The 70,020-nt window shown below is 52.2% G+C and overlaps 1 protein-coding gene across 33 annotated transcripts; it reads right to left on the minus strand.

Moving 5' to 3' along the window:
* Positions 1-446: 446 nt before the first annotated feature.
* On the minus strand, positions 447-32,539 carry ADAMTS10 (ADAM metallopeptidase with thrombospondin type 1 motif 10). Of its 33 annotated transcripts, none has more exons than XR_012428333.1 (26): positions 32,484-32,539; positions 29,983-30,093; positions 27,486-27,672; positions 26,875-27,221; positions 25,262-25,418; positions 21,861-22,078; positions 18,142-18,225; positions 17,889-18,034; positions 17,462-17,505; positions 17,227-17,332; positions 16,993-17,139; positions 16,682-16,823; positions 13,096-13,203; positions 12,277-12,422; positions 12,119-12,182; positions 10,030-10,132; positions 9,593-9,715; positions 9,383-9,506; positions 6,982-7,062; positions 6,724-6,887; positions 6,511-6,637; positions 6,292-6,417; positions 5,626-5,830; positions 5,282-5,453; positions 5,040-5,199; positions 447-1,197 (listed from the first exon to the last, which is right to left on the minus strand). XR_012428333.1 is itself a non-coding variant. In XM_074025700.1 (26 exons), the coding sequence occupies exons 12-25, from the start codon at positions 16,738-16,740 to the stop codon at positions 5,081-5,083; spliced, it is 1,725 nt and encodes a 574-aa protein (XP_073881801.1). In that variant the 5' UTR covers positions 16,741-16,823; positions 16,993-17,139; positions 17,227-17,332; positions 17,462-17,505; positions 17,889-18,034; positions 18,142-18,225; positions 21,861-22,078; positions 25,262-25,418; positions 26,875-27,221; positions 27,486-27,672; positions 29,983-30,093; positions 32,484-32,539; the 3' UTR covers positions 447-1,197; positions 5,040-5,080. The 33 variants fall into 33 exon arrangements, 27 of the variants coding, with proteins under 27 accessions (XP_073881801.1, XP_073881786.1, XP_045234350.2 ...); XR_012428332.1 differs by having other exon boundaries at positions 5,277-5,453; XR_012428331.1 differs by having other exon boundaries at positions 9,593-9,726.
* Between the last annotated feature and the right edge of the window lie 37,481 nt (positions 32,540-70,020).

The raw sequence follows: 70,020 nt of genomic DNA on the forward strand, positions 1-70,020 counted from the left end.
GTTGTACTTTTCTCCTATAATCTCTGGGTTCCTGTTTGCATTGTTAAAGCTCCCCTTCTGGCTGGGCATGGTGGCTCATGCCTGTAATCCCAGCACTTTGGGAGGTTGAGGTGGGAGGATTGCTTGAGCCCAGGAGTTCCAGATCAGCTTGGGCAACATAGCGAGACCTTGTCTCTACAAAAATTTAAAAATCAGCTGGGTGTGGTGGTGCACGCCTGTAGCTCCAGCTATTCAGGAGGTGGAGGTGGGAGGATTGTTTGAGCCCAGGAGATCAAGGCTGCAGTGAGCTATGATAGGCATAGCTGGGCGACAGGGATCCTGTCTCACAAAAAAAAAAAAAGTCCCATTTTGGCTGCTGGGGAGACCTGGGAGAACGGGTGGTCCTTTCCAGACCTGGGTGGGCGCTACTGCATGCAGTGACACACACACGCCGCAACTCGTAGAAATCTACACAAGACAGAACTTTACTGATGTAGGGCTTCCTGGCAGGAGTGTGTGGGCCCCAGGGCAGGGTCTGTAGCACCATGAGGGGGTGGCCTGGATGTTGGGGTGCCCCTGGGGCAGGCAGGGCAGAGGTTGGGGTGGATCCTCCCCCTGGTCAGGTCAGGGGAAGGTGTCAGGGAGGTGGTGCTACCCCCCCGTCTCCCATAGCAGACAGAGACTCCCCCCAGCTCGGAGTGGAGGGGTAGGGCAGTGCTGGGGGGCAGGGCACCAGCAGACCCCCTCCCCACCCCTACTCTTCACAGTACATATTCCCATCAAAGGAGTGGGGGAGTGTTGGGGACTCCCTAAGGGTGGGTGCAAAGGGTGCTGGGGTGAACAGCTGTCCCCTCCCCAGACCCACCCTGGAGGGGGTCTCTCTACGTGAACTGGAAGCGGGGGATGCTGAAGAGGGGCCCTCGGGGGGGCAGCCAGCCCCTCTCCATCCCCTAGCCAGGGGCCCTGCAGGGGTTCCCAATAAATAACTTCCGGCTCCGTCTCACCCTTCCCTCCCAGTTCCCGCCCCCCTGGGGCCCCCTCTGGCCGGCCCACTGCAGGGCTGGAGGCAGAGACCCCGCCAGCTGTGGCTCCGGGTGCCGCGCGCTCCTTAGTGGCCCTGGCAGGTTTTGCAGCACATCTGGCGGAAGTAGGCTCGGCTGCAGAACTGAAATTTGAGCACCAGGGGGCAGTAGGCGACCTTGTTCACATCCTTGCACTCTGCCGGGGCGGGAGAAGGAAGGAAAATCAGGTCTCAGCCTCCCTCCCCGCAGGGCTGCACACACGACCTGCAGTGCTTCCTGGCCAGTGACTTTGCCTTTCTGTGCCTTAGTTTCTTTCTTTTTAAATTTACCTTTTTTTTTTTTTTCACAGACGGTATCTTGCTATATTGCCCAGGCTGGTCTCCAACTCTTGAGCTCAAGCGATCCTCCCACCTCAGCCTCCTGAGTAGTTGGGACTGCAGGTGTGAGCAAACCACGCCTGGCTTCTGTGCCTCAGTTTCCTCAACTATCAAAGGGGGCTTATAATAGCACCGATGTCACTAGGCTGTTTTGAGGATTTAAGAGAGAGAGTGCAGGATTGGGGGCCAACACAGGCACAAGAAAAGGGCCGGGTACAGTGTATCATGCCTGTAATCCCAGCACTTTGGGAGGCCAAGGCGGGAGGATTGCTTGAGCCCAGGAGTTCGAGACCAGCCTGGGCAACATAGTGAGACCCCTGCGTCTACAAAAACTAATTAAAAGAAAAACTTAGGCCAGGCGCGGTGGCTCATGCCTGTAATCCCAGCACTTTGGGAGGCCGAAGCAGGTGGATCACTTCAGGTCGTGAGTTTGAGACCAGCCTGGCTGACGTGATAAAACCCCATCTCTACTAAAAATACAAAAATTAGCCGGGCGTGGTGGCAGGTGCCTGTAATCCCAGCTACTCAAGAGGCTGAGGCAGGAGAATTGCCTGAACCTGGGAGGTGGAGGTCGCAGTGAGCTGAGATTGCGCCATTGCACTCCAGCCTGGGAGACAGAGCGAGACTCTGTCTCAAAACAAAACAGAAAACAAACAAACAAAAAAGGAAAAATTAGCCAGGCGTTGTGGCAGGTGCCTGTAGTCCCAGCTACTCAAGAGGCTGAGGCTGGAGGATCACTTCAGCCCAGGAGGTGGAGGCTGCAGGGACCTATGATGGCGTCACTGCACTGTAGCCTGGGTGACAGAGCGAGACTCTGTCAAACAAACACACACCACCCAATAAAACAAAAGAAGACAAATATTCCCTTTCCTTTCCGTTGTTCCTTTTCATAGCACCCAGGAAAAAATGTCCAATTGGGGCTGTAATCCTCACTTGTTTTCCTTTTTAATAAACTGAAGATAGGCTGGGTGCGGTAGCTCACACCTGTAATCCCAGCACTTTGGGAGGCTGAGACAGGCGGATCATGAGGTCAGGAGATCGAGACCATCCTGGCTAACACGGTGAAATCCCGTCTCTACTAAAAATACAAAAAATTAGCCAGGCGTGGTGGCGGGCGCCTGTAGTCCCAGCTACTCGGGAGGCTGAGGCAGGAGAATGGTGTGAATCTGGGAGGCGGAGCTTGCAGTGAGCCGAGATCGGGCCACTGCACTCCAGCCTGGGCGACAGAGCAAGATTCTGTCACAAAAACAAAAACAAAACAAAACAACAAAAAAACTGAAGATCTTGAGCCCCAGCTGAGTGGGTGAGTCAGGGTATTTTGCCGGGCATTGACATATTTTGTGTGATCATGATGTCTGTTGATGACTATGGATGGAAACCGGCTTCCATCTAGCGGCCAGTGATTTATGGCAGGACCTGGGGCAAATTAAAAGCTACAGATGGATTTTTTTTTTTTTTTGGTTGCCCAGGCTGGAGTGCAGTGGCGCAATCTTGGCTCACTGCAACCTCCACCTCCCGGGTTCAAGAGATTCTCCTGCCTCAGGCTCCCTCACTCAGCTGGGATTACAGGCGCACGCCACCACCCCTGGCTAATTTTGTATTTTTAGTAGATCTAGGGTTTCGCCATTTTGGCCAGGTTGGTCTCAAACTCCCGACCTCAGGTGATCTGCCCGCCTTGGCCTCCCAAAGTGTTGGGAGTACAGGTGTGAGCCACCACACCCAGCCTAATTTTATCTTTTGTGTTACTATGTTTCTCAGGCTGGTCTCCAACTCCTGGGCTCAGGCAATCTTTCCAGTTCAGCCTCCCAAAGTGCTGGGATTACAGCCGTGAGTCACCTCACCCGGCCTGGGTGGATCATTTTATTCCAACTCCGTTCTGGGGCACCCCTCAAGTGAATATATCATTTACATCCCTTGACAGATAAAGAAACAAAAACACAGAGGTGGAAGATGAACCCAGGTAGTTTGGTTGCAGTGCCCAGACTAATAAATTAATTGTTCTCTATCAAAAATAAATTTACAGGCCCAGTGCGGTGGCTCATGCCTGTAATCCCTGCACTTCAGGACGCCAAGGTGGGCAGATCACCTGAGGTCAGGAGTTTGAGACCAGCCTGGCCAATATGGTGAAACACTGTCTCTACTAAAAATACAAAAATTAGCTGGGCGTGGTGGCACGCGCCTGTAATCCCAGCTACTCAGGCGGCTGAGACAGGAGAATCACTTGTATCCAGGAAGTGGAGATTGCAGTGAGCTGAGATTGTGCCACTGCACTATAGCCTGGGCAACAGAGTGAGACTCTGTTTCAAAAAAAGAAAAAAAAAAAAATTGCGGCCAGGTGCAGTGGCTCACGCCTGTAATCCCAGCACTCTGGGAGGCTGAGGTGGGTGGGTTGCTTGAGACCAGGAGTTCAAGACCAGCCTGGGCAACATGGTGAAACCCCATCTCTATCAAAGAATACAAAAATTAACTGGACACTGTGGCTTTTGCCTGTAGTCCTTGTGGAGACTTGTAGGGGCTGAGATAGGAGGATCGCTCGAGCCTGGGAGGTGGAGGTGCAGTGAGTCGAGATTGTTCTGCTGCACTCCAACCTGGGTGACAAAGTGAGTCCCGGTCTCAAAAATAAATAAGTAAATATGGCCGGGTGTGGCGGCTCACGCCTTTAATCCCAGCACTTTGGGAGGCTAAGGCCAGCGGATCATGAGGTCAGGAGTTTGAGACCAGCCTGACCAACATGGTGAAATCCCGTCTCTACGAAAAATACAAAAATTAGCTGAGCGTGGTGGCGGGCACCTATACTCCCAGCTACCCAGTGGGCTGAGGCAGGAGAATTGATTGAACCCAGGAGGCGGAGCTTGCAGTGAGCCGAGATCACGTCACAGCACTCCAGCCTGGGTGATAAAGCAAGACTCCACCTCAAAAAAAAAAAAAAAAAAAAAGTAAATGAAAAAATAAAAAATTTTACCTAGGCAGAAAAAAATGTGTATACTTCCAAGCAGTGGCTCTCAAGGGAATTGATCGATTTTGACCCCCCAGGGGACACTGGGCAATGTCTGGAGACATTTTTAGTTGTCATAACTTGGGAGAGGGTTGCTACTGGTGCCCAGTGGGTAGAAGCCAGGGATGCTACTAAACATCTTACAGGCTGGCACAGTGGCTCATGCCTGTAATCCCAGCGCTTTGGGAGGCCGAGGTGGGAGGATTGCTTGAGACCAGGAGTTGGAGACCAGAGTAACACAGCAAGATCCCATCTCTCCAAAAAACAAAAACAAACAAAAACCCTACAATGCGCTGGACAGCTCCCCATGACAATCATCTAGCTCAAAATGTCACTAGTGCCTGAGGTTGAAAAACCGATTTAAAGGAAAAATATTCAGTAAATTGTGCTACAGGTGGAGATGAATAGGTACAGGTTATGAAAGTGACTGGGGAAATGACACAAGTTTTAGTGCACAGAGGGTCGGGTGCCTGGAACACTCAGCATACAGTGGCACTTAATAAATGCTTGCAGGGAGAAGATGGTGAAGGACGGCCTGGCAGAGACAGAGCAACGCATTTCAGAGGTTCCAGAAGTTCTAGGATGAATAGTCAGGACCCCCAATGCCCTCTGTGGCTGGCTCTGGCCAGGACCCTCCTGGCGCGCCCTGGCTGGTCACCCACATACCTTCAGGGCTGTCCCCGGGGGTCGGGCTGTCGCACTTGGCTTCACACTGCTGCGTGGTGGGCGGCCGCAGGGCTTCCGTGCACTCGTGTGACGCCTGGCCCGTGTGGCTGGTGCAGCGCACGGAGCGCTGCTGCTGCCCTAAGCCGCACTGTGCAGAGCACTGCGAGGGGGCACCACTCAGTTGCTGCCCCGCAGCCCCTGCCCTGGCACCCACCCCTCTGAGGCGCACCCTCCTACCTCACCCCACTCGCCAGCCACCCAGCGGGCCGGGGGACAGCGGCGCAAGTTGCAGCGCATGGTGGCCGGCGGCTTGGCGGCGGGTGAGCAGTGTGCCGGGGGCAGCGTGGCACGGTGGTCTGCGCTCTTGCAAAGGACCACGCGGTGGCGGAGGCCCGGCCCGCAGCTGGGGGTGCACTGCAGTTGGAAGGGGCGTTTCGTGCTCAGGGTGCTGCCCCAGTGCGAAGTGAGGATGGGACAGCTAACCTGGAGACCGCGCAGAGGCTTCTCCGTGGACACCCCACCTGGGCATCCCAGTCCCTGTCCCTCTCTGCATAGGGAGTGGGCGCGAAGGAAGGGGGCGGCTGACCTCAGACCAGTCGAGGGCCGCCCACTCCGGAGGGCAAGTGGGGCCGTGGCAGGCCTCCAGCACAGGTGGGCGCGGCTGCGGGCATGCGCTGTCGTCCAGCGCCTTCTCCTCCGCGGCCGAGACGCGGCGCTGGCACACGACCGAGCGGCTGCGCACGCCCGCATCGCAGCTGCGGCTGCAGCGCGACCAGTTCCCTACAACCCAGCTGTAGGAGATGAAGGGGTCTGAGCAAGTAAGCAGGGCAGGGGGGTCCCAATACGAGAGCAGGGGGCAGTATAGCCTACCCTCCCCTTCCAACCACCCAGCCTCATATGGATACCAGCACCAAGCACCTCCACATTCCACACTTGGGGCATTGTTAGCCTGCACCCAAACTGGGGGCAGCGAGGTGCATTACCCTAAGGACAAATAAATCTTTGGACAATGCGGGTGATCAGGCAGCGCCATCATTCTGACTCCAGGGCCATGCAACCTTGACCGCCACCTTGGGGGCACTATTACCTTGGACTCCCCCATAAGTCCTATAGAACCATCACTGCAGCACTCAGCCCACTGTCACTCCGATCCTGCACTAACCTGGCCCCCACCCCCCTGGAGCACTCGCTCTTGACTCCAGGGAGCACGCTCCTCCCACCCTGAGCAACACTGCCCCCTGGCGGCACTCACTCTGGCGGGCAAGGCTCCGTGTTGCAGGCGCGCTGCCTCTTGGGCAGCTTGCTGTGGGCACTGCAGTAGTGGGGGGCGACCGCGGAGCTGTCCAACTGGTTGCGGCACTCAACCGCCTGCACCTGGCTACCTGGGGGAGGGTGAGAGGCCTGCTCAGCCCCTCCCGGCCCAGAGAACCTCAGCCCAGGTATCTTGTACTGCCCCCATCCCCGGCCTCACCGCCTGCACACTGGGCCGAGCACTTGGTCCAGGGCGCATAGTGCCAGGAGTACGGGGGCAGGGAGTCACGGGTGATGGGGGCATTGAAGCGGTAGCGGAGGGCAGGCAGCTCGGTCCGGGCCAGCACCTGGAAGAAGGGGCGGCAGTCAGTGTAAGGATGGCACGGAGTCTCTAATACCAAAGGCTGCACCTTGCCCCCAGTCTCCCTGTTACCATGACGATGAGAGAGGCATTAATCGGTCCCAGGGCTTCCAGACTCTGGAACTGGTCTGGCCCCTGTCGCAGCTGAAAGGTGGTCCCAGCCAGGGGCAGGCGGTGGGGCTGGGGGGTCCCGGGCAGCCCCTCCAGCAGCAGGGACTCCTGGTCTCCTTTCAGGGCTGGGGGACAGTGCAGGGTTCAGAATTCCAGACATGTTGAAACCTCCCTCCCCACTGACCCCTAATCCTCATCCCCTCCCCACCGTCTGCTCACCCAAGTGACTGAGAGAGAGGTTCAGATCCTGGATGAAGATGTGGACGGAGCCTTTGGGAATCCAGACGACATCCTCGTACCCTGAACAGCAGAGCTCAGATGTCACCCACTTGGCATGTCCCCAACACCTGTCTGCCTCCCCTGTCCCTGGCCCATGAGGATAACAGCTAACTGTTACTGCACTAAATGCACATCTGACTGCACCTCTGCCTCACCCTTGTGAACCAGGTATTTCATTATCCCCATTTTAGGGATGACAAAACTGAGGCTCAGAGAAGTTAAGGAACTTGACCAGATTTGACTGCTAGGAAATGGCTGGGTTGGGATTTTTTTTTTTTCTCTTTCTTTCTTTTTTGGAGACAGGATCTCTATGTTGCCCAGGCTGGAGTGCAGTGGAGTGACCTTGGCTCACTGTAGCCTCAGACTCCTAGGCTCAAGTGATCCTCCCACCTCAGCTTCTCGAGTAGCTGGGACTACAGGCATGAGCCACCACACCTGGCTAACTAAAAAAAACTTTCTTTTTCTTTTCTTTTTTTTTTTCTTTTTTGTAGAGTTGGGGTCTCCTTAAGTTGCTCAGGCTGGTCTCAAAACTCCTGGGCTCAAGTGATCCTCTTGCCTCAGCCTCCCAAAGTGCTGGGACTACCGGTATGCCGGTATGAGCCTCCCAGTTTTTTTTTTTTTTTTTAATACAGGATCTCACTCTGTCACCCAGGCTGGAGTGCAGTGGTGCGATCATAGCTTACGGCAGCCTTGACCTCCTGGGCTCAAGGGATCCTCCTGCCTCTCAGCCTCCGAAGTACCTGGAACTACAGGTGTATGCCACCACACCCACCTAATTAAAATAATTTTGTAGCCGGGTGCGGTGGCTCATGCCTGTAATCCCAGCACCTTGGGAGGCTGAGGTGGGTGGATCATGACGTCAGGAGATTGAGACCGTCCTGGCTAACACGGTGAAACCCCGTCTCTACTAAAAATACAAAAAATTAGCCAGGTGTGGTTGTGGGCACCTGTAGTCCCAGCTGCTTGGGAGGCTGAGGCAAGAGAATGGCGTGAACTCAGGAGGCGGAGCTTGTAGTGAGCCGAGATGGCGCCACTGCACTCTAGCCTGGGTGACAGAGCGAGACCCCCCAAAAAAGAATTTTGTAGCGTTTGGCCAGGTGTGGTGGCTCACACCTGTAATTCTAGCACTTTGGGAGGCCTAGGCGGGCGGATCACTTGAGGTCAGGAGTTCCAGACCAGCCTGGCCAATATGGTGAAACCCCATTTCTTCTAAAGATACACAAATTAACCGGGTGTATAGTGCACGTCTGTAGTCCCGGCTACTTGGGAGGGTGAGGCAGGAGAATTTCTTGAACCTGGGAGGCAGAGGATGCAGTGAGCCAAGATCAAGCCACTGCACTCTAGCCTGGGTGACAGAGTGAGATTCCGTCTCAAAAAAAAAAATTTTTTTTTTCTTTTTGTAGAGTTGGGGTCTCCCTGAGTTGCCCAGGCTGGTCTCAAACTTCTGGGCTCAAGGGATTCTCCCACTTCAGCCTCCCAAAGCACTGGGATTACAGGCGTGAGCCACCATGCCTGTCTCACTTTTGATGCCAGTGACCAGGCTGCTTATTGTAAAACCCCAATGGGACGCCACCTGGGGAAGGAAACTCACACTCTGCCACCTACTCCTGCCTCACCTGGACACACTCGGCTTGTGCAGCCTTCCAGATATTTCCTGAGCCTCCTCCCCTCTTGCCCACTCCCTGGGCTCTCTCTCACTCGCCCAAAGTCCAAGCTGGAAAAGGTGCTTTCAACACTTTCTGAATATCCCCTCCCATAGGAAGCCTTTCCTTGCTGGCATAGAACATTCCCCCAGCTCCTCTGGCTCACGGAGGATGGAAAGTGACACTCGCTTCCACCCAGACGTGGCAGGAGCTCCTCCAGGAGGCAGAGGAGAGAGATTCAGGGTCCCATCTCCTGAGACACTCTTTTTTTTTTTGAGATAGAGTCTCGCTCTGGCTGGAGTGCAGTGGCGTGATCTCGGCTCACTGCAATCTCCACCTCGCAGGTTCAAGCAATTCTCATGCCTCCGCCTCCCGAGTAGCTGTGATTACAGGTGCTCACCACCATGTCCGGCTAATTTTTGTATTTTTAGTAGAAATGGGGTTTCACCACGTTGGCCAGGCTGGTCTCAACTCCTGGTCTCAAGTGATCCTCCTGCCTCAGCCTCCCAAAGCGATGGGATTACAGGCTTGAGCCACTTCACCTGGCTGAGTCCCCAGGACTTTTGGGGACTCCTGACACCCCACGGGGCCCCTGGGGTCTGAGGAGTTAGTGTTCTCAGCTACTGCAGTGGGATTAGCTCCACCCCCAGCCAGCTGGCCCATGCAAAGAGCGTGGGAGGGAAGCTGGAGGCTCTCACCGGCCCCAGGTGAGGCTGGGCTGAAGACGCCCTCAATGGTCTCGCAGGCACTGCCGTCACCGCCACACACTCGGCACTTGTCCTCCCGCACGTCGGAGCCCAGGACTCGGTCGCAGCCCACGTGCTGCGTGGAGAAGGGGTGAGCAAGGCGACCCCCTAACCCACCTCCGCTCCCTATCCCCTCTCCACCTCCCTGGGAGTCCCCTCCACCTTGCATTCGCCGCTGACGCAAATGTCCACCGTGTCTGGACGGCAGGGTGTCCCGTCCACCACGGCTGCCGCCCTCTCCGTGTAGAAGTTGAAGCCTTCCGCTAGGCACGTAAGCGAGCAGGCCTTCACGCCCCCTGGGGGGCACGGCCCCGTCACCCCACGGGCCAGGCCACCCTGGAACTCCTTCCTCGCTCCCTAGGGGAGTGAGGCCAAGCGGGACAGACCCCAGACCCAAGAGGATGGGCAGCTTGGGCAGAGGGAGTGGGGGCTCCCAGTGTCCAGTTGAACCCCCATGGTACCGTATCCTGGGTACTCTGGCTCCCTGGGTGGGGACAGGGCTCAGGGCAGACCCCGGGATGCTGCATTCATCCACCGGCTGATGGACACTCCCACAGCTGCCCTTCACAGCCCCACGGCCTTCGGAGTCCCACACTCACCTCCCCGGTACGTTTTCCACGTGTAGAATTTCCCACGGAAGGGGATGCTGTCGAATTCAGAACACTGCATTTCTCTGAAGTCCTGGGAGCCAGGCGGGCAGTCCTGGGGGCAGGAGAGGAGAGATGGAGGGAGACCAGGTTTGCGGGGATGGAGTCAGAGCAGAAAAGGGGTGCTCAGAGAAGGATGGGCTGGAGGAGGGAGGCTAGAGGCAGGGAGGCCAGGGAGGATGGTGTGATGGTCTGGGTGAGACTAGGCCTGGAAGGTAGCCTGGGCTGGGCATTTAGACACATCTGAGATAGGACTGGATCCCGCATTAGAGGTTTGGGGGTGAGCTGGGCAGGACACACTTGGATTTCTCGTTTCAGACAATGGAATCTTTCTTGCTTGCTTGCGTGTTTTTTCTTTCCTTTTTTTTTTTTTTGAGGCAAAATCTCACTCTGTCACTCAGGTTGGAGTACAGTGGCACGATCTCGGCTAACTGCAACCTCCATCTCCTGGGTTCAAGTGATTCTCCTGCCTCAGCCTCCGGAGTAGCTGGGATTACAGGTGCGTGCCACTGTGCCTGGCTAATTGTTGTATTTGTTTTTTTTTTTTTTTTTTTTTTTGAGACGGAGTCTCACTCTGTCACCCAGGCTAGAGTGCAGTGGTGCCATCTTGGCTCACTGCAAGCTCAGCCTCGTGGGTTCACACCATTTTCCTGCCTCAGCCTCCCAAGCAGCTGGGACTACAGGTGTGAGCCACCACGCCCGGCCTTTTTTTTTTTCCTCCTTTTAGACAGAGTTTCGCTTTTGTTGCCCAAGCTGGAATGCAATGACGCAATCTTGGCTCACTGCAACCTCCACTTCCCAGGTTCAAGTGATTCTCCTGCCTCAGCCTCCTGAGTAGCTGGGATTACAGGCGCCCGCCACCACGTCTAGGTACTTTTTTGTATTTTTAGTAGAAGCGGTGTTTTACCATGTTAGCCAGGCTGGTCTTGAATTTCTGACCTCAGGTGATACACCTGCCTCGGCCTCCCAAAAGGCTGGGATTGCAGGTGTGAGCCACTGCGCCCAGCCTAATTTTTGTATTTTTAATAGAGACGGGGTTTTGTCATGTTGGTCAGGCTGGTCTTGAACTCTTGACCTCAGGTGATCCACCTGCCTCAGCCTCCCAAAGTGCTGGGATTACAGGCGTGAGCTACTGCGCCTGGCCACATGGAGTCTTTCTTGAGAGAGAAAGTCTGGAAGGGATCAGGGTTTATAGAAGGTGCCAGCATGTGGATTCTCTGAAGACCTGGGTTCCCCCACATAGGAGGCTGAGAAGTCCAAAGCTCTCACTGCCCTCTGAAACACCCCCTCCCCAGCAAACTTCTTGCTGCTCACCGGTGGTCCTAGGTCAGCTGAGGGCACAAGCAGAGGACAGACACCAGTCACTGGGTTTGGTGAGAGGAAGCTTCAGCTACAACTTTGGGGGATGACAGAAGGCAGGGGTGGGACTCTTCGGGGGAAGTTGGGCTGTAAAGGGAAGGGACAGACTGGATGGTAGGGGGTTGTGAGGGCCAAGCAGTGATTTCAAGGTGGGGTCTCGTAGTCTAAATGCAGGAGGAAGAGAGCTGGAAGGGGCCAGGTCTTTAAGGAGGAGGCGTTGCGGATGGGAAGGTGGTGGGGATTAGGGAGAGAAGGGAAGAGAGGGGTGGCAGCTGCAGGTTCCCTAGGAGGCAGCAGGTGCCCGAATGAAGCACTCTGATAGCTTTTTTTTTTTTTCTTTTGAGATGGAGTTTTGCTCTGTCACCCAGGCTGGATTGCAGTGGTGTGATCTCGGCTCACTGCATCCTCCGCCTCCCGGGTTCAAGCGATTCTCCTGCCTCAGTCTCCCGAGTAGCTGGGATTACAGGAGTCCACCACCACGCCCGGCTAATTTTTGCATTTTTAGTAGAGACAGAGTTCGCCATGTTGGCCAGGCTAGTCTCAAACTCCTGACCTCAGGTGATCCGCCCGCCTTGGCCTCGCACAATGTTGGAATTACAGGCATGAGCCACTGTGCCAGGCCTCTGATAGCTTTTTTTAATGCTTCCTCCCCCTACTCCTCAAGAGGTTTGGGGGAACTCACATCCGTGTTGCAGGAGCGGTGCCGCCTTCTCTCACCCAGACAGTACTTGCCCCCGATGGTTGGCCTGGAAGGGGTGGTGGGATAGAAGAGAGATGAGGCAGGGGGAGATGGGGGCGGGGGTCGCGCTGCCCTTCCGGGTGGGGGTCCTGAGGGCTGACCTGGGGCTGTCGCAGTGACGGCTGGAAGAGGACACGCCGCCGCCACACGTCCGGCTGCAGTCGCCCCAAGGAGTCCACGGCCCCCAGGCTCCGTCCACGCCTTCCGGGCGCGACCCGAAGGGGACACAGACCCGTTTGTAGCACCACTGGGTTGGGGGAGACAGGAAGGAGTGAGTCCAGCCCGGAGAACACTTGCGGGCCCCATGCACCGTTCCCCACTCCAGGCCCCAGTCAAAGAAATCTCAGCCTCTTCAGGATGGGGCAGGAAGGGGATGGGCAGAGGCGGGGTCTGAAGATAGGGACAGGTTTAGGTTACGTAGGAGAGTGGTCTGGGAGACAGACAAGCTACAAGCGAGAGGCGTGGCCTGAGCACAGCGAGCTGAACGGGGAGGGGTGTAGACAGGACCACGATAAGCTTCGAGACGAGGTGGGGCGTGGCTTCAGGCCGGGGGAGGGACCTACAGGCAGTAGGCGTGGCCAGAGCCAAGGGCCGCACAGGGGATGGGCGTGGCCAATAAGGGAGAGAGCAAATAGTAGGCGTGGCCAGAGCCGAGGAAATTATTAGACGGTGGGCGTGGAAAACGCCGGAGTGAGCAAACAGTAGGCGTGGCCAGAACCGAGGGACGCATAGGTGGTGGGCGTGGCCAACGAGGGAAGGAGCATGCAGTAGGCGTGGCCGCAGCCGAGGGAGTATAGATGGCGGGCGTGTCCAATACGGGAGGGAGCAGACAATAGGCCAAAGGACAGACAAGTGGGCGTGGCCAACTCGGGAGGTGGATCCGGGGCGTGGCCCGGTTGGGGGCCCTGGCCGGCGCTCACCCCCTTGTCGATGGTGTGCGTCTGGCACAGCGTGCCCTCGGCGGCCGGGATGCTGTTGGTGATGCACCGGTTGCTCTTGCTCAGACACCACAGCTCGCTGCAGACCTCCTGCGGGCCGAGGCGCCCGCTCAGGCTCGCCCCCCTCTATTCCTCCCTGGGGCAGCCCGCCCGGCTTGGGAGGACCCAGATGTCCGGCTCACTGCCGGCCCCGGAGCAGAGAGCACCGTACTCCCTTCCTGGCTCTCAGTGGGTCTTCGTGCATCCCCTTGCGGGGCATGGCCTGTGACTTATCCTCTGCCAATAAGCTCCATTTATGGAACACCTTATACATGCCATATACCCCTTTAGGCAGTACTACCCCATCTTACTGGGAGAAAACCAAGCTTTAGACAGGTAAGGTCACTTGCTAGAGGTCACACAACTACTAAGGGAGTAGCCTGGAGTTTAACTCAGCTCTTTAATTCAGAGTCTGTGCTCTAATAAACTTTGCAATTCAGCTTCTGGTGCCTTCTGAGTTTCTGGAAGGAAAGTTGGGACCTACTGAGGAATGAACAGGAAGGATTTGGGGTTCTATTATGGGGTGGGCAAAGTAGCTGAAGAGAAAGTAGTGGTTCTGAGAAATCGGCCTGGATGATGACTAGGCCAAAGGCCTCAACTCTAGTTTTTTCCAGCTTGTTGGTTCTCTTTGTTCCCCCATCTAAACTGGAGAAGCCCCCAACACTTTTAAGCTATGGGGAGGGGTGGAAGTTTGGGAGGGGACAATGCCAAATTAGGTTTGTGTGGGACATTCCTGTCTTTCTCCAGGTGAAAAATCCGCACCTTCTTCCCGTCTGAATCCTACACAGGCTGGACCAGTCCCAGGGACTCACTCTGACCCTTAAAGTCCAGGTTAATATCCCTGGAGAAGCCCCACTGAGTTCAGGTGAAGCAAAATCTCTGACCCTCTTGGCCCACATCCTAAGCAACCTCCCACCATCTTTCCTCTAAGAAGTAGGTGGTCCTGGCCGGGTGCAGTGGCTCACGCCTGTAATCCCAGCACTTTGGGAGGCCGAGGTGGGCAGATCACAAGGTCAGGAGATCGAGACCATCCTGGCTAACTTGATGAAACCCTGTCTCTACTAAAAATACAAAAAATTAGCCAGGCGTGGTGGTGGGCACCTGTAGTCCCAGCTACTTGGGAGGCTGAGGCAGGAGAATGGCATGAACCTGGGAGGCAGAGCTTGCAGTGAGCCGAGATCATGCCACTGCACTCCAGCCTGGGCGACAGAGTGAGACTCCATCTCAAAAAAAAAAAAAAAAAAAAAAAAAAAAAAGAAGTAGGTGGTCCTTCTGTAATTATCAAGTGTAATCCCCTCTTTGAACCCAATTCTTGTAAGCTTTCCAGTTGTGGGACTGGATCAATCAATGGCCATTGGAAAGGACCCTTCCTAGGTCAGCCCCTTAGAGATACCTGTACATACGTGAGAAGTTGGAAGAGTTACTCTCAGACACATTCTAACTCAAAGGTCCTCTAGAGTCTCTGCCTTCTGCGTTTTAGAGGACACTTCTCAGCTATAAACTTAGCCTGTGTCCTCCTGGCCATATCTAAAAATATTACATCAGCCGGGTCGCAATCCCACTTCTGACACCTCAAGAGAACGATTTCAGCCCTGCTTTTGGCCTCCTCTCCACAAGGAGGCACTGTGGCATATTGAGTTGTGCAGAGACCTCAACTCTGCTATTGACCTGCAACATATTTCCCCTCTCTGGGCCTCAGTTTACTCATCTACAAGATGGGCAGCCTAATGCCTGCCTTGCCTATATAAATGGCTATGAGGCATGTGACAGGATAGATAAGAAAGGACTTGCACCAATGCCATTATGGGGTAACAATGACCACCGCTATCTCTGGACTAGGCACTAGGCTGAACCTTTACATATATTAACCAGGTCACATGAAGTAAATAAATCCCCCTTTGTCAAGAGGGCCTGAAAGATGTTCCTTCAAAAACTAAAAGGAAGGCTCAATTCAACATATAGCCAGTGCCAGCCCAAGCTTGATGTTTTGACAGCTCCTCCCCTCCCCTGCCCCTTTGTAAAATTTGGAGAGTCATGAGAGATCTATTTATATCCCAGCTCTGTCATAGTCTTGAACTGTGGCCTTGGACAAGTCACCCTCCCTATGCTATGCCCCAGTCCCTTTCTCTGTAACTTGGGGGCTAATAGGATTGTCAGGAGTTTAGATGATGATACCCAGCACATGCTTAGCACATAGTGAGAGCTCAGTAAACGTCAGATACCACGATCGTTGTTAGGATACCTGGGTCACAGCAGATGGTGAGGATTAGCTTCGGAATTCTTTAGGAATTCCTTAGAGGGTGCTGTAGTTGCCAGCTAAGTTAGGGTGCAGGGGCTCAAGGGTGGGATGTCAATGAAATAGAAATTTTGGCCGGGCGCGGTGGCTCAAGCCTGTAATCCCAGCACTTTGGGAGGCCGAGATGGGTGGATCACGAGGTCAGGAGATCGAGCCCATCCTGGCTAATACGGTGAAACCCCGTCTCTACTAAAAAATACAAAAAACTAGCCAGGCGAGGTGGCGGGCGCCTGTAGTCCCAGCTACTCGGGAGGCTGAGGCAGGAGAATGGTGTAAACCTGGGAGGCGGAGCTTGCAGTGAGCTGAGATCCGGCCACTGCACTCCAGCCTGGGCAACAGAGTGAGACTCCGTCTCAAAAAAAAAAAAAAAAAAAAGAAAAAAAAAAAGAAATTTTTCCAGGGTTTGTCTCTGTCTTGCAGTGGAATGGAGGGAGGGCAATTTGGCAGCTGCTTGCCCTCTGCTTTGCGTGAAACGGCATCACAAAAACTCTGATCCTTTGAGTTGTGAGGGTGTGAAGAACTAGGGCTGGGCCTGGGCCCCTAGGGCTGAGACTTTGAGGAGCTTAGGGGTGCATTTAGGGAATCGAGGCAGGTGGGCAGAGGAGGAGCAGACCGCGGCTGAATGCTGGTGGCTGAAGCAGGAAGCCGGTAGGTCTCCAGCTTCCTGGGAGGAGCTGGGAGTGGAACCCCCTACCCCCAACTCCTTTCTCTATGCACGAATAGGGCTTTGGGAGTTTAAACCTCGGGAAAGAGTGGGGAGAGGTCAGGAGGCTCAGAGCTCCTCCAGACAGGGAGTCCCTGGAAGGTTCTGTCTAGTTCTTTGCCAAGTAGGGAAGATAGCTCATCCCCAGGGAAATTATTTCCATCAGGACTGGATGTTTAGTTAAAAACTGCCCCATGAGAGGTCTTGAGACTTTGATCCTGCTGTAGCCCACAGGTGGTCTGATGTACCAGACAGAGAAGGTGGCCCCCCAGCCCAGCCCTCCCCTCAAATCAGGGGTCTGGAGAAGCAGGGGATCCCATTTTTGTTCCGAACCACTGTCTGATTGCTTAGGACATTTTGCACACTCCATGCACCTCTGTCCTCCCAGATCCCCATGGGGGCTCACCCCATCCCCCTTCCCGGCTCTCCCATCCCCCCACTTCCCAGGTGGGTGCCCTGGTAGAGTTCCTTCCCCCGCCCCCAGCGGCCCCCTCCCCTCCCAGGAAGGAAAGCAGGAAGGCTCTCTCTACCCCGTATTTACACTGACGCGATTTGACTCCATGCTGGAAGCGGCATTGCTCATCTGCATCGTAGGCTTGGCCCGGTGCCACTGTCGGGTACACAAAGTCCTGTCTCGGGGGCCGGTTGTTCAGGCAGAGCCCCAGGCCCGAGCTGCCTCGAGAGAAAAGCAACTGTCATGCTAGGTGGCTACAAGTCAAGAGCTCAGGAGCCCCGGCTGGATGGGGGTCCCAGGGAGCAGCCCTGATTTCTATCATCTCCCATGCACCCTGCCCCACCATGGGTGTGACCCGCTCTGAGGGACACGCAGGTGCATCCTCACTCTAGAAAGCTGGTGATGTAGTCACGGCTGCAGGATGACCACACGAATGGGTTGGTCTTCATGGTAATGTGGGCAGCCATGAGCTTGGCTGGGTCCTGACCACGGGCCCCACAGCTGTTTCCCACGCCGTCATGGTTCATGCCGAATCTAGGGAAAGGGGTGTCGGCTCTGCCGGGCGCCGAGGGACCCGCCCAGCTCCTCCCGTCCTCCCCCTCCTGTGTGCCCCGGCCTCACGTGTGCCCGATCTCGTGGGCAATGGTGAACGCCGTGGCCAGGCCAATGTCCTCATTGACGCTGCAACTTCTCTCGCGCTCACACATTCCACCCACTGGGGCCAGGCCTGGGAAGATGGGCATGTGGGGATGGGACTGGGAGTCTCAGGACGGTGCTGGCTGGCCCCACCCACCTGCCAGGTCTCACCCCAGCCCACTGCCTTCATAGACGCCTGAAACCTACGGGGCTCAGATACCTAGTGTGCCGCAGGGTTTGTTCTTGTAGATGCAGATGTCATAGCTGTAAAAGGAGAAGGGGGCAGTGAAGGGGCTGGGCTGTCTCCCTAAGCCCTGCTGATGCCACCATGCCCAACTCTAGGGGTTGAGTCCTGCCTTGGAGGCGCCATTTGCCTCCCACCCGAAGCTGCATACAGGAGTGACTGACCATGAATGCACGCGTGCATGGGTGAGAGAATGAGTGAATGAGGGCATCAGTGCCCAAACAGCCCCAAACCTCCCTTACCCATTATTCTTAAGCAGCCCCTCCCCATCCCTGACTCCCTCATGGGAGGCCCAAGCTTCCCTCCTCCTCCCGACCCCAGCAGAAGTGATCTCTGGACTCTCACAGTTCCCTGGACCACCTGTTTTCTCAGCCCCAGTCCTAGACCTCTCCTGTCCCCTCACCGTGTGATGAGCACTGCTGTGTCATGGTTAGCCACACCGTTCTCTGGAATGGCATTACCATGGCCGCTGTGGTTCACGATGGATTTCTGCCACTTACAAAAGCTGTCCAGGGACTTCCCGGCATGGTGGGTGATCTCCAGAGTGGGCTGGGGATGGACAGAGGGAAGTACATGGGCGCCCACCACCCAGGGGACGGCAAGACCTGCTGGTGTGAAGGGGAAGGGGAAGGGGAAGGGGAGGGAGCCCCCCGCACCTGGTCCTCCGTGAGCAGGATGAGGCGAGTTACGAGGATGTTAATGGTGCTTCCCAGACTCGAGTCCTGGAAAAGTTTGGCAACCTGACCTCCAAGAAACAAGAGAGACCGAGTCTTAAGAGGAGCCCAGGGTAGAAAATGAAAAGCAAAAACAATGATAACAGCTTGCTTTCATCAGGTACTGACTGTGCGTCAGGTCTTAGGCTAAACCTGCTATTGGGTTTTTTTGTTGTTGTTGTTACAGATGGGGGGGGTCTTTGTATGTTGCTCAGGCTGGTCTTGAACTCCTGACCTCAAGTGATCCTCTGCCTGGCCTCCCATAGGGCCAGGATTACAGGGGTGAGCCACCACGCCTGGCCATGCATCAGTCTTTTCATGAATAGGTACTATTTGTTGTTGTTACTATTTGTTGTCGTTGCTGTTGTTTTTTGGGATGGAGTCTCGCTCTGTTGCCCAGGCTGGAGTGCTGTGGCGCCATCTCAGCTCACTGTAACGTCCGCCTCCCAGGTTCAAATAATTCTACTGCTTCAGCCTCCCAAGTAGCTGGGACTACAGGGGCACACCACTATGCCCACTTTATTTATTTTATTTTTGAGACAGAGTTTTGCTCTTTTTGTCCAGGGTGGAATGCAATGGCGTGATCTCAGCTCACTGCAACCTCTGCCTCCCGGGTTCAAGTGATTCTCTTGCCTCAGCCTCCTGAATAGCTGGGATTACAGGTGTGAGCCACCACGCTCAGCCATGCCCATCTAATTTTTGTATGTTTAGTAGAGACTGGGTTTCACCATGTTGGCCAGGCTGGTCTCGAACTCCTGACCTGAAGTGAGCCTCCTATCTTGGCCTGGCACAGTGCTGGGATTACAGGTGTGAGCCACCGTGCCTAGCCATGCATCAGTCTTTTCATGAATAGGTGCTATGATCATCCCCAATTTATAGATGAGGAGACATGCAAAGAGAGGTTAGGACACAGGTGATAGGTGTCAGAAGTGAGACTCAAGTCTGGATTGCTTACCAGGACATTTCTCAGACTCCTCCAAGCTCAGCTTGTCTACTTGACCCCAACCTCTGCTTACCCCGCTGACTGCCTCAAGCATCTTTCCCCAGAGGCGACCTGAGGGATATACATGTCTGGGTTCATCCCACAGCTATCTGAAGGTACCAATTTGCCCATCACCGCAGGAAAGTAAACTGTGAAGGCAGGAGGCTCTGGAGACAGTGGTCAGAGGAAAGGAGGAAGCAGCCCCAGGGATGAGTGGGCACAGAAGACAGAGGCCGGGCTGCAGGGATATTGGAGCCCTGGGGCAATCATTTTCCTGTCTGGAAATCCCCAGTAATTTTTTTTTTTTTTTTTTTTTGAGACAGAGTCTCACTCTATCACCCGGGCTGGAGTGCAGTGGCACAATCTTGGCTCACTGAAACCTCCACCTCCTGGGTTCAAGCAATTCTCCTGCCTCAGCCTCCAGAGTAGGTGGGACTACAGGTGCCCACCATCACGCCCAGCTAATTTTTGTATTTTTAGTAGCGATGGGGTTTCACTGTGTTGGCCAGGCTGGTCTCGAACTCCTGACCTCAGGTGATTTGCCTGCCTCCGCCTCCCAAAGTGCTGGGATTACAGGCGTGAGTCACTGTGCCTGGCAGGAAACCCCTAGGAAATTCTGAAAGCCCTAGGGAGAGAGGTCAGGCTCAGGCACAAGAGAGTGCCATCAGTGATGACGCTACACAACATTTTGGATCCTCTGCCTGTCTGCTAAACTTTTTGTTTCCCCTTTTGCTTCAGTGAAACGAGAGCACCATTCATCAAGCCCTTACTATGTGCCGAGTAGCCTACCTGGCTTCCCTCCCACCAATCCTTACTCTCCATGGTAGCTACCATTATATTTCCATTTGATACAGTAGTACGCTGAGGCTTAGAGAAGTCAAGAATCTTGCCCAAGATCTAGGATGGAAATGAACTATATCTGAATGTGAGTCGGGGAGGTCACCCTGTAGGAATTTATAAGTAGGTGCTTGTGCAAGAATGCTGCATGAATACAGATGTGTGCCTGTGTGTGTACTGCTAACCTCAACAGAGTACCTGCGAGCTGTGGTTGATCTATCTATCTATCTATCTATCTATCTATCTATCTATCTATCTATCTATCATCTATCTATCTGTCTGTCTGTCTGTGTGTCTGTCTGTCTATCTACCTACCTACCTACCTACCTACCTACCTATCTATCTTGAGATGGAGTTTCCCTCTTGTTGCCCAGGCTGGAGCTCAATGGTGCGATCTTGGCTCACTGCAACCTCCACCTCCCGGGTTCAAGCGATTCTCCTGCCTCAGCCTCCCAAGTAGCTGAGATGACAGGCGCCCACCACCACGCTCAGCTAATTTTTGTATTTTTAGTAGAGATGGGGTTTCACCATGTTAGCCAGGCTGGTCTCGAACTCCTGACCTCATGTGATCCACCCACCTTGGCCTCCCAAAGTGCTGGGATTACAGGCGTGAGCCACCGTGCCTAGCCTACTGTGATTTATTTATTTATTTATGAATGACAGGGTTCATAACCCACTGCAGCCTCAAACTCCTGGGCTTAAGTGATCCTCCTGCCTCAGCTTCCTGAGTAGCTGGGACTACAGGTGTGTGCCACCACGCTCCACTAATTTTTTTTTTTTTTTTTTTTTTTTTTGAGACGGAGTCTCGCTCTGTCACACAGGCTGGAGTGCAGTGGCCGGATCTCAGCTCACTGCAAGCTCCGCCTCCCGGGTTCACGCCATTCTCCTGCCTCAGCCTCCCGAGTAGCTGGGACTACAGGCGCCTGCCACCTCGCCCGGCTAAGTTTTTGTATTTTTAGTAGAGACGGGGTTTCACTGTGTTAGCCAGGATGGTCTCGATCTCCTGACCTCGTGATCCGCCCGTCTCGGCCTCCCAAAGTGCTGGGATTACAGGCTTGAGCCACCGCGCCCGGCCTACTCCACTAATTTTTAAGTGTTTTGTAGAGATGGGGTTTCACTATGTTTCCCAGGCTGGTGTGTGTTTACTTTTTTATTTTTTTGAGATGGAGTCTTGCTCTGTCACCCAGGCTGGAGTGCAGTGGCATGATCTTGGCTCACTACAACCTCCACTTCCTGGGTCCAAGCGATTCTCCTGCCTCAGCCTCCTGAGTAGCTGGGATTACTGGCGCCTGCCACCACACCCGGCTAATTTTTTGTATTTTTTAGTAGAGACAGGGTTTTACCATGTTAGCCAGGCTGGTCTTGAATTCCTGCCTTCAAGTGATCTGTTCACCTTGGGCGTGAGCCACTGTGCCCAGCCTATGTGTATTTTTACACACAGCAAACACTTATATGCCACCTACTGCATGCCAAGAACTGTTCTACACACTTTGTCAATGCACTGGATCTACCTTAGCTTTATAAAGTAGGTACCACAATTATGCCCATTTTACAGATAGGTAAGCCAAGGCAGAGAGGTGAAGTCACTTGCTCAAAGGCAGATAGTTAAAAAGTGGCAGAGCAGAAATTTAAGCCCAGGCAGGTTCCCTCTGCCCCAGGGTACCTCTGCATGTAGTCACTGTGCTTATGCTCTTTCTCCTCGTTCATTGCCATATGCAACCTTCCTTTCTAGCCTGTCCCCATATCAGGGATTGGGGTGAGATGGTAGCCACCCCCTTGCCTAACACAGGAGGCTGGCTCCAGGTCCTCAGGGCTGCGTGCCCAGGGAGGGGAAGGCACTTACAATGTTCATGATGGCCAGCACGTACTGCTCCACATCTCGGCGCCCGTGATAGGCCACCATCATCTTGTCAGCCACCACCAGGGTCTCCACGTAGCGCTCTCGGCTGACGGATCGCTTCAAGCCTGGCTGGCCACGCTCTGTTTCATTCCCCAGGGGCCTGGCAGGTGGCGGCTTCAAGGTCCGCAGCCACCATGGCCGCCCTTTCCACGGTTTCTCATCTGGGGGACCCAGTAGAGCAATTAAGCCCTGCCCTGCTGGTGGGATGCAAAGCTGCCCGACAACTGTCTTGTCCAACCTCTATCTGGCTACCTCTCTACCCGACAGACAATTTCTGGTCATTCTGCTGCCTTCTCTTGTTGTCCAAGACCTGTGTGATGGTCTGTCTGCCCAATACCTCATCGTTTTTATTCTTTTTTTTTTTTTTTTTTGAGACAGACAGAGTCTCATTCTTTCACCCAGGCTGGAGTGCAGTGGTACGATCTCGGCTCACTGCAACCTCCGCCTCCCAGGTTCAAGCAATTCTCCTGCCTCAGTCTCCTGAGTAGCTGGGATCACAGGCACGTGCCACTATGCCTGGCTAATTTTTGTATTTTTATTATTATTATTATTATTATTTTTTGAGACGGAGTCTCGCTCTGTCTCCCAGGCTGAAGTGCAGTGGCTGGATCTCAGCTCACTGCAAACTCCACCTCCCGGGTTTACGCCATTCTCCTGCCTCAGCCTCCCGAGTAGCTGAGACTACAGGCGCCTGCCACATCGCCCGGCTAGTTTTTTGTATTTTTTAGTAGAGATGGGGTTTCACCGTGTTAGCCAGGATGGTCTCGATCTCCTGACCTCGTGATCCGCCCGTCTCGGCCTCCCAAAGTGCTGGGATTACAGGCTTGAGCCACCGCGCCCGGCCAATTTTTGTATTTTTAATTGAGACTGCGTTTCACCATGTTGGCCAGGCTGGTCTTGAACTTCTGACCTCAAGTGATCCACCCGTCTCAGCCTCCCAAAGTGCTGGGATTACAGGTATGAGCCCCTGTGCCTGGCTGCCTCATTGTTTGTCTACAGGGCATCTTGGCAGTACCATCTCTATTTTTTTGTCAATGTCCTACTACCTGAGAATATTGTAGTCTACCATGATGTCACTGTCCCACTGCCAAACCGTTGAGTTGAATAACAGCCTGACTTCTCCCACTGTTGGCTGTATGCTGTTCCACTGCCTGTATGCCGAGCTGTTCAGCTACCAGCCTGCCCCACTGCCCAAATGTCCAACCGAACACTTGCATGACTGTCCCAGAGCTAAGCTGGTTGGTTGAACCACTGTCCCATGATGACCAGCATGATTGTACAATCCATTGACAATTCCACTGCCTGAATGGAATGGTGTGAACCAGACTATTTTGCTGTCTGAACTGTGTGCTTGGACAACATGTTGTCTTCTAGGTGAGCAACTTTTCCAATCAATGCACTGCCCGATTAGATCAGTGAGTTCTAACTGCAATGCACTGCAGTTAGAACAATCATACTGCCTGATGTACTACAACCAGATGGTCTCATGGACCACGCAACTGTGACATCGTATGTCATCCACCTTTTCTGTCTGTACAGCTGACTGTGGCTGTATGTCTACCACAGCATCCTACTCACAAGACTATCTGATTATACACTTCATTCAATATCACACTGTTCTGCTTTTCCATCTAACATTCATCGGATTTTCTTTTTTTGAGACGGAGTCTCACTTTGTCGCCCAGGCTGAAGTGCAATTGGTGCATTCTCAACTCACCGCAGCCTCCACCTCCTGGGTTCAAGCGATTCTCCTGCCTCAGCCTGCCAAGTAGCTGGAAATGTGCCACCATGCCTGGCTAACTTTTTTGTATTTTTAGTAGAGACGGGGTTTCACCATGTTGGCCAGGCTGATCTCGATCTCCTGACCTCAAGTGATCTGCCCGTCTCGTCCTCTCAAAATGCTGGGATTACAGGCGTGAGCCACCATGCCTGACCCTGATTTTCTATATGTATATTTTGAAACAGGATCTTGCTCTGTTGCCCATGCTGGAGGGCAGTGGTGTGCTCAAGGCTCATTGGAGCCTCAACCTACCTGGCTCAAGGGACTCTCCTGCCTCAGCCTGCCAAGTAGCTGGGACTACAGGAGCCCACCACCACACCTGGCTTACTTTTTCTATCTTTGGTCGAGATGGTGTCTCCCTCTGTTGCCCACGCTGTTGTCAAACTCCTGGGCTCAAGCGATCCCCCCACCTCAGCCTCCCAAAGTGCTAGAATTACAGGTGTGAGCCACCATGCCCGATCGGACCTGATTTTCTGGCAGTATGACTGTGCTGGTAAATATTTTGTTGGTATATAGCTTTCCTTCTCTCTCATTTCCTAAATGCCTGATTGTACAACCATCCTCCTACCAGTCTGATCATAAATCTGGCCTTTTGGCTGTATAACTGCTGGAGTATCTGATATAATCACCACACTGTCTAACTGTCTGATCAGATGATAATCCTAGAGAAGGAATGGTTTTATACCTGAACACCTGTCTGGCTGTTTTACTCACTGCTGGGCCAGGTGACTACAGCAGGGATAAGATTATTCCATAGCTCCACTGGTTCACTGTGTGAGGATATGTCTCTGCTGTCCCCTGGATAGAACTGCCTAGTTTTTTTTTTTTTTTTTTTTGAGATGGAGTCTTGCTCTGATGCCCAGGCTGGGGTGCAACGGCACGATCTCCACTCGCTGCAACCTCTGCCTCCCGGGTTCAAGTGATTTTCCTGCCTCAGTCTCCCGAGTAGCTGGGATGACAGGCATGCGCCACCATGCCTGGCTAATTTTGTATTTTTAGTAGAGATGGGGTTTCGCCATGTTGGTCAGGCTGGTCTCGAACTCCTGACCTCAGGTGATCTGCCCACCTTGGCCTCCCAAAGTGCTGTGATTACAGGTGTGAGCCACCATGCCTGGCCTGATTTTTTTTTGAGACGGGAGTCTTGCTGTCACCCAGCTTGGAGTGCAGTGGTATGATCTTGGCTCACTACAACGTCCGCTTCCCGGGTTCAAGCGATTCTCCAGCCTCAGCCTCCGAGTAGCTGGGACTACAGGTGCTTACCACCATGGCGGGCTAATTTTTGTATTTTTAGTAGAGACGGGGTTTCTTCATGTTGGCCAAGCTGGTCTCGAACTCCTGACCTCAAGGTGATCCACCCACCTCGGCCTCCCAAAGTGCTGGGATTATAGGCGTGAGCCACTGCACCCGGCCGGAATTCTGTAATTATATCACTGTGTCCCCTTCTCAGCAGCTCCATTCTTCCCCTCACATAACTGCCTGCTGACTTTCTGGATAAAAAGACACTGCTGCCTCAAGGGAAAGATACCGTGTAGCCCTCTCCCCATCCCCAGAAAGACCGATGTACCTCTCACTCCACAGGCCGTGTCCAGGTGGGGGTGACGCAGAGAGGAACGCTTGTACACCACATGTGGTCCACTTTCCTCTGGGCCCCGAGAACCCTTGGGCCCACCGTGTAGGGGCTCAATCAGGTACTCTTCCTCGTCTGCCACAATCAGGCCGTGCTGGGTTTTGAGAAGTGGGACAGAAAGTTCTCAGGATCAGGCTCTGGAGCTTAGGACCCCTGGGACCTTCTCTCTGTCTTTATGATTTCGTTCTTATCTCATCAGGTTTATTTTGCTTTTTTTTTTTTTTTTTTTTTTTGAGACGGAGTCTCATGCTGTTGCCCAGGCTGGAGTGCAGTGGCGCGATCTCGGCTCACTGCAAGCTCCGCCTCCCGGGTTCCCGCCATTCTCCTGCCTCAGCCTCCTGAGTAGCTGGGACTACAGGCGCCCGCCACCGCGCCCGGCTAATTTTTTGTATTTTTAGTAGAGACGGGGTTTCACTGTGGTCTCGATCTCCTGACCTTGTGATCCGCCCGCCTCGGCCTCCCAAAGTGCTGGGATTACAGGCTTGAGCCACCGCGCCCGGCCTTTTTTTTTTAGCATAGGTAATTAGTATCCATGCTATTTCTTTCTTTTTCTTTCTTTTTTTTTTTTTTTTTTGGAGACAAGGTCTCAATTTGTCATCCAGACTGGAGTGCAGTGGTGCAATCGTAGATCACTGCATCCTCAACTTCCTGGGCTCAAGTGATCCTCCTGCCTCAGCCTCCCAAGGAGCTGGGACTATAGGAGCACACCAACATGTTTGGCTTTTTAAATTTTTAATTTATTTTTCATAGAGATTTATTTTTTCAATATATTGCCCAGGCTGGTCTCGAATTCCTGGCCTCAAATGATCCTCCTGCCTTGGCCTCCGAAAGTGCTAAGATTACAAGCATGAGCCACTATGCTCAGCCTGTAATTTGTTTTTTTAATTATATATATGTGTATGTGTATATTATGAATGTATGTGTATAGATACACATACACATAATTATATATAAAAAATATAAATATGTATTTAAGCATATATAATATATATAAATATATGTAAGAGATATATATATATTTAAAGAGACACTATATATTTACAGAGACAGGCTCCCAGGCTGCAGTGCAGTGGTGTGATCTCAGATCACTGCGACCTCCCCCTCCTGAGTTCAACCGATTCTCCCACCTTAGCCTCCTGAGTAGCTAGGATTACATATGCACACCACCATGCCTGGCTAATTTTTATTTGTAGTTTTAGTAGAGATGGGGTTTCACCATGTTGGCCAGGCTGAACTTGAACTCCTGACCTCAAGGGATGCACCCACCTCAGCCTCCCAAAATGCTAGAACTACAGGCATAAGCCACTGTGCCCAGCCTCTAATTTTTTGAGATAGATGTTCAGCTCATTAATTTTCGGCCTTACCTAAGGCTATACATTTTCCTCTAAGTACTGCTTTAGCTGCATCCCCAAAGTACTGATTCACTCAAAACACTTTAAAAATGTCCCGCTATCATTCCTTCTCTGACCTTTATGTAGAAGTGTTTTTCTTAACTTCCAAACTAGTAGGCATTCCCCGCCCCCTGCCACTTTCCAGAATCCTCTGCTCACCAGGCCTCCACAGGTGCTGATGGCCACATGGGAGCTGCTGGCCTGGCCCTGCAGGTGACCAGCATAGAGGCAGTGGGGCCGGGCGGCCCTCTGCCAGGCCAGGCCCTCCCGTGTCCAGTACTCCACAGAGACGTGCCCTGCCAGTAGACGGGAGCTGCGGGTCAGGTTCAGCAGGAAGTGGGTGCTGGGTGAGGCCACCTTGTAGAAGAGGCGGGACTCGGCTGTGGCCCCGGTGCCCCGGCGCTGCCTCCGGGGAGGAGGTGGCGAGAAGGCCAGCAGTGCCCCGTTGTGGTCCACGCGGGTGGGGAAGGCGATCTCATAGCTCTCCAGACTGGACAGGAACTCATCTGTGGGTGAGGGTCAGAGGCCTGGGGTGGGCCCTGGTTTTAGTGGACCCCTGTGTCCTAGTTGTTAGGCTGCTGGAGCAAGTGATGCTGGCCTCACTGACCCCCGAAATCCAGGGAGTTGGCTGCAAGGCTCCCGCCTATTGACCCCAGGGCCTTCCCCCATTGACCCCCATCCCAGCCCCCTGATACCTCTTTCTGTTGGAGCCCAACTGGTCTCTTAAATTTTTCGCTCCCTCCCCACCGCCACCACCAGACTTCCCCTACCTTGAGACCGGAAGGCGTGCGTGACCTCGAACATGAGGCCCAGCCCCAGGGCGAGGGCCCAGCGGAGGATCTGGCAGGCGGGAGCCATAGAGGCCACGTGTCCACATGTCTCTCCCCAGCCCCGGCTGCCGGCAGCCCCCACAGTGCCGCCTCCCCTGTTCACAGCCTGCGCAGCATCACCGGGCTCCTGGGAGGGGGGAGCCAGGTAAGGGGGCGCCTGGTCCCGCTGTCCAGCACAACCAATGCCAAGGCCAACCATGGCCAAAGCTTTTCACCTGACTGAAGATTCTGAATGCATTTTCTCACTCAGTCGCTCCCCTCTCCCCACCTCCCCTTCCAATCCTTCCTACACTCTTACAAGAGGACAGGCAGGGACTGGGATGCTGGGAGTACCTCCTATGTACCAGCTACTGGCCCTAGTTTCCACACCACTGCATTTCTGTTTTTTTGAGACGGGGCATTACTCTGTCACCTAGGATGGAGTGCAGTGGTGTGATCATAGCTCACTGCAGCTTCCACCTCCTGGGCTCAAACAATCCTCCTGCCTCAGCCTCCCAAGTAGCTGAGATTGCAGGTGCATGCCACCACCTCTGCTTAATGTTTTTGTTTTTTTGGAGAGACAGGGGTCTCACTTTGTTGCCCAGGCTGATCTTGAACTCCTGGCCTCAAGCGATCCTTCCACCTCAGCCTCCCAAAGCACTGGGATTACAGGCATGAGCCACTGCACCTAGCCTACCATCGCATTTCATTTCCAAAATAACTTGAGAAGTCACGATCATCTTTTTTTTTGAGATGGAGTCTCACTCTGTGGCCCAGGCTGGAGTGCAATGGCGCAGTCTTGGCTCACTGCAACCTCTGCCTCCTGGGTTCATGTGATTCTCCCGCCTCAGCCTCCTGAGTAGCCGGCATTACAGGCACGCGCCAACACACCGGATAATTTTTTTGTATTTTTAGTAGAGATGGGGTTTTACCATGTTGGCCAGGCTGGTCTTGAACTCCTGACCTCGCATCATACTCGCAATCGTTCATCTTTTTATAGATGAGAAAACAGACTCAGGAGTGATAAAGTTTGCCCTGGGTCACACTGCTAGAAAGAGGTGGAACCTGGGTTCATTCATTGGGTTATAGCGTCTGGTGGAGGGTGGATGGGGGCATAACAGCCATGCATGCTGAGGATAGCAACCCTTACTTGCCCTAGCCCTGTGGGGTTCCATCTCTTAGGAGTGACAGATGACAGTCAAGTGAATGGAGAAGGGTTCAGATTGTGACATGTTCTCTAGAAAGTATCCATAGGGAGACTGGGAAGCAGAGGTTCAAAGCATAAGAAATCAATGGTGTGAAGAGACAGGAGAAAGTGCACCAGGAGAGGAAACAGCAAGGTCAAAGGCCTGGAGGTGGGGTAGAGCCTGGCATGCACCCAGGCAGGGTGGGTGCAGGAGAGCAAGGGGAGGCTGGCATCAGAGGCACTTGAAGGCTGGGGTGGTCAGTTTGAATTTTCAAGCCAGATGAAAGCTAAGGCTAGTACTCCATTCCCCCAACCTCTCATATTCCCACCCACGCACCCACTGTCCCCGGCCCTGTCTTTGGATTCTCCAAAAGGGGTAGCACCATTCAAGCCAGATTAAAGCTAGCCTCCAGCCTTTCATATGCCCACCCACGTACCCACTGTCTTGGGCCCTGTCTTTGGATTCTCCACACCGGGTAGCACCCTCCCCCTCCCAAGCCTCTCCTCCACCCTATGTTTCCGTCCTCTTTTCAGATTCTTCCTTCTCAAGGCTCCAAGCCAACCTGCCCCGCAGGTCTCAGTCTCTCCAGCATCTGCCCCAGGCCAGCCTGCCGCAGACAACACTTTGGGCCACCAACCTGTGCCAAACCCTCTTCCCCCACCCTCCTGTCTCCACCCTCCTCCTCCTCTGTGCAAAATCCCTTAATCACAGAGTCTTGTTTTCTTTGCAGCCCAGCCAAGTCTGACAGTCAATCCCCAAACAGGGCAGTTCAGCCCCGAGGGAGGGAGCCAGGTTTTTGCCAAGTTGCTGATGGACTGAGAAGCCCACATTCCCCACTTCTGCTTGGATCCCTCTAGTGACGGGGAGCTCACTCACAGATATTCTGTGACCCCACTGCACTCTTCAGCTGGGCTAATGTCCATTCCTTTTGTTGTTGTTCTCTTTTTTTTTTTTTAGACAGAATCTCGCTCTGGCATCAGGCTGGAGTGCAGCAGTGCGATCCCCGCTCACTGTAACCTCTGTCTCCTGGGTTCAAGCGATTCTCCTGCTTCAACCTCCTGAGTAGCTGGGACTACAGGTGTGCGCCACCATGACAAGCTAATTTTTGTATTTTTAGGAGAGACGAGGTTTCACCGTGTTGGCCAGGATGGTCTCGATCTCTTGACCTCATGATCTGCCCGCCTTGGCCTCCCAAAGTGATGGGATTACAGGCGTGAGCCACAGCACCCGGCCTCTCTCTTTTTCTCTTTTCTCTCTTTTTTTTTTTTTACCTTTTGGGGGCTTCAGTTGGTGGAGTGGTGTTGGGCCCCTGTACGGATCCTTCCCTCGCCTGCTCCCTGCACCTGGACCTCTCTGGGCCTTTGTTTCTTCTTCTTTGGAGCCTGGGCAGGGAGGGGCCAAAGAGGAGGAGCTGGGCTGGTCTTCAGCACTGAGCTGAGTCTGTAGTTGAGGGATCGCTGAGGAAATCTGGACCCTCTCTCTGCCCCTGGAGAACCTCCTCTTAGACTTTTTCTTTCTTCTGTTCCTAATGAACCCCCTCCAACAAAAACCCACTTCCTCTCCCTCTCTTCTTCTTCTTCTCTCCTATTCTTTTTTGGAGGTGTCAACCAACTCCCAGATCAAAGCCCTTCCTGGTTGGGCACCTCTGACCCCTGCTCCTGCTCTAAGCCACCCCGGAAAGGTAGCAACATTCTCATTGCAAGTAAAGCAGGGACCTCACCCCTTTCTCCCATTGGCTGCCTCCCTCCTCTCCTGTTCTTGCACTGCCAGGCCTGGTGCCTCGTCCTCCTCCTTCAGGGGCTCTCTCTGGTCTTGTCTAGAGTGTCTTTGGGTCTGTCCCGGTCCCCCTAAGACCCTCACAGTCCTCATCACTGTCCTCTGAAGTGAGGTGCTCCTCCCAAAACCCTCATCCCGCATTCTGTGCTTTGGGCTCAGGTGGGGTGTGAGGGACAAGGCTTGGGACATCATGGAAGGACCCAGCATGGGGGGTGAGGACAGGGGAAGGGGACTCACCTACGCACAGTGTGTGGGGTGGGGGGAGGAAGGGGATCTGCAGAAGGCTCACAGGTGTCTGAGCTGGGTCCAGCCCACAGGGTGGTGGAGAGGTGTGACACAGCCCAGGGCAGCGGGTGGTGGGGGGACATTAACAAGGCAGTGGGTCTGGGGCAGAAGATGAAGCTTGAAAGAGGCTCAGGGACAGAGATGGTGGTGGACAACAGGATGTCAGTGAGGCATGTGCACTGTGGCGCATGTGTGTGACTGCATGTACGTTATAGCATGTATGTGAGTGTGTGATCCTGTGCGTGACTATGAGCGTGTGACTCCATGTGCATTATGGTATGTGTGTGTGACCCTGTGTGTGTGTGTGTGTGTGTGTGTGTGTGTGTGTGTGTATACCCAGGCCTGGCCATTCCTTCAGCCCCTCCTCCCCGAAGGCAGGAGGGAGGTGGCCAGCGTGGGGGAGGGTGCCAGGCCTGGAGAAGGAAATGCCTCCGGGAAATGGAAGTGGCTTAGAAACAGAGGCTCTGTCCCATCCCATCCCATCCCGGGGATCCTGAAGGGACCCTCAGCTCCACACCCAGACCTCTCCGGCCAGGCTGCGGGGACAGGGCCCAGGGACGGTCCCACGTGGAGGCCAAGGCCGCGTCTGCCCAGGCAGAGGCCCCAGTTTGCCGGCCTCCTCCCGGCTGCACATCTGGCCGGGCCGGCAGGACGCAGCCCCTGCCGGAGAGCAGACAAAGGCCCAGCCGGGGCCTGCGGGAGGAGGGGGCCGGCGCCCGGGCTGGTCCCCCACAACCGGCCGCTAATTAAAGGCCCTGAGCCCGACCGCTGGAGACACCCTGAGACAGACGGCTGTGGCCTCAGTGACCAACTCAGGGGAAGTGGGCGGCGCCACTCCCACACCCAGACACACAAACACACACTGGCAGCGACACACATCCCGCGCAACCAGAGACAGGCGCTCGGGCACTGCAGACCCACAAAAGACGCCAGGACGCCTCCACCGCAGACATACGCGCCGACAGGCTCAGTGCACACTCAACACACCCAGAGATAAACACATGGAAACACACAACCACACACTCCCAGACATGTGTAAACACACACTCATTTACACGCGCACACACGGGACAAGCCAGAGAAACACGCTGCCACACAAATACAGGCACCTGGGGCCTACACACACAGACACACTCACACACATACACAGACAACCCAAGGAGACAGACACACAGGCCTACACGCTGACACATACACACTTATTTGCATGCTCACACCAAACCACAAACTCACAAGTCCCACAGACCTAGACACCCCCCCACCAGACACACATACACAGGCATTTACACACTCATCACACTCAGAGACAAACGCACACATGCTTGGGGACACACACACAAACCCAGACACACATACACTCATCTCCAAATCTGCACGCACACAGCAAACCCCTATGCGCACACACTGTCCACACACACAGGCAGACACACAAGAGACTCATCCCCAGGCACTGACACACACATGTAATGCACAACCACTCCGCCCCTACGTGGACGGACACACACACACACACACAGAGCAAACAAACCCACGGCAATCCCGGGCGCGATCAGTGGCGCGCGCACTTGAAGAACTCAGGCACAGACGCGAGTCGCACAGCGGGACACCCTCCCCCATCCAGGGCACCACAGCCCCACGCCCTCACCGCTCGATGAGGACACACAAAGTCCCACCGAGTCACGCACCCCGGGTCCCCCGCCCGCGCCGCTACCTGCGCCGCGCCCGGGGCCTCCGCGCCGTCGCCGCCGCTGTCTCGCCGCCCCGCGCGCGCAGGAAGGGAGGGAGCGAGCGAGCGCGGCGGCGTGGCCGGGGGAGGGGGCGCGGGGAAGGCACTTCCTGAGCCGCCTGCCAGGGTTATAAAAAAACCCCCAAACCGCGCGCGGCCAGAAACCCCGCCCGCCCGCCGCCGCCCGGCCTCGGCCGCGGGCTGGACCCCAGCCAGGGACCCGGGAACTCGGGCCGCCCCGCCCGGGACCAGCACCCCCGCTGCGGGGGAGGGGGCTGGGGAACCGCGGGGGGTGGGGAGGGGACGAAGCGGGGGAAATCGAGTGGCGGCGGGGAGAATGGACGGGAGAGGGGAGAAAGAATCAGGTGGGGGATGGGGATGGAGGTAGAACTGGGCGGGTGGGGGTTCGGGGAAAGGGAGGAAGAGAAGGGAGAGGTTGGGGGAGGGGGGAGTTTGAATGAAAGGGGCAGGGGGAGATGGAGACCTGAAGGAAGGGGCTGAGTGGGGTGCGGGGAGGTGGGGGCCTGGAGGAGGGGCTGAGTGGGGTGGGGGGAGGTGGGGGCCTGGAGGAGAGGCTGAGTGGGGTGGGGGGAGGTGGGGGCCTGGCGGAGGGGCTGAGTGGGGTGGGGGGAGTTGGGGGCCTGGAGGAAGGGGCTGAGTGGGGTGGGGGGAGGTGGGGGCCTGGCGAAGGCGCTGGGTGGAGTGGGGGGAGGTGGGGGCCTGGAGGAAGGGGCTGAGTGGGGTGGGGGGAGGTGGGGGCCTGGCGGAGGCGCTGGGTGGAGTGGGGGGAGGTGGGGGCCTGGAGGAAGGGGCTGAGTGGGGTGGGAGGAGGTAGGGCCCTGGAGGAACGGGCTGAGTTGGGTTGGGGGCAACGGGAAGGAGTGGAGGGGGGTAAGGAATGGGGCGGGAGGGGGGATGGGAGCATGATATGGTGGGGTCGGGGAGGGGAGAGCCCACTTCCTCGCCAGCCTCTGTGGCATCAACAACAGCTGTTATTTATTGAGGGCTGGGCCTGGCTCAAACAAGCATTTATTGGGCGCCTCCCGTGTGCCAGGCACGGTGCCCGGGGCGGGAAATAAGTCCCAGCTCGGCCCCGCCCTCTCTGAGTTCTCAGGGGGTCTGATCGGTCAGGGGCCTGGCCTTGGTCTCTGTACCTTAACTCCGTGGTGATGTAGGCCCAGCTGGTCCCATTTCACAGATGAGGAAACTGAGGCCACAGAGAGGGGGAGAGTGAAAATTCTGTTGGAACCGGAGCCCTCTGGGTCTTCGTCACTCTGGGTCTGGCTCCATAAAATGAACGAATGTGTGAATGAGGAGGACCTGGATGGTTGGGGCAGGGCTGGGATTTGAACCCCAGGCGCCTGGTACACTGCCTGGTTCCAGGGAAGGGTGGTGACCCCCAGGCCTCACAATTCCAGGCATTTCCCAGGAACGCCCCCCGGGGAGCTGGGCAGAGCCTTGGCCTTGGCTTTCTCTGAGTCTGGGTTTACTCATCCACACAGTGGGGGTAATAACAGCCTTTCCAGGGCTGGAGTAGGGGGTGGAGGAGGGGTTTCATTCTGCAGCAAAGATTTGTTGTTACGTGCTGGGTTCCAGGGACACAGCTGAGACCAGGAGGGCAGCTTCCCAACTCGGAATTTTTCCTTTTGAACCTGGAATGACATGTCATTACTCACGCATACAGCAGGCGCTGCATAAATACCAGACTCCTGGAGTTCCTACCACACTACCTTACCCCAACCTCCTGGGACTCCAGGCTAGACCAGAGGGACAGCCCCCATCCTCCTGTTTGCTCCCCACACTCACTCCTTCCCACCAGGGCCTCTGGGGCCCCCATTTGAGGAACGAGTCTAAGTCAGCCATTTCTGGCCTCTGTTAGCTGTTCTTCTGCTACCTATGGGCCCTCTTTCTCCACGAAAGAGGGGTGGTGGCTTCCTTTCTTTGCCGTACTGCTAAAGGCTTCTACTGTTAGCCTAGTGACTGGTCCAGCCACCTGTCCCTACTTTTTTTTTTTTTTTTTTTGCGATGGAGTCTTGCTGTGTTGCCAAGGCTGGAGTGCGGTGGCGTGATCCCAGCTCACTGCAACCTCCGCCTCCTGGGTTCGAGCAATTCTCCTGCCCCAGCCTCCCGAGTAGCTGGGATTACAGGCGCCCACCACCATGCCCGGCTAATTATATTTTTAGTAGAGATGGGGTTTTACCATGTTGGCCAGGCCAGTCTCGAACTCCTGACCTTAAGTGATCCAACCGCCTCTACCTCCCAAAGTGGTTGGATTACAGGCGTGAGCCACTGCGCCCAGCCCACCTGTCCCTCCTCTTAAGGATGGGTGGCTTCCAGACCGCACTGGGAATTTCAGGGCTGCTTTGAGCCAGGCGCTCCCAGGTTCTGGCACTCCTGGCTGTGAAACCTCTCATTATAATTACTCTGTGAAACTTTGACAGTTCTACACTCACTACTTCCCACCACAGCCCCAGACCTCCTTGCGGTGGGGGGGTGTCTCTTTTTTTTCTCGAGGGCGTGTGGCCCTCTAGGGCCTGGCAGATTGTTTAGGGGAAGCACCGTCCCCACCTGAATCCCCAGGGAGCTGTGTTGGGGTCCCCACCTGAAGCCCCAGGGGGCTGTGTTGGGGCTTTTGCGGTGAGTCTTGGGAAACAGACTTATGTCTTTTCCTTTTTCTTTTCTTTTCTTTTTTTCTTTTCTTTTTTTTTGAGATGCAGTCTCGCTCTGTTGCCCAGGCTGGAGTGCAATGGCGCGATCTCGGCTGACCACAACCTCTGCCTCCTGGGTTTAAGCAATTCTCCTGCCTCAGCCTCCCGAGTAGCTGGGACTACAGGCACATGCCACCACGCCTGGCTAATTTTTGTATTTCACTATCCTTGGCCAGGCTGGTGTCAAACTCCTGACCTGGTGATCTGCCTGCCTCGGCCTCTCAAAGTGTTGGGATTACAGGCGTGAGCCACCACGCCCAGCCCTTTTGTGTCTTTTTCTTCTGAGACAAGATCTTGGCTCTGTTGCCCTGGCTAGAGTGAGGTGGTGTGATGACAGCACACTGCAGCCTCGAACCCCTGAGCTCAGGTGATCCTTCTGCCTCAGCTTCCTGAGTATCTGGGACCACACATGTGAGCCACCATGCCCAATTAAGTTCTTTTTTTTTTGAGACGGAGTCTCTCTCTGTCACCCAGGCTGGAGTGCAGTGGTGTGATCTCGGTTCACTGCAACTTCCACCTCCCGGATTTAAGCGATTCTCCTGCCTCAGCCTCCCAAGTAGCTGGGATTACAGGCACAAGCCACCACGCCCGGCTAATTTTTGTACTTTTAGTAGAGATGGGGCTTTGCCCTGTTGGCCAGGTTGGTCTTGAACTCCTGGCCTTAAGTAGTCCTCCCACCTCAGCCTCCTAAAATGTTGGGATTACAGGTGTAAGTCACTGTGCCTGGCCTCAAATTGTAGAGACAGGGTCTCTCTCTGTTGCCCAGGTTGGTCTTGAACTCCTGACCTCAAACAGTCTCCCTGCCCCAGCTTCCCAAAGTGCTGGGATTTACAGCTGTGAGCCAAGTCTGGCCTGACTTTTGTGTCTTGAGTGGGATGGATTTGAAGCTGGATCCCTATCTTAGACAACAGGGGGAGGCCTCTTATAAGAATGAAGCCAGCTGGAAATGTGGGATCACGCCTGTAATCCCAGCACTTTGGGAGGCCAAGGCGGGTGGATCACTTGAGCTCAGGAGTTCGAGACCAGTCTGGACAACATGACAAGACCCCATCACTATTAACAAATACAGAGAAATAGCCAGGGCGTGGTGGTGTATGCCTGTGGTCCCAGCTACTTGGGAGGCTGAGGTGGAAGGATGGCTTGAGTCAAGGAGGTGGAGGTTGCAGTGAGCTGAGATTGGGCCACTGCACTTCAGCCTGGGCGACGGAGTGAGACTCTGTCTAAAAAAAAAAAAAAAAAAAAAAGTTAAGTAAATAAATAAAAATAAAAAATGGGCCGGGCGCGGTGGCTCAAGCCTGTAATCCCAGCACTTTGGGAGGCCGAGACGGGCGGATCACGAGGTCAGGAGATCGAGACCATCCTGGCTAACACCGTGAAACCCCGTCTCTACTAAAAATACAAAAAACTAGCCGGGCGAGGTGGCGGGCGCCTGTAGTCCCAGCTACTCCGGAGGCTGAGGCAGGAGAATGGCCTAAACCCGGGAGGCGGAGCTTGCAGTGAGCTGAGATCCGGCCACTGCACTCCAGCCCGGGCTACAGAGCAAGACTCCGTCTCAAAAAAAAAAAAAAAAAAAAAATAATAATAATAAAAATAAAAAATGAATGAAGTCACCAGATGGAGGAGAGTAATGGCCCTGGGGCCATCATTATTTGAGCCCTGAGCAAGCTGTTCCTGAAGCCCATAGATGGGCTTTAATCCAGTCACACTCTTTATTGAACACTATATTGTGTCAGGTGCTGATCCAGGTACTGGGGACATGGCCAGAAACAACAATCTCCATCCCACAAAGGTCACCGTCTTGCCTCAAGGCCTTCGCACTTGCTGTTCCCTCTGCCTGGAACACCTTGCCTCCCCACCCCCCATATTCCATGGCCAGGTCTGTTTTGTCTTTGAATTTTTTTTTTTTTCCTCTTTGAAACAGAGTCTCGATGTCACCCAAGCTGGAGTGCAGTGGCACGATCTCAGCTCACTGCAACCTTTGCCTTCTGGGTTCAAGCGATTCTCCTGCCTCAGCCCTCTCAAGTAGCTGGGATTACAGGCACGTGCCACCACGCCTGGCTAATTTTTGTATTTTTAGTAGAGATGGGATTTTGCCACGTTGGCCAGGCTGGTCTCGAACTTCTGACCTCAAGTGATCTGCCTGCCTCGGCCTCCCAATGTGCTAGGATTATAGGCGTGAGCCACTGCACCTGGCCATCTTTCAAGTTTTGACTCAAACATCATTTCCTTACGGAGGCCTGCACTGATCCCCTCACTTCAACATGACGCCCCAATGGTCTTCCTTTCGCACTCCCCAATGTCTTTTACTCTTAACATGAGTCACTACTGGGCGTACTCTATGAAATACTTACATCTGCTGACTTCTTGTGTTTCCCACCGGAATGCCAGCTCCGTGAGGGAAGGGGGTTTTTGTCTGTGTGGTCCACAGCAGTATCCTTGGTGCCTAGCAGGGTCTCACCCACAGTTAGTGGCCACTGTTGAATAAATAGGCTCACTAGCAAATAAAAGGGCTCTCAGAAGAGGTGACAATGACGTTGTCGTTTGAATGTTAAGAAAGCCTGTTACTGGAAAAAAAAAAAAAAATATTAGCTGGGCATGGTGGTGCGTACCTGTAGTCCCAGCTACTTGGGAGGCTGAGGCGGGAGGATCACTTGAGCCAGGGAATTCGAGGTTGCAGTGAGCTGTGAACGTGCCATTGTACTCCAGCCTGGGCGACAGAGTGAGACCCTGTCTCAAAAAAAAAAAAAAAAAAAAAAAAGCAGTGTGAGTGTGAAGGTGTTCTAGGAGGAGTGCATAGTAACTGCAAGGTTCCTGTGCCCATTCTCTTTTTATGTAAGCCAGCCTGGACTGACTTTAAAAAAAAAAAAATTGTTTCTTGGATTCTTTGCAACATTTAGAACCCTGAGTGATGGTGTGCCTAGGGATGCAGTACTGCCGCTCTGCCACAGGAGGGCGGAATGGAACGCCATTGTTGCCCTTGGACGGTAGGAACTAGGAAAATAGAAGTAATGATAATCGGCGGGGCGCGGTGGCTCACGCCTGTAATCTGTGATCCCAGCACTTTGGAAGGCCGAGGCGAGCGAATCACGAGGTCAGGAGTTTGAGGCTAGCCTGCCCAACATGGTGAAACCCCGTGTCTACCAAAAGGACAAAAATTAGCCGGGTGTGGTGGTGCGCACCTGTAATCCCAGCTATTGGGTAATCCCAGCTACTCAGGAGGCTGAGGCGAAAGAATCGCTTGAACCCGGGAGGCGGAGGTTGCAGTAAGCCAAGATCGCGCCCCTGCACTGCAGTCTGGGTGATAGATTGAGATTCCATCTCAAAAAAAAAAAAAAAAAAAAAAAAAAAAAAAAGGCCGGGCGCGGTGGCTCAAGCCTGTAATCCCAGCACTTTGGGAGGCCGAGACGGGTGGATCACGAGGTCAGGAGATCGAGACCATCCTGGCTAACACGGTGAAACCCCATCTCTACTAAAAAATACAAAAAACTAGCCGGGCGAGGTGGCGGGCGCCTGTAGTCCCAGCTACTCAGGAGGCTGAGGCAGGAGAATGGCGTAAACGCGGGAGGTGGAGCTTGCAGTGAGCTGAGATCCGGCCACTGCACCCCAGCCTGGGCGACAGAGCAAGACTCCGTCTCAAAAAAAAAAAAAAAAAAAAAGAAGTAGCAATGATAATCGTGATAATGATGGTGATGGTGATGGAGCATGGGCCATGAGGTCTGTCTTAACTTCACGACAGCCTTACGAGGTAGGCGCCCATTTTGCAACTGAGGAAACAAGCCCAGAGAGGTTGAGTAACTTGCTCAAGGTCTCTCAGCTAGCAGTGGTAGAACCAGAATAGAACAACCAAGGTAAAAGTCACCCATAATTTGATCACTTAGGGGGAAGGCAGGTGAACTTTGAGGTTGAAGACCTTCCCCTGGGATGGGGGGAGGAGGGAGTCCTGGGGGTACCCTGGGATCATTGTGCTGAGGGCTGACCCTTTTCCCAGTGGGTAGAGCTCCCATCTCTCTCTCTCTCTCTTTTTTTTTTTTTTTTTTTTTTTGAGACAGGGTGTTGCTCTATGGCCCAGGTGCAGTGGCGCACTCATGACTCACTGCAGCCTCAATTTCCCAGGCTCAAGCAATTCTCCTACCTCAGCCTCCCAAGAAACGGGGACTACAGGCATGCACTATTTTTTTTTTTTTTTTTGAGACGGAGTCTCGCTCTGTCCCCCAGGCTGGAGTGCACTGGCCGGATCTCAGCTCACTGCAAGCTCCGCCTCCCGGGTTTACGCCATTCTCCTGCCTCAGCCTCCCGAGTAGCTGGGACTACAGGTGCCCGCCACCTCGCCCGGCTAAGTTTTTGTATTTTTTTTAGTAGAGACGGGGTTTCACCGTGTCAGCCAGGATGGTCTTGATCTCCTGACCTCGTGATCCGCCCGTCTCGGCCTCCCAAAGTGCTGGGATTACAGGCTTGAGCCACCGCGCCCGGCCAGGCATGCACTATTTTGTCTGGCTATTTAAAAATTTTTTTCTTGTAGAGATGGGGTCTTGCTATGTTGCCCAGGCTGGTCTCAAACCCCTGGGCTCATGCGATCCCCCCACCTCAGTCTCCCAAGTAGCTGGGACTACAGCACGCGCCACCATGCTCACTTAATTTTTTAATTTTTTTGTAGAGATGGGGTCTTGCTGTGTTGCCCAGGCTTGTCTTGAACTCCTAGGCTCAAGTGATCCTCCCGCCTTGGTCTCCCAAAGTCCTGGGATCACAGGCATAAGTCACTACACCTGACAATGGAGCGCCTAACCCTTAGTCCATCTGCTGGGCGTTTTTCCCCAGCTTTGTGGCTTGATATCCCCTTAAATGTGGAGATAAATCACGCCTTCTCTAGGTCAGTTGAAATCAAAATTCACCTCCAAGTTTCAGGGGCAGGGAAGGCTTAGGCAGTTAAAGACGGGGAGGGAGGGAGTTTCAAGCTGGGGCCACGTCCTGCCCAAAATCCTGGACGTGGGAGACAGGGAAGGGCAGGTGTCAGCTTCCTACAGGATTCTTTTGGAGTGAATATTTACTCAAACCCCTCCTGGCAGAGGAAACGCAACTCTCCCACCTCCACCCCGCTTCCTCTTGAAATTCAACACACACATTTGGCCAGGTGCGGTGGCTCACGCCTGTAATCCCAGCACTTTGGGAGGCCCAGGCGGGCGGATCACCTGAGGTCAGGAGTTCTAGACCAGCGTGGCCAATATGGTGAAGTCCTGTCTCTACTAAAAATACAAAAATTAGCCGGGTGTGGTGGTGTGCGCCTGTAATCCCAGCTAATCTGCGGGGCCGAGGCAGGAGAATCGCTTGAACCCGGGAGGCAGAGGTTGCACCAAGCCGAGACTGCGCCATGGCACTCAAGCCTGGGGGACAAGAGCGAGACTTCATCTCAAAAAAACCAAACCAAACCAAACCAAAACAAAACACACATTCATCTGCCTTCACTTGGATATCACAGATAATCTTATCTTGCAAGTTGAGCCCAGAGTGATCTGAGGGCTGGGTGCACCCGCTTCACCCCTGCCTCGTGCAGTTTTGGGGCCCAAAAGGGTTCGGTGGTTGCCCGGTCAGTGTCCTACAACAGTTGAAAGTCCCCATGGCTGAAAGCCCCCAGCTATCTGGAGGTTTCTCAACCCATACAACCCCTAAATGCTCCACGTGCAACATACTGGGCTCAAGCCCCTCTAGACCTAAACCTTTGTAAGGCTGGTCTCTGTGTAGGGTGATATTTCACAACTAATGTTTCATCCTCCTTCATCTTTTAATGCCGGGGGCTGGGAGTTCAAATCCCACCTTGCCGATCTTTGCCCATTATTTAAACTTCTCCACGTCTCAGTTTTCTCATCTGGAAAATGGGCTTAATCAGGTGGCTGTGAAGATTCAACACTATCGATGGGAGAGTGCTTATTACCATAGTGCCGGGCACAAAGTAAGTGGTAGCTATTATGATTATTTCTGTTTTTGTTGTTGTTACTATTTATTATTTTGTTTGGATTTTTAATTTTTTAAAGTTAAAACAATTTTTTTTCTTTTTCTTTTTCTTTTTTTTTTGAGATGGAGTTTCGCTCTGTCCCCCAGGCTGGAGTGCAGAGGCACGATCTCGGCTCACTGCAAGCTCTGCCTGCCGGGTTCAAGTAGATTCTCCTGCCTCAGCCTCCTGGGTAGCTGGGATTATAGGCACCCGCCACCACGTCAGGCTAATTTTTGTATTTTTAGTAGAGAAGGGGTTTTACCATATTGGGGCCAGGCTGGTCTCGGACTCCTGACCTCAGGTGATCCACCAGCCTTGGTCTCCCAAAGTACTAGGATTACAGGCCTTTTTTTGTTTTGTTTTTTTGTTTTGAGACAGTCTCGCTCTGTCACCCAGGCTGGAGTGCTGTGACGTGATCTCGGTTCACTGCAAGCTCCGCCTCTCGGTTCACGCCATTCTCCTGCCTCAGCCTCCCAAGTAGCTGGTTGGGACTACAGGTGCCCCCAACCATGCCCGGCTAATTTTTTTTTTTTTGTATTTTTAGTAGAGACAGGGTTTCACCGTGTTAGCCAGGATGGTCTCGATCTCCTGACCTCATGATCTGCCTGCCTCAGGCTCCCAAAGTGCTAGGATTACTGGCATGAGCCACCGCACCTGGCCTTTTGTTTTTGTTTTTGTTTTGTTTTTGAAGAGACAAGGTCTTTTGCTGTCACTCAGGCTGGAGTGCAGTGGCACCATCACAGTTCACGGCAGACTCCAACTCCTGGGTACAATTAATCCTCCTGCCTCAGCCTCTTGGGTAGCTGGGATTACAGGCATTCACCACCACAACTGGCTAATTTAAAAAAATTTTTTGTAGTGACAAGATCTCACCTACCCAGGCTGGTCTCAAACTCCTGGCCTCAAGTGATCCTCCCACCTCAGCTTCCCAAAGTGTTGGGATAGCCGGCATGAGCCACCACACCCAATCTGTTTTTGTTTTGATTTTTTTGTTTATTAACCTTACTTTTTTTTTGTTTTGATTTTTAAAATGCCTTATTAACATTTGCTTTTGATTTTTAGAAATGTTTCTGTTTATTAATCTTTCTTTTTTTGTTTTAATCTGTTTAATTTTTTTTTTTTGGTTTGTTTTTAAATCTTTGTGGTTATTATTATTCTCCTCTGTTCTTTCCCTGAGCAAGGGCGCTGGTCTCATATCCCCAAGAAAGGAGTGGCCACCTTGGAAAAAAAGAGGCATTTTCTGGACCCAGAGTTCCACAATGCCTACGGGGATAGGGAAGGCTTCCAGCAAAAACAGCTTTGAGAGAATATTTTTATTTTTATTTTTTTGGGGATGGAGTCTCCCTCTGTCGCCCAGGCTGGAGTGCAGTGGTGTAATCTCGGCTTGCTGCAAGCTCCACCACCCAGGTTCAAGCGATTCTCACGCCTCAGCCGTCTGAGTAGCTGGAATTACAGGCATGCACCACCGTGCCTGGCTAATTTTTGTATTTTTAGTAGAGACAGGGGTTCACCATCTTGGCTGGGCTGGTCTCGAACTGCTGACCTCAGGTGATCTGCCTGCCTTGGCCTCCCAAATTGCTGGGATTATAGATGTGAGCCAGAGAGAATCTTGTATAGGAAACAAGTAGGCCGAGTGTGCTGGCTCATGCCTGTAATCCCAACACTGGGAGGCCAAGGTGGGCGGATCACTAGGTCAGGAGTTCGAGACCAGCCTGGCTAACATGGTGACACCCTGTCTCTACTAAAAATAAAAAATTAGCTGGGTATAGTGGCACGCCTGTAGTCCCAGCTTACTTAGGAGGCTGAGGCAGGAGAATCACTTGAACTCGGGAGGTGGAGGTTGTGGCGAGCCGAGATCGTGCCACTGCACTCCAGCCTAGACAATAGAGCCAGGCTCCGTCTCAAAACATAAAAAATAAAAAAAATAATAAAATAAAATAAAGAAAAGAAACAAGTATCCCAGCCTGGAGCCTAGGAAAGAGATTTTCTGGGTGGGGAGAGGTGAACTGGGGATAGGAGAAGAATAGAGGTCTCCGGATGGGAGGCCGGAGTAGGGGTGTGGAGAAAAGCTCAGGCAGGCTGAGGACCAGGTCACAATAGGTGGGCTGGACAGCTCTATGCAGGTCCCTGAGGCCACATGGAGGGAGCAGTAGGGGTGAAGTGGATAGAAAGGGTGGAAACAGGTTGTGAGCGGATGTGAGGTTTGTGTGCCTGGCCCAAGTGTGGGGTGGATGTTGTCACAGTTTGGGGGCGGGGGTGCCCCAAACTGCCCAGGTGTCCGGGCTGCATGGGATAGCAGGAGGATGAGGATGAGGCAGGAGGGGGTGTTTGATTGGGCGCAGCTGTGTTGAGGAGGTCCGAGTGCTGGGCACTGGGGGGGACGCCCTGTCTCTGTGACTTCACTCAATGTTGATTTACCCTGATCCTTCCTAGACACCCTCCTGGCTGCATCTGGTCTCCTCTGGGCATCCCTGGCTTCCCCGTCTCAGCCACCTTTTCTGGGGTGGCCTGGGTCTGGTAGAAGAGGCCAAGTATTATTAATTTTTTTTGAGATGAAGTCTTGCTGTGTCACCCAGGCTGGAGTGCAGTGGCGCGCTCTTGGCTCACTGCAAGCTCCGCCTCCCGGGTTCAAGCGATTCTCCTGCCTCAGCCTCCTGAGTAGCTGGGATTACAGGCGCCCACCACCACGCCCAGCTAATATTTGTATTTTTAGTAGAAATGAGGTTTCACTGTGTTAGCCAGGCTGGTCTCGAACTCCTAACCTCAGGTGATCCACCCACCTTGGCTTCCCCAAATGCCCACCTTGGCGTCCCAAAGGCATGAACCATTGCACCCAGCCCTGCTATTTTATGCTTTTGAGACAGGGTCTTGTTCTGTCACCTAGGCTGGAGTGCAGTGGTGCAAACGTGGCTCACTGTAGCCTCAACTTCCTGGGTTCATGAGATCCTCCTACCTCGGCCTCCTAAGTAGCTGGGACTACAGGCATGTGTCACCACTCTTGGCTAATTTTTAATTTTTTGTAGAGATGGGGGTCTCATTATGTTGCCCAGGCTGTTCTCGAACTCCTGGGCTGAAGCAATCTTCCTGCCTTGGCCTCTCAAAATGTAGGGGTTACAGGTGTGAGCTACTGCATCTGGCAGAATGAATATTTTATAATCCCTCTTAACTCCTGTTCCAGGTCCTTGTTCAGCTACAGGAGAAAAAAATGTAAGTCCAATTGATCGAATTGTTTTGGGGTATTCTCCCATCCCTACCTGGGGGTGGCCAGGCATCTGAGTTGGAATCTGTCTTTGCTATTTACCAGTTGAGTGACTTTTGCTTACTGTAACAAACTACCATAAACTGGGTGGCTTATAAACAACAGAGATTTATTTCTCATTGTTCTGGAGGCTGAGAAGCCCAAGATCAAGGTGCCAGAAACTTCATATCTGGTTAGGGCCCACTTCCTGGTTCATAGGTCAGCACCATCTTCTTCTTGTAGCCCCGCGTGGTGAAAGGGGTGAGTGAGCTCTCTGAGGTATCTTTTATAAGAGCACTAATCCCATTCATGAGGGCTCCACCCTCATGATGTAATTACCTCTCAAAGGCCCTGCTTCCCAGTAATATCACCTTGGGGGTTAGGATATCAACATACAAATTTTGGGAGTACATAAACATTCAGTCCATTGCAGCCAGTTACTTATCCTCTCTGAAAATGAGGACTGTAATAGTACCCACCTTATAGTGTTGTTATGAGGGTAAAAGGGTCAATGTATGTAAAGCACTTAGAACTGGACTTGATATCCAGTAAGTGCACAGTAAATCTCATCAATATAATGATGATGGTGATGGTGATGATGATGATGATGATGGTGATGATGATGGTGGTGCTGATGGTGCTGATGATGGTGGTGCTGCTGCTACTGATGGTGATAATGGTCATGGCCGTGATGATGTTGATGATACTGATGATGGTAATGGTCATGATGATGGGGATGATGGTGATGATGATGGTGTTAATGGTGCTGCTGCTGATGGTGATGATGGTGATTATTATAATGATAATGGTTATAGTGATGATGTGATGGTGATGGTGATGGTGGTGCTGATGATGGTGGTGCTGATGATGATGGTGCTGATGATGGTGATGACAGTGATGATAGTGATGATGGTGATGATGGTGGGAATGATGATGGTGATGATGGTGATGATGATGGTGATGGTGATTATGATGGTGATGGTTGTGATGAAGATGGTGATGGCAGTGATGATGGTGATGATGATGGTGGGGATGATGATGGTGATGATGGTGATGGTGATTATGATGGTGATGGTTGTAATGAAGACGGTGATGGTAGTGATGGTGATGATGATGGTAATGGTGATGATGATGGTGTTGATGGTGCTGGTGATGACAGTGATGATGGTAATCATTATGATGATGATGGTGATCATAGTGATGATGGTGAGGATGATGCTGATGATGGTAATGGTGATAATGGTGATGATGGTGATGATGGTGTTGATAGTGCTGCTGCTGATGGTGATGATGGTGATCATTATAATGATGATGGTGATGGTGATTATGATGATGTGATGGTGATGGTGGTGGTGGTGACGACGATGATGATGATGATGGTGCTGATGATGATGGTGATGGCAGTGATGATGATGATCATGGTGTTAATGGTGCTGCTGCTGCTGGTGGTGATGATAATGATGATGGTGATGATAATGGTGATGATGGTGATGGCGATGATGATGATGGTGATGATCATAATGGTGATGGCGATGGTGAGGGTGATGGTGGTGATGATGGTGATGATCATAATGGTGATGGTGAGGGTGATGGTGGTGATGATGACGATGATAGTAATGGTGATGATGATGGTAATGGTGATGATGATGGTGTTGATGGTGCTGATGATGACAGTGATGATCATTATAATAATGATGGTGATCATAGTGAGGAGGATGGTGATGATTGTGATGATGGTGGGGATAATGATGGTGATGGTGGCTGTGATGAAGATGGTGACAATGGTGATGATGGTGATGATGACAGTGACGGTGATGATGGTGATCATAATAATAATGATGGTGATGATGGTGATGATGATAATGATGTTGGTGATAATGATAATGATGATGATGGTGATGATGTTTATGCCTGTGGTGGGCCACGCGATTTCCAGCATGTGGTTTCTCACCCTTAGCACTGCTGATGTTTTGGGCCAGATAGTTCCTGGCTGTGGAGGGCTGTCCTATGCATTGTATGGTGTTCAGCAGCATCCCTGGTCTCTACCTACCAGATGCCAGTAGCACCTGCAAATGTGACAATGAAAAACATTTCCAAACACTGTCCAATGTTCCCTGCAGGTGTGGGAGTGGGAGTGAGAACAACCACTCTGATCCTGGGTCATCTTCTGCCTATGCTGCCATCCACTAGGAAGAGTAGATTTCCTCTCAGCCCAGGGTTGTTAATTATTTCAGTATCCCTATTTTATTTTATTATTTTATTTTTTGAGATGGAGTCTTGCTGTATTGCCCAGGCTGGAGTGTAGTAGCATGATCTCAGCTGACTGCAACTTCTGCTTTCCAGTGAATCTGTTGCCACAGCCTCCTGAGTAGCTGGGATTACAGACACCCACCACCACGCCTGGCTAATTTTTTTTTTTTTTTGTATTTTTGGTAGAGGTGGGGTTTCACCATGTTGACCAGGCTGGTCTCAAACTCCTGACCTCAAGTGATCCAACTGCCTCAGCCTCCCAAAATGCTGGAATTACAGGCATGAGCCACCGTGGCCGGCCAGTATCCCTACTTTAACATTCACAAGACATTTTGTTGTTGCTTTTTGTCTTGCTAAGGCAGTCTCTCTCTAAGAGAGTAGAAGCTAACCATTGGCTGTTACTCAGATGAAGGAATGGGACCCAGGATGAGACAAGACTCAGTAAGGTTTTTTTTTTTTTTTTTTTTTTTTTTGAGACAGAGTCTTACTCTGTCGCCAGACTGGAGCACAGTGGCACGATCTCGGCTCACTGCAACCTCTGCCCTCCGAGTTCAAGAGATTCTCCTGCCTCAGCCTCCCAAGTAGCTGGGATTACAGGCCTCTGCCACCACGCCCAGCTAATATTTTGTGTTTTTAGTAGAGATGGGGGTTTCATCATCTTGGCCAGGCTGGTCTTGAACTCCTGACCTCATGATCCACCCGCCTCGGCCTCCCAAGTAGCTGGGATTACAGGCTTCTGCCACTGCACCCTGCTAATTTTTTGTGTTTTTAGTAGAGATGGAGTTTCACCATCTTGGCCAGGCTGGTCTTGTACTCCTGACCTCATGATCCACCCGCCTCGGCCTCCCAAAGTACTGAGATTACAGGAGTGAGCCACCATGCCCGGCCTCTCAGTGAACTTTTTTTTTTTTTTTTTTTTTTTTTTTTTGAGACGGAGTCTGGCTGTGTCACCCAGGCTGGAGTGCAGTGGCATAATCTCGGCTCACTGCAAGCTCTGCCTCCCGGGTTCACGCCATTCTCCTGCCTCAGCCTCCGAGTAGCTGGGACTACAGGCGCCTGCCACCACGCCCGGCTAGTTTTTTTTTTTTTGTATTTTTAGTAAAGACGGGGTTTCACCATGTTAGCCAGGATGGTCTCGATCTCCTGACCTCGTGATCCACCCGCCTCGGCCTCCCAAAGTACTGAGATTACAGGCGTGAGCCACCACGCCCGGCCTCTCAGTGAACTTTTAAAAAAATAATTAGTTTTATTTAAGAGGAAGGGTCTTGTTCTGTCACCCAGACTGGAGTGCAGTGGCACAATCATAGCTCACTGCAACCTTGAATTCCTGGGTTCAAGTGATCCTCTCCCACGTCTCACCTCAACCTCCTGAATAGCTGGGACTATAGGCTGAGCTAATTTAAAAATTTTTTATAGAGATGGGGTCTCACTATGTTGCCAGGGCTGGTCTCAAGCCCCTGACCTTAAGCAATCATCTTGCCTCAGCCTCCCAAAAGTGCTGGGATTACAGACGTGAGCCACTAAGTCTGGCCTCTGTGAGCATTTAAAGCTCTGCCCCACCAACCCTCCGACAATGACCATGTGAAGACACAGAGAGAAGGTGGCCATCTACAAGTCAAGGAGAGAGGCCTCAGAGGAAACCAACCCTGCTGACACCTTGAACTTGGACCTCCAGCCTCCAGAACTGTGAGATAACGAATTTCTGTTGTTTTAGCTAGGTCTGTGGTGCATTTTTTTGGCAGCCCTAGCAAGCTCATATACTTTTTTTTTTTTTTTTTTTTTTTTTTTAAACGGAGTTTTGCTCTTATTGCCCAGGCTGGAGTGCAATGTTGTGATCTCCGCTCACTGCAACCTCCGCCTCCTGGGTTCAAGCAATTCTCCTGCCTCAGCCTCCTGAGTAGCTGAGATTACAGATACCTGACATGACGCCTGGCTAATTTTTGTATTTTAGTGGAGACGGAGTTTCACCATATTGGTCAGGCTGGTCTCGAACTCCTGACCTCAGGTGATCCACCTGCCTCGGCCTCCCAAAATGCTGGGGATTACAGGCACGAGCCACCGTGCCCGGCTGCTCATAAATGTTTTAAGTTTGAATGATATTCCATTGTACATATAGACCATGATCTGCCTCCTCTTGCTTCCACGCCAGTGTCCCCTGGAGCCGTCTCTCTCCTGTCTCCTGCTGTGTCTGGGCTGGGTTGGGACCTGGGCTTAGCTGCAACTGTCTCCCCGGAACCCCTGTCTCCAAAAGGCTCTGACCTCCAGACCCATCCCCCCTTCCTCAGCCCCTAAGCCTTTTCCTTTTTTTTTTTTTTTTTTTTGTTTTTTGAGACGGAGTCTCGCTCTGTCGCCCAGGCTGGAGTGCAGTGGCGCGATCTCGGCTCACTGCAAGCTCCGCCTCCTGGGTTTACCATTCTCCTGCCTCAGCCTCCTGAGTAGCTGGGACTACAGGCGCCCGCCACCGCGCCTGGCTAATTTTTTGTATTTTTAGTAGAGACGGGGTTTCACCGTGGTCTCGATCTCCTGACCTTGTGATCCGCCCGCCTCGGCCTCCCAAAGTGCTGGGATTACAGGCGTGAGCCACCGCGCCCGGCCGCCTTTTCCTATCTCCACTTTTCAGCCACAGAATCCGAGACCCAGATTGGAAGCTCCTTGTGGTGAGGGTTAGATTAAATATGTAGTTCTTATAAGAGACTTAGAATGGTGCCTGGCACAGAAGCTATTATTATTATTTGTGTGTGTGTGTGTGTGTGTGTGTGAGACAGAGTCTCTCTGTCTCCCAGGCTGGAGTGCAGTTATATGATCTTGACTCACTGCAACCTCTGTCTCCCAGATTCAAGCAATTCTCCTGCCTCAGCCTCTCATGCAGCTGGAATCACGGGTGCCTGCCACCACGTCCAGCTCATTTTTGTATTTTTAGTAGAGACTGGGTTTCACCATTTTGGCCAGCCTGGTTTTGAACTGCTGACCTCAGGTGATCCACCTGCCTCAGTCTCTCAAAGTGCTGGGATTACAGGCATAAGCCACCATGCCTAGCCTTTTATTTACTATTATTTTTTGAGACAGGGTCCCACTCTGCCACCCAGAGACTAGAGTGCAGGGGTGCCATCATAACTCACTGCAACCTCACACTCCTAGGCTCAAGCGGTCCTCCAACCTCAGCCTCCCAAGTAGCTGAGATTACAGGTCCCCGCCACCATGCCCAGCTAATTTTTGCATTTTTAGTAGAGATGGGGTTTCATCATGTTGGCCAGGCTGGTCTTAAACTCTTGACCTCAGGTGATTCACCTGCCTTCGCCTCCCAGAGTGTTGGGATTACAGGCGTAAGCCATGGTGCCCAGCCACTCTGATATTATTCATTAGTTGATTGATTCAACAAACATTTATTGGGCACCTACTGTGTGCCTTGTTCAGGCAGAAGAAGAGAACAACATCTGCACTCTTATAGCAGGAGAAAAAGACAAAAGAACCAATAAATGAATACACACAGAGTCGATTCTCTTTATTTGTGGTAGTTCTGTTCTTTAATGTCGCCATGGACACTGAATTAGGGAACACTAAACTGTTGTTCCTGGGGAAATACAAGGTTAGGTTCCTATGAGCCTCCGGTCACAGCATTTTAATCAACTGATCAATACATAACCTTGCTTTATATGTGTTATTTTATTTTATTTTATTGAGACAGAGTCTCGCTCTGTTGCCCAGGCTAGAGTGCAGTGGTGGAGTCTTGGCTCACTGCAACCTCTGTCTCCCAGGCTCAAGTGATTCTCGTGCCTCAGCCACCACAATAGCTGGGGCCACAGGTGCACACCACCATGTCTGGCTAATTTTTGTATTTTTAGTAGAGATGGCATTTTGCCATGTTGGCCAGGCTAGTCTTGAACTCCTGGCCTCAAGTGATCTGCCCACCCTGGCCTCCCAAAGTGCTGGGATTACAGGCGTGTAAGCCATTGCACCCGGCCTTATATGTGTTTATTTATTTTTTAGTTTTTGAGACAGAGTTTCGCTCTTGTTACCCAGGCTGAAGTGCAATGGTGCAATCTCAGCTCACCGCAACCTCTGCCTCCTGGGTTCAAGTGATTCTCCTGCCTCAGCCTCCCGAGTAGCTGGGATTACAGGCGCCTGCCACCGCGCCCAGCTAATTTTGTATTTTTAGTAGAGACGGGGTTTCTCCATGTTGGTCAGGCTGGTCTCGAACTCCTGACCTCATAATCTGCCTTGCCTTGGCCTCCCAAAGTGCTGGGATTACAGGCATGAGCCACAGCATCCGGCCTATATGTGTTTATTTTTAAAGACACCTTATTAAATATATATAGTTGCTTCATTCACATTGAACTCATGGCTAACAGCAAGACCACTCGCGCCTGGATGAAGCTTCTCTAACACACAGATTTTCTCTATGAGACTCATCACAGTCTTTTGTGTACTGTGGTTTGAATGTGTCCCCACAGAAGACGTGTGTTGGAAACTCAGTCCCCAATGTGACAGTGTTGGGAAGTGGGGCATAAAGGGAGGTGTTTAGGTCATGAAGGTTCCACCCTCCTGAATAGATTAGGATCAGTTTGAAAAGGGGTTGCGGGCTGGGTGCAGTGGTTAATGCCTGTAACCCCAGCACTTTGGGAGGCTGAGGCAGGAGGATCCTTTGAGGCCAGGGGTTTGAGACTGGTCTGGGCAACATAGCAAGACCCTGTCTCTACCAAAAAAAAAAAAAAATTAACTGGGTGTGGTAGGCATGAGTCTGTAGTCCCAGCTATTTGGGAGGCTGAGGCAGGAGGATCACCTGAGCCCAGGGAGGTTGAGGCTGCGGGAGCTGTTATTACATCACTGCATTCCAGCCTGGGCAACAGAGGAAGACTCCATCTCCAATAAAGGGGAGGATTAGGCCGGGCGCGGTGGCTCACGCCTGTAATCCCAGCATTTTGGGTGGCCGAGGCTGGCGGATCACCTGAGGTCGGGAGTTCGAGACCAGCCTGACCAATATGGGGAAATCCCATTTCTACTAAAAAAATACAAAATTAGCTGGGCGTGGTGACGCATGCCTGTAATCCCAGCTACTCGGGAGGCTGAGGCAGGAGAATTGCTGGGAGGTGGAAGTTGCAGTGAGTCGAGATTGCACCATTGTACTCCAGCCTGGGCAACAAGAGCAAAACTCCGTCTCAAAGAAAAAAGGAGAGGATTGAGGGTGTGAGTCTGATTTTTCTTGTTCTCTCACACTCTCTCTTTGCTCTTCCAACACATGAATTTTGGGGGACACATTCAAACCATGGCACCATCTAATGGAGTTGTGGTAAGGACTAGATTAAATACATAATTCTGGCCAGGCGAGGTGGCTCATGCTTGTAATCCCAGTGCTTTGGGAGGCTGAGGCAGGAGGGTTGTTTGGGGCCAGGAGTTTGAGATTAGCCTGGGCAACATAGCGAGGCCCCGTCTCTACAAAAAACCAGAAAAATTAGCCAGGCAGGGTGGCACATGCCTGTAGTCCCAGCTACTTGGGAGGCTGAGGTGGGAGGATCACTGGAGCCAGGGAGGTTGAGGCTGCAGTGAGCCATGATTTCGCCACTGCACTCCAGCCTGGATGACAGAGGGAGACCCTGTCTCTGAAACAAAACACAATAAAACAAAATGGAAAAGTGTGATTTTTCTTTTTGTTTCTTTTCTTTTTTATTTTTTTGAGACAGAGTTTTTGTTCTGTTGCCCCAGCTGGGGTACAATGGTGCGATCTCAGCTCACTGCAAACCCTGCCTCCTGGGTTCAAGAGATTCTCCTGCCTCAGCCTCTTGAGTAGCTGGGATTACAAGCATCCACCATCACGCCTGGCTAATTTTTGTATTTTTAGTAGAGACAAGGTTTTACCATGTTGGCCAGGCTGGTCTCGAACTCTTGACCTCAGGTGATCCACCCACCTCGGCCTCCCAAAGTGCTGGGATTGCAGGCATGAGCCACTGTGCCTGGTTTGGAAAAGTAATTTTTCTAAGAAACTTAGCCATGGGATGATGGGACAAGAAGGCCCTTGCCAGGTGCAGGCCTCTTGACCTGGGACATCCCACCCTCCAACTGTAAGAAATAAATCTCTGTTCTTCATAAACTACCCAGTCTATGGAATTCTGTGATGGCAGCACAAAATGAAATAAGACATTGTGTGCAGGAACACAGGACTCCACACCAGCATTGTGCTTGGGGCCAATGTCAACAGCAAAATCACCAACAAAAAGCACAAAAATGAGAAAAAAAAAAAAAAACCCCACAAAAACCCAAAAAAAACCCCAGCACAACTCAATGGACTCCAAAAGAGCACTTGTTTATATGATGAGAGCTGAGACAGGAAGGCAGAGTGTCGCCTTGTGTGACCTCAGCTGGGGACGGGTGTGTAGCGCCACTCAAAGTTTTTGCTGCTGTGTCTGCACATGACTGAGAATGGCTTTGAGAGCTCCACCAGTACTGATTTTGGGGTTAAATACATTTTAGTGAGCAGGCCAATTTTTTTTTTTTTTTTGAGATGCTCTGTTGCCCGGGTTGGAGTGCAATGGTGTGATCTCGGCTCACTGCAACCTCCACCTCCCGAGTTCAAGCGATTCTCCTGTCTCAGCCTCCCAAGCAGCTGGGATTACAGGCACCTGCCACCATGTCCAGCTAATTTTTGTATTTTTAGTAGAGACGGGGTTTCACCATGTTGGCCAGGCTGGTCTTGAACTCTGACCTCGGGCGACCTGCCCGCCTCGGCCTTCCAAATTGTTGGCATTACAAGCATGAGCCACCACACCCAGCCAAGCAGGTCAATTTGTGATGCCAGAATCCATGGATAATGAGCATCAGCTGTGTCATTTTACAGGTGGAAATGAGTGTTGTGCGGGAAATAAAAGGCTGGGTTGAAAACAGACACGCCTTTAATCCCGTTGCTTTGGGAGGCTGAGGGGGAGGATAGTTTGAGGCTAGGGGTTTGAGACCAGCCTAGGCAACATAGCAAGACCCTGTCTCTGCCAAAATAATGCTCTTAGAAAAATAGCTGGGTGTGGTGGCATGTGACTGTAATCCCATCTACTTGGGAGGCTGAAGCAGGAGAATCGCTTGAGTCTAGGAGTTTGAGGCTGCAGTGAGCTATGATTGCATCACTGCACTCCAGCCTGGGTGACAGAGTAAGACCCTGTCTCTAAAAAGATAAAAACAGGCTGGATGCGGTGGCTCATGCCTGTAATCCCAGCACTTTGGGAGGCCGAGACTGGCGGATCACCTGAGGTCAGGAGTTGGAAACCAGCCTGGTCAATATGGCAAAACCCTGTTTCTACTAAAAATACAAAAATTAGTCAGGCGTGATGGCGCGCACCTGTAATCCCAGCTACTTGGGAGGCTGAGGCAGGAGAATCACTTGAACCCGGGAGGCGGTGGTTGCAGTGAGCCGAGATCGCGCCACTGCACTCCAGCCTGGGCAACAAGAGCCAAACTCGGTCTCAAAAAAAAAAAAAAAAAAAAAAGAGGGAAATGGCAGGCTTGGTGGCTCATGTCTGTGTAATCACAGCACTCCCAAGTAACTGGGATTACAGGCATCCACCACCACGCCAGGCTAATTTTGTCTTTTTAGTAGAGACGGGGTTTCTCCATGTTGGTTAGGCTGGTCTTGAACTCCTGATCTCAGGTTATCTGCCCACCTTGGCTTCCCAAAGTGCTGGAATTACAGGTATGAGTCACTGTGCCTGGCCATTTCCCTCTTCTTATAAGGACACGAGTCACACTGGATTAGGACCCACCCTAATGCAGGAGGACCTCATCTTAAGTTGATTTCATCTGCAAAGACTGTATTTCCAAATAAAGCCTCATTCACAAGTTCTAGGTGGGCATGAATTTAGGGGACTATTCAACCCAGTCCCGGGGGCTTTTTAGAGAGGGAGTTCATGGAAGCATGGAAGGCTTCTTGGAGGAGGCAATATATGACCAGAGGCCTGACTGAAGTCAAGGGGATCTGGGGCAGAAGCATTCTAAATGGAGGGAACAGCATGCACAAAGGTCCTGATGTTGGGCTGTGCCTGTTTTGTTATCTGTTCTGGCATCATAACAGGGTCTGTGTGTATAGCTGGAAGGAAGTGAGTTGATGGCGGAGAGGTGAGGACAGGAAGGTGACAGGGACAGGTCATGAAGGGCCTTGTGGGCTGCAGGGAGGCCTTGGTCTTTTACCCTGAGGGAGGTGGGAGCCCTGGAGGACTGTGGATAGAGGAGGGACATGAGACCCCAGGGAAGGACAAGATAGCACACAAGGGCAGGCCAGGGTCTGGGTTCAGTATCTCACAGAATCCCTACAATCTCCTGGTGTTGAACACTTTCTCTCACCCAGATAAAAATACACAAAATGAAAGAAAAGATAAAAATAAATAAAAAGAAAGAAAGGATAGGCCTGGTGCAGTGGCTCATGCCTGTAATCCCAGCACTTTGGGAGGCCGAGTCTGGTGGATCACCTGAGCTCAAGAGTTAGAGACCAGCCTGACCAACATAGTAAAACCCCGTCTCTACTAAAAATACAAAATTAGCCAAGCGTGGTGGCGCATGCCTGTAATCCCAGCTACTTGGGAGACTGAGACAGGAGGATTGCTTGAACCCAGGAGGTGGAGGTTGCAGTGAGCGGAGATCACACCATTGCACTCCAGCCTGGGCAAAAAGAGCAAAACTCCGTCTCAAAAACAAAAGAAAGAAAGAAAGAAAGAAAAGATAAAGGCCAGGCGCGGTGGCTCACGCCTGTAATCCCAGCACTTTGGGAGGCTGAGGCGGGCGGATCACGAGGTCAGGAGATCGAGACCATACTGGCTAACACGGTGAAACCCCGTCTCTACTAAAAAATACAAAAAATTAGCCGGGCGTAGTGGTGGGCACCTGTAGTCCCAGCTACGTGGGAGGCTGAGGCAGGAAGGCAGGAGAATGGCGTGAACCTGGGAGGCGGAGCTTGCAGAGCCGAGATCGTGCCACTGCACTCCAGCCTGTGCGACAGAGCGAGACTCCGTCTCAAAAAAAAAAAAAAAAAAAAAAAAAGATAAAAGTAAATTAAAAAAAGAAAAGAAAACAGGGAGAGAGTGTATGTTAGTTACCTAGGACTGCTGTAACAAAACACTACAAACCTCCAGATGAGGTCTGGTGAGTTTAACTCACTCCCCAGGATCACACAATTGCTCAGTGGTGCACAATTCAAATCCACACTGGTGTGTCCTTCTGGCATCAGGAATAACCTATGAGAGTGTTCATGGTGTCCATGAACATTGTATTCACTAGCTTCAAACTCCTGTCACTGATATTTATTTATTTATTTATTTTTGAGTTGGAGTCTCGCACTGTCACCCGGGCTGGAGTGCAATGGAGTGATCTCGGCTCACTGCAACCTCCGCCTCCCCGGTTCAAGCGATTCTCCTGCCTCAGCCTCCTGAGTAGCTGGGGTTATAGGTGCGTGCCACCATGCCTGGCTAATTCTTTGTCTTTTTAGTAGAGACGAGTTTCACTATGTTGGCCAGGCTGGTCTTGAATTCCTGAGCTCATGATCTACCTGCCTGGGTCTCCCAAAGTGCTGGAATTATAGGCGTGAGCCACCACACTCAGCCTATCACTGATATTTATAATGTCACCTCCACGGCACTTTGTTGGTTGACAATACTTGGGATATCTCCATTATAGCCCTGTTCGTGGGCACAGAGTTCTCTGCCATGGCTGGGGACTAGAAGTGGGAAACACAGCTCTGGGGGAACCTGAGGGCTTGGGTGGAAGCCTGGAAAGCCAGGAGGAGCAAGGAGCAGGAAGCAAGGTGGTAAAGGCGAGAGGCTGAGTCCTCCTTCCCATGCTTTCGGTGGGACATTTCTGGTTCTCTGACACAGGAGGGCATGTAGACCTGGGTTGGGCTCCCCTCACCCCCACACAGGTCCAGTTGGATCAGCTCATTCCCCCTGCAGCTTAACTGCCTCCATCTCCCCTCTGGGATCTCATGATGTGCCTTTAATTGGGGCCTTGGATGCTCGGGTCATGTTGCATGGAACTGTGGCCAAGTGAGGGGATTAAGCAAAGCTGACTAGGATCGTTTCGTGCGGATCTTTTCAGAGCCTTTAATAGACACCTGTGCTTTGCGCAGCGCTCTAAAACTTACTTGCTCCCTTGACATTTTTTTCTTCTGTAGCATTTTGGGGTACCGGGGTTTCTGGATGGGATACAGGAATCATTGCTTTAACTCCAAGAGGGTGCCTGAATGGTGGAATTTCAGGCAGATACTTCTGGCTAGGCATCAAAGATTTCCTCCTGCTCCTCCCTCTCTGCCTTCCCCTCCCAGGACCCGGGCACTGAGAACAAGGCTGGCACCCCACAGCTCTCTCTGGGGTGGCCCAGTGGGGTTGCAAATTCTAGGCAGGCCAAATTAGGAGCTCACGGGGAGGCTGGAGGGGGTCAGCCCAGGCGGGGCTGGGGGCTGGGCTTGGGATGAACAGGGGAACCGAACCGAGAGGCAGGGTTCTGAACTGTTCTGCCTCTGCCTGGCCCTTGATCTCTGGGGGGTCTGGAGCAGGCGTGTCTTCTGGGAAGGCGGCGGAGTCCCCTGGGACAAAGCCCAGGGATTAGCTCAGTAGACAAACATCTGAGTCTTGGCCCCTTCTTCCCCCTCTTCCAGGGTCACAGTGGGAGGCCGCAGATTGGCCCTGTTCTTCTGAAAGTAAACAGGCCGGGCTGGCCTGGCTTCCCCTCCGTCCAGCCGCCAGGCCTTCGTGTCCAGCCCCTTTCTGCGGTGGCTCCAGCCTCTCAGCCTCCTGGTCTTTCACTTTTCTGCCTCCTCTGTCTACACCCGTTGGCCTCTGGAAGCATCTCTAGTGATGGGGACTCGGGGGGCTCGGTCACTCCAGTCCTCACCCTTGCGTGTATGCGTGTGTTTTGTTCGTTTCTTGGAGATGGGGTTTCGCTCTTGTTGCCCAGGCTGGAGTGCAGTGGCTCGATCTCGGCTCACCGCAACCTCTGCCTCCCGGGTTCAAGCAATTCTTTCGCCTCAGCCTCCCCAGCAGCTGGGATTACAGGTGCCTGCTGCCATGCTCGGCTAATTTTTGTACTTTTAGTAGAGATGGGGTTTCACCATATTGTTCAGGCTGGTATTGAACTCCTGACCTCAGGTGATCCACCTGCCTTGGCCTCTCAAAGTGCTGGGATTACAGGCGTGAGCCACTGCACCTGGCCACCCTTGTGTTTTATTACTGGGGATGTTCTAGAAGAGCCAGAGGGAGGCAGGTTCAGGGCTGACTGCCCTGCCATGCAGTGTGTGTGTGTGTGTGTGTGTGGTGGTGGTGGGGGAGTTATTATTACCGTTGTTTTGTCAGAGGCATGCGAACCAGAGCGACTCCATCTTGAATAAGGGCTGGGTACAATGGGCCTGAGACCTACTGGGCTGCACTCCCAGACAGTTAAGGCATTCTAAGCCACAGGATGAGAGGGGAGGTCGGCACAAGATACAGGTCATGAAGACCTCGCTGATAAAACCAGTTGCAGTAAAGAAGCTGTCCCAAACCTACCAAGACCAAGATGATGACATGAGTGACCTCTGGTTGTCCTCACTGCTACAATCCCACCAGCGGCACGACAGTTTACAAACGCCATGGCAACATCAGGAAGTCACCCTCTATGCTCTAAAAAGGGGAGACATGAATAATCACCCCTTGTATAGCGCATCATCAAGAAATAACCATAAAAATGGGCAACCAGCAGCCCTCAGGGCTTCTCTGTCTGTGGAGTAACCATTCTTTTATTCCTTTTTGTTTTTTTTGAGACGGAATCTCACTCTGTCACTCAGGCTGGAGTGCAGTGGCACGACCTCGGCTCACTACAACTTCCGCCTCCCAGGTTCAAGCAATTCTTCAGCCTCAGCCTCCCGAGTAGCTGGGATTACAGGCACCCACCACCACGCCCAGCTAATTTTTGTATTTTTAGTAGAGACAGGGTTTCACCATGTTGTCCAGGTGGATCTCAAACTCCTGACCTCAGGTGATCTGCCCGCCTCAGCCTCCCAAAGTGCTGTGATTACAGGTGTGAACCACTGCACTGGCCTTTTTTCTTTTTCTTTTTTTTTTTGAGACACAGCCTTGCTCTGTCACTCAGGCTGGAGTGCAGTGGTGAGATCTTGGCTCACTGCACCCTCTGCCTCCTGGGTTCAAGGGATTCTCCTGCCTCAGTCTCCTGACTAGTTGAGATTATAGGTATGCACCACCATGCCCAGCTAATTTTTTGTATTTTCAGTCGAGACGGGGTTTTACCATGTTGGCCAGACTGGTCTTGGACTCCTGACCTCAGGCGATCCACCCACCTCAGCCTCCCAAAGTGCTGGGATTATAGGCGGAAGCCACTGCGACCGGCCTTCCTTTACTTCCTTGATAAGTTTGCTTTCACTTTACTCTGTGGACTCACCCTGAATTCTTTCTTGCGTGAGACCTAAGAACCCTGTTTTTGGGTCTGGATCGGGACTCCTTTCCAGTAAAAGTTGGCGTTATTGGCAGTGAGATAGGGAAGCTGCGGCTAAGCTGAGGATGCATGGGGAAGGTGTCTTGACCTTGAACTTGACACCTTGACCTTGGGCTCTTGCCTAGGCTCTGAGGGCAGCTCCTTCCCCTCTCTCTACCCTCCTCCACCTCTGGCTGTTGGAAGTGCACCTGCAGCTGCCGTGGGAGGGGCCCTCCAACCACCCTGAGGATGGTTTCCTGCCTCCCTTCCTGCCCCCTCTGAAGACCAGCTTAGCTATGCCCAACTCAGCTCTTGTCCTGGGACAAGACCCGCCGCCTCCTGGTCAAGGGAGCAGGGTCCTGGGGAGGGAGAGACAGATGTCAAGGCCGGACGGAAGGTTGTGGAAGGGGAGGAAGTGGATTTGGGGAATATAGCTGTTTCTTTCTTCCTCAGCTATCATTAGTATAACTTTTCTCCTTTCTTCCCTCCCTCCTTTCTTCCTTCTCTCCTTCCGTCCTTCCCTCCCTCCCTCCTTCCCTCCTTCCCTCCTTCCCTCTTTCCCTCCTTCCTTCCCTCCCTCCCTCCTTCCCTCCCTCCCTCCTTCCCTCTTCCTTCCTTCCTTCCCTCCTTCCTTCCTACCTTCCTTCCTTCCCTCCCTCCTTCCCTCTTCCTTCCTTCCTTCCCTCCTTCCTTCCTACCTTCCTTCCTTCCCTCCTTCCCTCCCTCCTTCCCTCCCTCCCTCCTTCCCTCCCTCCCTCCTTCCCTCCTTCCCTCCTTCCCTCTTTCCCTCCTTCCCTCCCTCCCTCCTTCCCTCCCTCCCTCTTTCCGTCCTTCCCTCCCTCCCTCCCTCTTTCCCTCCTTCCTTCCCTCCCTCCCTCCTTCCCTCCCTCCCTCCTTCCCTCCTTCCCTCTTCCTTCCTTCTTTCCCTCCTTCCTTCCTACCTTCCTTCCTTCCCTCCTTCCCTCCCTCCTTCCCTCCCTCCCTCCTTCTCTCCTTCCCTCTTCCTTCCTTCCCTCCTTCCTTCCTACCTTCCTTCCTTCCCTCCCTCCCTCCTTCCCTCCTTCCCTCTTCCTTCCTTCCCTCCCTCCCTCCTTCCCTCCTTCCTTCCTTCCCTCCCTCTCTCCTTCCCTCCCTCCCTCCTTCCCTCCCTCCGTCCTTCCCTCCTTCCTTCCTTCCCTCCCTCCTTCCTTCCCTCCCTCCTTCCCTCCTTCCCTCCCTCCCTCCTTCCCTCCTTCCTTCCTTCCCTCCCTCCTTCCCTCCTTCCTTCCTTCCCTCCTTCCCTCCTTCCTTCCCTCCCTCCCTCCCTCCTTCCCTCTTTCCCTCCCTCCTTCCTTCCTTCCCTCCCTCCTTCCCTCCTTCCTTCCCTCCCTCCCTCCTTTCCTCCTTCCTTCCCTCCCTCCTTCCCTCCTTCCTTCCCTCCCTCCTTCCCTCCTTCCCTCCTTCCCTTCTTCCCTCCTTCCTTCCTTCCCTCCTTCCTTCCTTCCCTTCTTCTCTCCTTCCCTTCTTCCTCCTTCCTTCCTTCCCTCCCTCCCTCCTTTCCTCCTTCCTTCCCTCCCTCCCTCCTTCCCTCCTTCCCTTCTTCCCTCCTTCCTTCCTTCCCTCCTTCCTTCCTTCCCTCCTTCCTTCCTTCCCTTCTTCCCTCCTTCCCTTCTTCCTCCTTTCCTCCTTCCTTCCTTCCCTTTTTTTTTTTTTTTGTTTTGTTTTTTTGAGATAGAGTCTCGCTCTGTCACCCAGGTTGCAGTACAGTGGCGCCACCTCAGCACATTGCAACCTCCACCTGCCGGGCTCAAGCGATTCTCGTGCTTCAGCCTCCTGAGTAGCTGGGACTACTCAGGTGTGTGCTATCATGCCCGACTAATTTTTGTATCTTTGGTAGAGAAGGGGTTTCACCATGTTGGTCAGGCTTGTCTTGAACCCCTGGCTTCAAGTGATCCATCCCCTTGGTCTTCCAAAGTGTTGGGATTACAGGCGTGAGCCACCCGCCTGGCCTCTTTGGTTTTCTTCTTGAGACAGGGTTTCAGTCTGTTGCCCAGGCTGGATTGCAGTGGTGCAATCCTAGCTCACCGCAGCCTTGAATTCCTGGGCTCGAGTAATTCTCCCACATCAGCCTCCTGAGTAGCTGGAACTATAGGCGCATGCCATCACACCCAGCTAATTTTTATCTTTTGTAGAGTTGCGATCTGTCTCAAATTCCTGGCCTCAAGTAATCCTCTTGCCTCAGCCTACCAAAATGCTGGGCCTTGTTATTATAATGTTTCTTCCTTTCATTTAAGTAAAAATTAAAGTGTAATTTACTGACCAGGTGTGGTGGCTCAGGCCTGTAGTCCCAGCACTTTGGGAGGCTGAGGTGGGCAGATCACTTGAGCTCAGGAGTTGGAGACCAGCCTGGGCAACACAGTGAGACCTGATCTCTACAAAAAAAAAAAAAAAAAAAAAAAAACAACAACAACAACAAAAAAACCCCAGAAAATTAGCTGGGCATAGTGGTATGCACTTGTAGTTCCAGCTAACTGGGAGGCTAAGGTGGGAGGATCTCTTGAATCCAGGAGGTTGAGGCTGCATCAAACCAAGATGGCCCCACTGCATGTTAGCCAAGACCCGATCTCAAAAAAAAAGAGTGTAATTTAGTGACAGTAAAACCCATACATATTAGTATACAGTTCTGTGGTATTTGACAAACCACATAACCATATAACTACAACCTCAATAGAAATACAGAATACTGGCCAGGCGTGGTGCCTCATGCCTATAATCCCAGCACTTTGGGAGGCTGAGGCATGTGGATCACCTGAGGTCAGGAGTTCGAGACCAGCCTGACCAACATGGTGAAACTCTGTCTGTACTAAAAATACAAAAAATTAGCCGGGCGTGGTGGCAGATGCCTGTAATCCTAACTACCCGGGAGGCTGAGGCAGGAGAATCACCTGAACCAGGGAGGCGGAGGTTGCAGTGAGCCGAGATTGTGCCATGGCACTGCAGCCTGGGCGACAATAGCAAGATTCAAGACTCTGTCTCAAAAAAAAAAAAAAAAAAAAAAAGGGCCTCCATGTAGTCCACCTTTCCCCAACACAGGTTGGTGCCAGCATGACCTTGCTGGACCACCTTAATAGAGAAAAGATCAGTAACTGCTATGGGAAGTCAAATTTTCTCAACATTAGAAAATCTTTCCAACACACAGAAAAATGGAAAGAATTGTGCACCGGCACACCCACCCCTAGATTCTACAATGAACTCATTGCCATTTCGCGGTAAACGCTAAGCCAGGCATCACACTGTATGCTGTGCGATTCTAGAATTGCGCACACTTATCCTGTTGGCGGTGGAATTTACACGTGCCTTCATGAGTGTGCACGTGTGTCAGCCGCTGTGTGTATTTGTGGGCGTGTGAAGGGATGCTCCCCGGGGAAAAACCTCACACGGTGGTTAGGAAGCCTGTGCACTTGAAATGTGGGGGCTCCCGTCTTGCTTCTGACACTTAAGGACTGTGGGGCCTTGGGCAAATTGCCCAACTTCTCTCCTGCCCGTTTCCTCTTTCAGTGTGGATTCATTCATTCAACAAATATTTATGGAACGAACACCTCCTGTGTGCCAGGCTTCATTCCAAGCGCTGGGGGTTGCAGCGGCAAACAAAACACACACAAATGCCTGCCCTGGTGGGCCAGGCAGGCAGAAATATAGATGAAGAGTTGGTCAAGTCTGCATATGTCAGAGGGTGGTAGGGCTGCGTTTGTGTACACGGGGAGGAGGTTGCAGCTTTAGAGGTAGGGCCCTCCCCCGCCCCGCCCACTGCCGGGAAAGGTGAGGAGAGGGCAGTGCTTCTAGGGGGATGGAGGGGAGGGGATAGTCTTTCTGACAGAGAGAAAAGCAAGTGCAAAGGCCCTGAAGCAGGAATTTACTTGGCCGTTGCTTTTTTTTTTTTTTTTTTTTTTTCCTGGAGACGGAATCTCGCTCTGTCGCCCAGACTGGAGTGCAGTGGTGCGATCTTGGCTCACTGCAACCTCTGCCTCCCAGGTTCAAGGGATCCTCCTGCCTCAGTCTCCAAATAGCTGGGATTACAGGTGCACGCCACCATGCCCAGCTAATTTTTTGTATTTGTAATAGAGACAGGGTTTCACCATGTTGGCTGGGTGGTCTCAAACTCCTGGCCTCAAGTGATCTGCCCGCCTCGGCCTCCCAAAGTGGTGGAATTACAGGTGTCAGCCACCACGCCCGGCCTACTTGGCTGTTAAAGGAACAGCGACGAGGTCCATGTGGCTGGAGCAGAGTGATAGAAGAGGTGAGAGGAAGGAGGGGAAAGGCAGGGAAGTGATAGTGGCTGTTGTGGGGAAGGAGAGCTTGCAAGATCTCAAGAGTTACAGGCATGGCAGGCCAGGCATGGTGGCTCACACCTGTAATCCCCGCACTTTGGGAGGCTGAGACAGGAGGATCATTTGAGCCCAGAAGTTTGAGACCAGCTTGGGCAACACAGTAAGACCCCCGCCTCTACAAAAACAAAACAAACAAAACAAAACACGATGATTAACCAAGCATGGTAGCATGTACCTGTAGTCCCAGCTATGCAGGAGGCTGAGGTGGGAAGATCACTTGAACTCAGGAGTTCGAGGCTGTAGTGAGCTATGATCGCACCACTGCAGTCCAGCCTGGGTCACAGAGCCAGACCCTGTCTCTAAAGAAAATTAAAAGAAGAAGAAGAAGAAGAAAAAAGAGTTGCAGAAAGTACTGACGCTTTTACCCTGGGATGTGTTGAGTTGAGGGAGTCCCCTCTGGCTGCTGGGTGGATGATAATAGCACCTACCCGAAGGATTTGTTGGAAGGACGACATGAATTAATACGTGTAAAGTGATAACCCACTGTCTGGCGTATACCACACACACATGGGGTAAAGATTATTTTTATGTGTGGTGGGCGTGTGTGTGTTGGGTGTGTCTGGGCGGCAGCTGAGCCAGGTGGCCGTTAGTGAGTTTGTTGTGAGAGAATCTAACACCATTTAAAAATCCCTGCCGGGTGTTTAAAAGCCCTACTGGGGTTGCCGCGTTTTGGCTGGGTCCCGGCTCTTTTGTGTAACAGATGTTACCCAGATGTCAGCTGGGGTCAATAGAGCCTCAGAGATTTGGCGTCTGCCTCTCTCCCACGACCTGTGGGAAGCCTGGTGCTGTCTGCGAGATGCCTGTGAATCCCCAGGGCCTCTGTTCTCATGGTTGCGTCTTGGCGAGAGTTCCTGCCCGCTGAACTCTTGCTCTCGCCCACCTTCCTGGGGCCAGTGCTTCGCGGGTGAACCCGTCCTGTGTTCTTGGTTTTTCCCCAGATCACTCTTGCACATGGATTGCCTGCAGGTTCCCCCTCAAGATACTGTGCTCTCCCAGTCTGGCTAATGTAGCAAGACCCTATTGATCCTGCTGTAGTTTTTTATTTTTTATTTATTTTTTATTTATTTTCATTTTTATTTTTTTTTACCATTGCTTGAGCTTCTGCATAAGATGTTGCTTGACAAAGCATTCCACCGCCAACAGGAAAAGTTTACACACTTCTTGCATTACACAGCATAGAGCGTGATGACTGGTTTGGAGTTTACCAGGCTGTCGTGTGAAGGGGAGGTTCACTTAGGACACCCGGGGCCAATGGCTGCGAGCAGCAGGAGGTGCCTTTGATGTCAAGCTGCCTTGAATGCTGCTGCTTGCGGGTGGGTAAGAGCCTGCACGGTCCAGAAAAATTGAGACGGCGACACAATGAGAGACAGCAACCCATCCCCAGACAAACCTCAAGAGACCAGAAGCAGCCACGTTGCACCAGACTTCTGGAAAATTAGGCAAGCGTTGGCAACAGAATCTGTTGTGAATTCTTCTCACAGTTTCTGTAATCATTAGCTGCTTTCTCAGGGTGTGGATATTCAAGGACCAGAGGTCAAAGTTATAGCAACAGCACCTTGCAAGGGGCAGGGGTGAGGAGAACCTCCTTGGGCAGGTCATGCTGTATGGGATAAGCCCAGAACTGGTTTAGTTCTGAGACAAGGGTGCAGATAGTATTGGAAAGATGCATATCACTCAGGCCTGGAAGAAGACCACGGTTGCACTTAATCTTGACTGCAGTTCAATGCCTCGGTAATATGGACCGAATTGTAGCTAAGACTGTTCTCTGCAAGGTTTGCTTGGTTTCTGTGTCTTTGTAATTGTAGCATTGGTGTTCACTTGAATAGAAGCTTGACCCCTGGAACGGGCCTTTGAGAGCATATTCTCCAGTGTTTCTTTCTTATGGCTCACCACAACCTTGACTTCCCAGGCTCAAGTGATCCTCACACCTCAGCCTCGCGAGTACCTGGGAGTACAGTCATGCACCACCATGCCCCACTAATGTTTGTATTTTTTTGTAGAGATGGGGTCTCATTATGTTGCTCAGGCTGGTCTTGGACTCCTGGGCTCAAGCAATCCACTCACCTCAGCCTCCTGAAGTGCTGAGATCACAGGCGTGAGCCATCATGGCTGGCCTCTCCAGTGTTTCTTAAATGTTTCCGGACCACAGACTTGTTTAGGAATTCACCTAAATCTAAAGACCACTGCTGGCCCATTGCCACCATTCCCCCCACTCTAAATATATTTACCCAAAAAGATTTTGCAGATAGTTATATGGCATCATGGTGCTCCAAAATTTTATCCACAGAGTCCATTCCAATTCTGGGTTAATAACCTCTGATCTAGCTTGGTTCTCTTATTTTACACATGGGGAAACTGAGTCAAAAGAGCATTAAAGACTTGCTCAGGGTTATGCAGACACTTCATGACAGACCTTGGTGTCAGAGTAAGAACTAGATTTGAGTTCACTTGTCAGCTGAGATGTCTTCTCTCCGTGCCTCAGTTTCTCTATCTGCAAAGCCAGGATAATAATAGCACTTACTCAGTAGGGATGCTATGAGGATCACATATGTGAAGCATTTAGAACTAATGCCTAAATAAATCATATATATATTTTTTGAGAGAGTCTCACTCTGTTGCCCAGGCTGCTGGAGTGCAGTGGTGCAATCACAGCTCACTGCATCCTCAAATTCCCAGGCTCAAGCCATCCTTCCATCTCAGTTTCCTAAGTAGCTGGGACCACAGATGTGCACCATCATGCCCAGTTAGTTTTTGTTTTTTTTTTTACATTTTATGTTTTTTGTAGAGACAGGGTCTTGCTATGTTGGCCACACTGATCTTGAACTTCTGGGCTCAAGTGATCTTCCTGCCTTAGCCTCCCAAAGTGCTGGGGTTACAGGTGTGAAGCCACCATGCCTGGCCTATGGCTCTTATTTTTATCACTGTTCTCTTTTTTCTTTTTTCTTTTTTAAGTGTAGACCCAAGTTGATTCGTTAGCCTGTAGCAAATGTCAAAGTTTGAACCAAAGAACTCCTGCCACCTAGTGGATCTGTGATGCATAAAGCAGGGTTTGTAGCACTGAAACCTGGTGATCACATGCATGTCTTTGCCTGTGTGGTTATTGTTGGGGAATTAGTGGCTGTGTCTCTTTCCAAAGAGAGTGTTCACACATTGTATCTGTTAGCCTTTGCCGTGTAACAAACTACCCTATGGATTGCTACCATAGTCACTTATTAACCCTTGATTCTGTGGGTTCACAACGTGGGCTGAGTTCAGGCAGGCGGTTCTTCTGTCGGTCTTGCTTGGGCCCACTCATGTGGCTACAGTTAGCTGGTGGGTTGGCTGGGGCTGACTATCTTGGATTGCTTCACTCATGAGTCCATTGGCAGGCTGTTTGCTGGGTGCCTTGGTTCTCCTCCATGTGGCCTCTCCAGTGGGCTTGCTCAAGCTCATTTCCATGGTGGTTGCAGAGTTGCTAGGAAAAGCAGAGAAGATAGCCCTAATGTGCAAGTACTTCCCCTTGTGTCACGTTTGGTAATGTCTCATTGGCTAAAACAAGCCATATGGTCAAACCCAGACTCAGGAAGTAAAGAGACAGAATCTATCTCTTGATTGGAGGAAATGACAAATATTTTAAATATTGGGGCTGCTCTTCCCACTCCCTGGTCGCCATACGTTTGCTGGTAAGTGACTGGGTGTTGAGTCATAAGTTTCAACTTAAAGCATTTTGGCTCCTAAAATTTTTTTTTTTTTTGAGATAGAGAACCCTGGAGTGCAGTGTTGTGATCATAGTTTACTGCAGCCTCAACCTCCTAGGCTCAAGCTATCCCCCCCCACCTCAGCTTCTTGAGTAGTTGGACCCACAGGCACACACCACCACACCTGGCTAATTTTAAAAGTTTTTGAAGAAATGGGGTCTCGCTGTGTTGCCCAGGCTGGTCTCAAACTCCTGGGCTCAAGTGATCTTCCTGCATGAGCCTCCCAAAGTGCTGGGATCACAGGCCTGAGCCATCGCACCCGGCTAAGGACTTTTGACTCTGAAGACGTGTTTTCATGTGTTTTCACCTCTCAAAAGAAGAGAGTTTATAAGTAGAGACCATAACTTCCAGGCTAGCGCACCAGTCTTATGATGGAAAATGACTTCCTCTCTATGGGATGTGATGGTTAATTTTATGTGTCAACTTGACTGGGCCATAAGACACCCAGATATCTGGGTTAAACATTATTTCTGAGTGTATCTGGGGGGGTGTTTCTGAGAGAGATTAGCATTTGCATTGGTGGACTGAGAAAAGCAGATGGTGCTCCCCAGCGTGGGCGGACCTCATCCAACCTATTGAGGGCCAGAATAGAACAAAAAGGCAGAGAGGAAGGTTGAATTCTCTCTGTGTCAAACTGTTGAGTAGGGGCATTGATCTTCTACCCCTGATGCTCCTGAATCTCAGGCCTTCAGACCTGTCTTGGAATATGCATCATTGGCTCTCAGGCTCTCCAACCTTTGAACCATACCACGAATCTTCCTGGGCCTTCAGCTTGCAGAAAGCAGGTCATAGGATGTCTCAGCCTCCATGATCACATGAGCCCTGTAGTTATATATTCCTTATAATAAATCTCACGCTAGATCTCTGTCTCTTTCTGTTGCTGTCTCTCTCTCTCCATCTTTCTGATCACCTATTGATTTTGTTTCTCAGGAGAACTCTGACTAATTCACAGGACATTTCCATTTCTTTGTTTATTGCGGGGTTCTCTTTCTCAGCCATTTGCATTCTCCCAACACCGCCTTCCCGCATTATGGATTGAATTGTTCCACCCCTAAATGCATGTATTGAAGCCCCAAGCCCCAGCGTGACTGAATTTGGAGATACGGCATTGATTGATTGATTGATTGAGATGGAGTCCTGCTCTGTCATCCAGGCAGGAGTGCAGTGGTACGGTCTTGGCTCACTGCAGCCTCCACCTCCTGGGTTCAAGTGACTCTCTCATGCCTCAGTCTCCCAAGTAGCTGGGATTACAGGCGCTTGCTACCATGCCCAACTAACTTTTGTATTTTTAGTAGAGATGGAGTTTCACCATGTTGGCCAGGCTGGTATCCAACTCCTGACCTCAAATGATCCACCCACCTCAGTCTCCGAAATTGCTGGGATTACAGGCATGAGCCACCACAGCCTGTAATAGGGTCAACTTGCACATGTATTTCAACTAATTTCCAGCAGAGGTCAGTCAAGAGTCTCATTCTATTAAAGTCAGTCTCTGCGACCACTTTGAAGTCTGTTGCCCAGGCTGACTGCAGTGGAGACGATGGCTCACTGCAGCCTCAACCTCCCGTGCTCAAGAGATCCTTCTGCCTCAGCCTCCCAAGTAGCTGGGACCACAAGTGTATGCTACCATGGCAGGTTATTAAATTTTTTTTTTTTTTGTAGAGATGGGGGTCTCACCATGTTGCCCAGACTGGTCTTGAACTCCTGGGCTCAAACAATCCTCCTGCCTCGGCCTCTTTAAGTGCTGAGATTACACGCTTAAGCCACCATGTCCAGCCAGATGACTTTTTTTTTTTTTTTTTTTTTTTTTTTTTGAGACTGAGTTTCGCTCTTGTTGCCCAGGCTGGAGTGCAATGGTGTGATCTTGGCTCACCACAACCTCTGCCTCCCTGGTTCAGAGGATCCTCCTGCCTCAGCCTCCTGAGTAGCTGGGATGACAGGCAAATGCCACCATGCCTGGCTAATTTTGTATTTTTAGTAGAGACAGGGTTTCACCATGTTGGTCAGGCTGGTCTTGAACTCCTGACCTCAGGCGATCAACCTGCCTTGGCCTCCCAAAGTGCTGGGATTATAGGCGTGAGCCACTGTACCTGGCCAACTTTCCATTTTCTTACTTATCAATTATCTCACTGTATGCGATACAATTTCCTTAATTCTATTTTATTTTTAGAGACAGGGTCTCCTCTGTCACCCAGGCAGGAGTGCAGTGGCACCATCATAGCTCACTGCAGCCTCAAACTCCTGGGCTCAAGTGATCCTCCCACCTCAGCCTCCCGAATAGCTGGGACCTTATGTTTCCACCACCACATCTGGGTGAATTTTTTTTTTTTTTTTTTTTAAGATATGGTGGTCTAGCCGTGTTGCCCAGGCTGGTCTTCAACTCCTGGCTGTAAGCTAATCCTCCTGCCTAGGCCTCCCAAAGTGCTGGGATTACAGGCATGAGCCACAGTGTCTGGCTCCTGCATTACTTTTTCTGATCATGTTGTCCCCAGCCTCAGCTGTGATTGGCTGCAAACCCCAGCTTCCAGCCAACACCTCATCTTTCAGTTACAGTGATTGGCTCAGGAGTGAGTGTGTAACACAACCAGAGCCAATGAGAGGCAAGGACACTTGTTGGGGATTCTGGGAAAGTACATTTCCCTTTTTCTTTCTTGGGAGCAACTGAAAGAGACCTCTGAGCTGGCCCTAAAGGGTGTGGGTAGGAGAATGGGAGAAATGGCGGTGACTGCTTTGTAGACTACTGGGGAAGGATTGGGGCCTTAGCTGCCATGTGGAGCCTGAACATAAACCCTGGGCAGCCAGTGATGGCA

This window comes from Macaca fascicularis, chromosome 19 (assembly GCF_037993035.2).
Source record: "Macaca fascicularis isolate 582-1 chromosome 19, T2T-MFA8v1.1".
In the NCBI taxonomy this organism is placed as follows: domain Eukaryota; kingdom Metazoa; phylum Chordata; class Mammalia; order Primates; family Cercopithecidae; genus Macaca; species Macaca fascicularis.

Bases quoted from the DNA above. Each gene is read 5' to 3' on its own strand.
- ADAMTS10 (XM_045378414.3), bottom strand. From the start codon at position 27,573: ATGGCTCCCGCCTGCCAGATCCTCCGCTGGGCCCTCGCCCTGGGGCTG. The intron at 22,079-25,261 runs GTACATCGGTCT...TGGGTCCCCCAG, and splicing joins CACGGCCTGTGGAGTGAGAG to ATGAGAAACCGTGGAAAGGG. The intron at 6,422-6,510 runs GTGAGGCCGGGG...ACCCTCCCCCAG, and splicing joins CTCGGCCCAGTGTGCAGGCG to GTAGCCAGGTGCAGGCGGTT.